The sequence below is a fragment of the Periplaneta americana genome, chromosome 4 (genome assembly GCF_040183065.1).
Source record: "Periplaneta americana isolate PAMFEO1 chromosome 4, P.americana_PAMFEO1_priV1, whole genome shotgun sequence".
Classification (NCBI taxonomy): Eukaryota; Metazoa; Arthropoda; class Insecta; order Blattodea; family Blattidae; genus Periplaneta; species Periplaneta americana.
Window position 1 is genome coordinate 110,053,134 of NC_091120.1, and position 72,089 is coordinate 110,125,222.

Here is a 72,089-nt window from a genome sequence, read left to right on the forward strand (position 1 = left end):
AGGAAGTACATTTCTTTTGAATACATAGACTGATTAGTGTTTACGTTTGTGTAAGAACTACTACATTCATAAAATTTCTTCATTACTAACCTGCAATTTGTATAAACCTGCCTACAATTATTACATATAGAGTGAACCGTAAGTAATGTAATTAATTTCAGGGGGCTTTTCCTGAGATATTTCACACAAACCTTTGAATACTACTTTGCTCGTTTTTGCTTCCTTTTCGAGTTAAAGATTATTTTATGTGAAACATTTCATAGCGTGTTTTGGGAAAGCCATTGATTTAATTCCCAAAATGCTCAGTCAATTTAGGAGAAAAGTGTATTATGATAATAACAGACTGAATGAATTTTAATTTTGTCTTTTCAATATGCACAAATTTGATCGGGACAAATGTTACTTTTCGTTCTGCAAAGGAATTTTACAATGTTACGTTTTTTCGCATCAAATTTCTGCATATTTAAAGGAAACAACTAAAATTATGTCAATAATTTAATATCATAGCCTAATGCACTGTTATTTTAAACTAACTGAGCATATTGGGAATTCAATCAATGGTTTTCCCAAAACAAGCTATGCAATTGTTCTTATAAAACTATTTTTATCACAAAAAGGAAGCAAAAACAAACAACATTGCATCAAAGAATAACTCTCTGAAATTAATGACATTACTTACGAATTACCTTATATATTATATAATTAGATTTTGTTTACATTCCTTTCTGCACGCCATAGTTAAAACAACTGTTTCCGACATAGAGTTCCCGGCAGCAAAGATATAAACATTTAAAAGTACTGGCACTTATTCACATCTGTATTTTATAAAAGCAATACAAAATTTCCGCAATCAAGTGAATATAGAATCCCGTTGCTATGTCGGGGTGTATTTTTAAAACTGTTGTGAAACATTATAAGTGGCCGAAATATTTGCCATTACTCTAAGTGTAATAATTAATTATTTAAAAAGAAATGTACATAAAACCTTTATATCAAATTTTCACAATCGCATTATGATAACTACAAAACATTACTATTTTACTGTACAGTAAGGACTGAAAGTCTTGTCACTCCCCTTTATTTCTATGTTGATGTGCATCCATTTTGAACATATCATAGCAGATGTGTGACAATGGTTGATACTTTACGATCCAGCTTGTTTAGTGGTCCAGAACATCAGTATTGTCGCGGCACAAAATGATGCGGCGCCATGTCCTGTGTGAAATTTTCCGCAGCAAAGGCGGTATGATTTCTCTGAATGCCTCCCTAACAGCTTGCTTCAAATCTTCGATATCGATGTTTCGAGACATAGGCTACAGCTTAATTATTCCTCAAAAGGAAATCACATCGCCTCTGCTGCGGAAAATTTCACCCAGGACATGGCGTGGTATCATTTTGTGCCGCGACAATGACGGTGACCATACTGATATTTTGGATTATTAAACAAGCTGAAATGTAAAGATCAACCATTGTCACACATCTGCTATGACATGTTCAAAATGGATGCATTTTAACATACAAACAAGGGAGGGTGACAATACTTTCGGACCTTACTGTACATTTTTGCCAGCGCGAATGCAACCCTCGGAAGTTTATGTTTGCACAAGCAATACTGCAGTCTGTCATTAGCATTTATTCATAAAATTTTACCTACATTTTTAACATACTTCATAAAAGAAAATAGTACAGGATTTGACGACGGGAAGAATGTAGAATACGAAGATGTGAATTAAGGACCCATTTATTTAATGTGATAAAACGACTCTGTCGAGCTAGATTTTGCTTTTTGAGCCAATTTACATAGGCCTATGCTTGATTGCCATTTGTATAACGCATTTATTTGTAAGATTTTAGCTAAATTTTGACTAGAGTTCATAAACATTTAATAGCGCTTACATTTTATCATTCCACATTAGCCGAAGTAGTGGAAGCGGTAGTAAACAACGCAGCTACCTACATCAGACTTGCTGTGCGCTCGATTGTGAGACGTCTAAAACATTCGAGATAAACCTTAGAAAGGAAATTTATTTTCTTTCTTACAATTTGAAATTTAAACGTGCTAAAAATCCTTACCTTTTCAAATACGTTGTCGAATATGTCCATTTTCTACAAGGTGGGCTTTGTAGCATCTAAACATATTTTGATTCTCATGTTGCAGCTCTCTTTCAGAAATGTTGGCTATTGCTTCTCGTTTTTAGTACTTTGTATAGCATTATTTGCTGATGTACGGTTGGTCTCCGCTTGTTATGCTAATTTCGTGACATATTTTCGCATCAATTCTTCTAATCGAATACCGATATCATGCAACTTTTTCTTCCTTTCTTGTGCAATACTGATCCCTTACGAGTTTAAATTTATTTATTATATTACCTCGGGGGTAAATAATGATATTCTTACATTTTATATTTTCAATGTTTTTTTGTGCAAAAAGTTATAGCTATACAGAATTTCCATTTTCTTCAAGTAGTACATGAATCTACTGGGAAATGGCAGAACAATGCAGGCTATATTTTATAATAATCAACATGCCTCTGCAGTAAATAATCACAATCCTCATTTTCAAGATGGAGGATAGTATAATGAAACATAAACGTTCAGCTAAAGATAATCGTGTTTATCAAGAACAAATCAGCGAAAACTGTGATGATTTTGATAGTGATGACAGCCTAAAAAATCCTGATTACAGGGAAACTTCAGTTGGTTTAAATAATTCATCACAAGAAAGTATACAGATTAATTACCCAGATAGTGTATAGTTATGTGTACCGCATGGTTTTTGATGTGGGTTGTTGTAATTATTTGCATTTCAAAACATTAAATGATTATAAATATACTATTTTGTTATATATTAGCATGACTATTCTTCAAATTATTAATAACATGTATCTCTTTATAATTTCAACACTACACCACAGTCATTGCTCATTTTATAAATGTGATATGTGGCTTATCATCTTTTACGTTTTAGCATAGAGCTCAAGTATAGTTATTTTAATGAAAAATAATTATTTAAAGAACCACATAAGTACTGTATGTAAAATATGTGACCAATTTTTTAATTTGGCATATTTTGACAGAGAAAATGATCTACAACATATCCTTTGTCTTTATTTTCAAGGATTTCACGACTGCAAGTATTTAAACGGTCTCTGAGCAAAGAAAGGGACATAAAAGAAAACGAGGAGAACGCCAGGCGATGATAAAAAACAAGCAAAATAATTCCGGAGAATGTCATGAACTGTATCTTGGGAAAGGAGCCGAAATTAAATCTGCGATTAAAAGCATTGAATTTCATCAGCTTATACTTAAGTCATTTTATAAAATATTAGATCTCAAACCGATGTAAAATTTTTGTTTGTATTAATAGTTTCATGTAAACAGTATAACCCTCATACGTATAGGCACATATCGTGTTGAATTGAATATGTTAAAATGTCAATAAATAAAATTAATGATTATTATATAAGTTTCTTGGACAATATTGTTTGTATGCATCTGAAATCTGATTAGTGTAACGTGTAACTAATCGGCAATGTAGGCAATGCAATGGAGGGGAAAGGAACTGGTCACCCTACCCCATTATCTCCTGGCCTAGTTGCCTCATAAGTGGTGCTCTTTGGTATCACATGTGAGGTTCAGACCTGTCTCCGTACAGTTGTATTGTAACAATATTGTAAAAGAGAGTCATAGCATTAAGATTCCAATATTAAAAATTGTAATAATAGATATTTTTAAAAATACAATTCCTCATATCTCTCAGCTTTATAAATGTGGGGTAACATTATTTACCCCCGAGGTCTTCAATTATAGTCCTTTCCGGTGGGTAAATCGTAGGAAAATGCTCTTGAAATTTTATTCCACACCCAGTTTGTAGTTCTTCCTTTTTTAAGTTACGGCAAATGAACATTCTTTGCTCTGTATTAAATCTCTCAACCATGAATCAAGCACAGAAACAAACAGAGAAACGAAACGCAACAATACATACGCTAAATGATGAACTGCTCCGAAACTCAACACAGTACTGCAATAAGACACAACCATCTTATCAGCGACTTTGCGTGTTCTTGAATGGCAGGGACAGCTGATACTTTGCCGATTCTGGTCCCGTCCGTGAGAGTGGAAAGTTGAAGTGTATATCGTCGGTCTACAGGTGAGACACACTAAGTCGAGAATCATAGTTTTGAGATAAAGGCGATTGGATAATTCGGTGATACGTAAACTGTATTTGCCGCTATAGGCCTATTTACGAACATGTCAACAAATTTTCTTTGCAGGTATCACCATACATCTATATTAGTTATAATTTTCAGAAAAAATTACTACTTGTTAATTATTTTGTGTTATTTATATTAAATTAATGAGAGATGTTGATGACTTAATGTATTTCTCCTGACAGTGGACACTTAGTGTATTCCACCTGACTATTTTAGGCAGTGGACATCTAATTTCAACAGTTGCTGTTCACTCTCCTGCTTATTGAAAAAGACAAATGTTTTAGTGTTGGTTGGTTATTTGGTTATTTAACGACGCTGTATCAACTACGAGGTTATTTAGCGTCGATGAGATTGGTGATAGCGAGATGGTGTTTGGCGAGATGAGACCGAGGATTCGCCGTAGATTACCTGGCATTCACCTTACGGTTGAGGAAAACCTCGGATGTTTTAGTGTTACTTTTCCCACAGTTACTGACATTTTACCCCAATATACAGTTTACGATATGTTCAGAATTAACAAAATACATTGACATAATTGAAATTGTTTTGATTCGAAAACTATTATAGAATGGGTAATTTATTGAGAGAGTGAAAAAGCTTCTCTTTCCAGACCCATTGGAAAAGCAAAGATTTAAGCAAATTACATTTAATTTAATTTCTTTCCTTTGGAAACCAAATAAAATTTTATACTATTATTGATGATACGTAAAAATAAAAAAAAAAAGATCCAAATGAAGAAAACACACCAAATAGAATGGAATAATACAATTATTGATTCATGATTATTTTTTTTTCACACATTGTAATTCAAATTAAAAATATAATAAAATTATGTTTTCAATTACAGCATATTCCAATGTGTTTCTAGTGATATTTTTCTTGATTGTAAGTCAAGGGTAGGAGATTTAAATGATGTATCCTTAGTGGCTCTTTCTTTATCAGCTGAGTTTTCTATCACAGTATTGCCTTTTCTGGCTATATGAGAGTAAAAATCATCTTGCAATATCTAGGCTTTTCATAAACGTACGTGTTATGCACTGGTCTTTTTTTAGGCTTGAAAAAATACAAATTGAAATAATTGCAAAACATTAGTCGATATGCGACTAGGCTAACTGGTGCAACATTTTTACTCAAGCATTCTCGTAAGCTAAATGGTGCAAATTTTTTTACTCGAGCACTCTGCTTTGTACGGAAAAAGTATTTCTTAAATATTCAGATTTAAATCCAAACATTTACGCTGGGACGATTTTCTGGTCTTGTGACTTGAGACAGCTAGGAACTAATTTGTATGAATGTACGACAGCGTCAATGTTTTGATTGCTAGTTCAATTTTTGGGGGGTATTTTTTTTTCTGTCTGTCACTGTTACTAAAATTCCCATTGTTACCTCTCCTCAAAACGTTTTATAGTAATTATTGATATGTATTTTGAAGTGCACAGTCTTGCAAATTAATTGTTGGCACATTCTGATATTCTCTCCATTCATTAGCAAATACTATTGCTTGGAATTGGAATTTGCACGTTGATTTGCTCTATTCATTGTGCAGTTTAACCTCTTTAGGTATATCAATGACTAGGTTATTTAAATTGAAATCATTTCATCTGTAACAATTTAGTTCTCAGAATTGTTTGCAGTTTTTATTTTGTTGTTCTGAAATTTTATCAAAACAGCCGTAAATTCATTTTGTGCAGTAAACAATTTTAGGAACATTTGGTCAATGCGGTTTACCTCCTGTAGATGTATAATCTTGTATTTTGTCTTTCTGAACCATCACCAGAGAGAGACATGTTGCTCACCTTCTGTTTCTACTACCACCTCTTCGTCACCTAAATACTCTTTTGGTGGTGTTTCTAGTGAATCTTTGATGGAGTTCTTACTTATTCATACGAAACGATAAATAATATAATAATAATAATAATAATAATAATAATAATAATAATACCTCCATGCCCCCCAAGTGGCTTCATGGCATGTTACGGGGATACCTTTACCTTTACCTTTAATAATAATAATAATAATAGTGATAATAATAATAATAATAATAATAATAATAATAATAATAATAATAATAATAATAATAATAATAATAATAATTCACCTTGAAGCAACATTATCATTTTCTTGCCTCTTTAAACCACTGCAAATCGAGTTATTATCCAATAAACAGTAAAATAATATGCACACGCATGATTTTAGTACAATCACAAATGAAAATGGACATAAATAATAAGATATTTGGTGAAAATTTCCACTTTTGACATCCAAACCCTTTCAGGGTAACCAATAATTAGTTACTTGAAAAACATAAAGTCAAGTGTTAAATCTAAGGTTTGATATCAAATGCATAAAACAAGACGGAAATTGACAGGTGAAACCCACTAATGGTCTTAGTGTGTTACACCTGTTTATTTTCTTTCGTTTCGCACTTATTGGAAATTGAAATTATTGATTATGTCACAAAGAATTATAGATACGTCATAATGGACTTCACCAGACGAAAGATCACGAAATTTTATATAAGGAACATCCAAAACCTGAAATTACTAAAAAACTGACTTAGTGTGTTTCACCTGTAGGCCGACGATATAATGAATCACGTTCAATCCACTACTTTTTGATTAAATATTTGTCAGGGTATATTCACACAAATTTGAAATTTAGATACAACAGCTAACTTGTTATAGTTTTGTGTTTTGTTCATATTTTATTTGTAATCATATCAATGAGAGGGAAAAATTGGATCTGTGTCTGGTAGAGTTCCCGGGTAGCCAAGTTAGTATAACCCTATACGTTTAACCAAAGGTTCCGGGTTCGATGCCCGACTCCGGAACAATTTTTCCTCGAAATTATTCATATTATTGAATGTTATCTATAAATATTAATGTAAAATTACAACAATACCAGTTGGTTTAAATATCATTATTGACAATTAGTTCTAGTATTTTTACATTGTTCAGTTTTACCATAAAATGTTACACACAAAAGTAGTGTGGAAATGAATCAAATAATATTCTGCAAGTATATAAAAGACGAAACTGACCGTGAACCAGAAGACACAGATTCAGATCTGCCAGCGCAAAATGGAGAGGAAAATCCTAGGACTCTCCCTCAGAGACAAGATTTCCAACACCAGACTAAAGCAGATGACAAACACCAGAGACATGGCACACCAAGGGGAACGCCTGAAATGGAAATGGGGAGGCCACGTGTCGAGACTCCAAGGCTGCAGATGGGCGCATATTTCCACCACGTGGGATCCACGCATCGGGAGGCGAAACCGAGGAAGACCTGGGACCAGATGGGCGGACTTCTTCAAGAGCCTAGCTGGACCCCTGTGGTCCAGAACAGCCAAGAACCGAGAAGAATGGAGATCGCTACAGTTTGCCAGTATCGAGTGAGAGTGCAAGTGTACACACACAAACGACGAACAAAACTTATATAGAACAGAATCTACCGTCATGCGGATTAGCTCACCGCATGATCTCTAAAGAGCTCCCCTTTTAGGAGGCCATAGCCCTTCACGGGAAATCCAAAGGCTATTTCATTCATTCATTCATTCATTCATTCATTCATTCATTCATTCATTCATATAAAAGACGGTAATACATAAAACGTAACAAATTGCTGTACTAAATAACAATCTATGTTATTTATAGATGTAGGCATTTAAAATCAAGTTTAAATTTTGTCTATAACTACTTCTCTCATATACTAATCCAGAATGAAATGCAGACATCTGTTGAATTTTTTATTTTTAGTTTAATATTTGAATATAAAATGAACTGCATTACTAATTTTCATTCTTAACTAAATTTGTCAAATATTTCTATAGCCTATATGTAGTATGTATGTGTATGTGTGTGCGTGTGTATTCCTTGTTATTTTATACTTAGTCCTTGTAGGCAGCCTACAATGGTAAAAAGTATTCAATATATAAAAATAGTCTCAATATTTTCGATCGATATTTCAAGCAATGGAAACGTAGCTTACATGCTTTAACCACAAAAATAGTTAGTACAGTATACAGTAGAGTGCTATGACACATACTTTTCCAGTCTAGATGCTGTTTTTATCATTATTTCTACAAATATTCTCAAATGTTTACCCATAAATTTCATATTGCAGTAATCCAGGTCCATGCCGAGAACTTCCAAAAATACAGACTCGCAGAAAATACGCATGTTTAATTACATAATTGACAGACTACTCAACATATCGTAAGGCAAAGAGAATAAGGGAAGTCGGGGGAAAATGGGCACCTTAGTACTATTTCGGGTGCAATATCTCTCGGTTTTTTCTAATAATTAATTTTACAGCTGGGATATATTTCTTAACAATTTAGCTATGTTGTATAAGAATCCTGACTGCTTACTCCTAAATGTATAAACGTAAAACTGGAAAATGCAAGTTACTGTATTTTGCCCATATTCCCCCGAGTGTTGGGGTAAAATAGGCATTAATGATGTGAATCACGGTCAACTTAAAGAAGTGAAAAACACTTTAAATACTTGAAAATATAACTGTTTTAACTATATTATATATTGTATATGCAATTTGTGATACTTATTGCGTAACGACTTTGGCAGAATGTGACTCTTTGGCGATGAATGACGTTTGGAGATTCTAATACATTTGAATCAGTGGAAGGAATTGTATGAATTGTATGTTTGTCATCTGATGCTGCAGTGCCAATGTAAAGTATAATCAGGAATGACACTCATGTGCAGTGGAAAAGGGCCTGAAGCTCGGAAGGCATTTACAGCCAGACATACATTGGCACATCTGTTCCATGCTTCTTTGACAATGAAAGCAAACTCGACATTCGTAAAATGTCTCCTATGTTGCCTGAAGAAAGCTTTAGCACTACTGTTGTAAGCTTTCTTCAGAGGAGCAAACAGACCACTATCTGCTGTTTGAAGCCAGGCTGTGGTGTGTGGAGGAAGACAAAACATGCATAATCCATTTTCTACTGCAAAGTTAATAGTGTCAGAATTACAACTATGTGAATCACGTCCATCTACTATAAAAAATGCAGATGCATGCTTACTGATGTTGAAATAAGTAATGGAGTTCTCGATTATTGAGAAAAATGTATGAGATGTGATCATTAAATTCCGAGATTGTGTCTGCTGTGGGCGAAAGAACCACGTGATTGGCACGCATGAGCAACAGTGACACTAGACGACCTTGAAGAGACGCGACACAAAGTTTCGAAGCGCTATTTTCATTGATACCTGTGTTACATAGTGCGCCTTTGTCAAATTCTTTGGGAAATCGGCAACCATAACCCATGGAATGCTGAAACAAGCCTACGGGAATGAAGCAGTGAGTAAGGCGAGATGTGTTTACAGTGGCATTCGTGTTTCAGAAATGGCAGAACATCGCTGAAGTACGACGAGAGACCAGGTCTAACATACACGTGCAGCACAGCAGAAAATGTCGAAAAATTCGTCAAATTGTGCATAAAGACCGTCACGTCCATTTTGAATATGAACGACCACAACTTTGGACAAAGAACAAGTGGATGCTCCGTGACGACACTGCGTCAGCTCACAGAGCTCTCGCAACACTCCAGTTTTGCACCCGTAATAAGATGGTCGTTGTTCTTCACCCTCGTATTCACCAGATTTTGGCACCTGCGACTATTTTTGTTTCCGAACATGAAATTCAAGCTAAAGAGTCACCGTTTTGGCACTATGCAAGAGATCCAACGCGAGTCGCAGAAGGTGCTTGTCAGGCTTCAAGAACGCGACTTCCAAGAGACATTCCAAAAATGGCAGACACGTTGGGATCAGTGTATAGCTGTCCAAGTGGACTACCTTGAAGGGGATGGCAGCCAAATTAAAATGAGATAATTTTATTTCCACTTATGGGACAGGTCTCGGAATTTAATGATCACACCTCGTAATTCCGTTAATGTAGGCAGACTGCTTGTTGAAGTACACCTTACTGACAGCAGGCAGCTGTTCTTTCAGTCATGATTGTCCTCACTCCTTTAATAATGATACTTGAAGAAAAGTAGTTCCCTGCTTCATTGAAGCAGGCCACAAGGGTAATGGTTTCTCCCTTTTCTTTAGGGTAAATGCAATGTACCACTTTGTGTTCTTTGGGTGCAATGACATCCTTCGCTCTTGTAATCATTTGTAGACCATTTTCATCAAGATTGAAGAGTGATTTTTATGAAGTATAATGCTTGCCCATATTCCCCTGAACATTAGCGCCCATATTTCCGACATGTAGGGTTTACTTTTAACAGTTGACAATACCGTAAACTATTCACAGAACAACGTCTGACGCAATAGAACGGCAGTTCAAGATGTGTATTCTGTGTGTATACTATTAGATTTAAACTATTTTCTAAAGTTCATGTGTAATCTATTGCTTATAACATATCTAAAATAAGTATTGTGAAATTTTAGTATACTTGGAAGTTAATACTCTCATTTTAGATGGCTGTTTTAACAACAATATGAGACAATAAACCACAGCGCGCTTCCCACATCAACCATTACGATACTCTCACCATATACTAACCGTTATTAGCGAAGAAACATAATTAGTTGCAAGAGTTTCGACATGATAACGTAATGTTGCCCATATTCCCCACGTGCCATATTTCCCCGAATTCCCTTAAATGAGTTTATGAAGTTAGTGAATTAAACATGTCATTTAATAATATTAGTAGTGAGAGTGACCATTGGCACGCTTATGTGAAGGCGACAATGAACCTCCGGGCTCTCTAAAAGCCATTTGTAAGTGTAGTTGTATACTTATGTTTGTTATTTATTTTATCATAAGTATTACAAAGACAAGACGTTGGAAATGAATCAAAGTGGTACGTAGACTCTACGTAACAAGCCCCGATATGTAGAAAAAACAATAAACGGGGTCAAGTCTGGGGAACATGGAGACCAACAAAGAAGTTCACTATTATTATGGTCAGCATGCCCGATCCACCTGTTCATTTTGGTGATGAGTTATTGAGGTCACTTTTGACTTCGTTGTGAAAATGTGGGATGTTCGTCTTGTTGGGGGATGAAACCGGGAATGTCTTCCTTATGCGGTACGATCCATTACATAGACTAGAAATTATTTCCATGGCGGAATGCGGATTATTAAAGAAATAGTTCCAGTAATTACTTTTGGCTTCATAATTAGTCCAGTTTATGACGAGAAAAAGTATAGAACAAGAAAAGAAAACCAAGTTATCATGTTAAACTAAGTAAAAGTTGCATGATATCGGTGCTCAATTAGAACAATCGCCGCGAATATACGTCACGAATTTAGCACAACCAGCGGTGACCAGCCGTACACCAGCACCTAATGTTATACAAAAGTACTAAAAACGATAAGAAATAGCCAACATTTCGGAAGCGGAGCTGCAACGTAAGTATCAAAATATTTTTAGGCGCTACAACCTCTGCCTTGCACCAAAGGCGGAACACATTCAACATCGTCTTAGAAAAGGTAAGCATTTTAGAATTTTCACAATAAAAATTTGTAAAATGAACTGGAATGATAATTTGCCACAACTTAAAAAAGGGATCATCTGCTCAGTGTCGGAAAGAATTCCAAGAAGATTTTCCTGCGATTAATCCACTCGAAATGGCTACAGTTCATAAAATATGGATTAAGTTTAAAACTCGCATAGGATCAGTATTGCACAATTAAAATAAATGCATTGCTTTGAAACTCATCTCAGTACTGCACACAATAAGATACACCTATCTTAACAGCGACAATACATGTCCTTTAATGGCAGCGCCCGCAGATACTTACTGCCAAATCTGGTGCCGTTCTCGAGAGGGGAAAGATTAAATGTATGTACTAAATCATGTTGAACGTACCTAATAATTTTTTATTATATATTTCACATAAATTTGAAAATTTATTCATGTGGGAAAAAATTATCGATTTAGTAAAAGTTACTCAAATTTATTCGTGTTAAAAAAAATTAAATTTCTTGCATACCGGTAATTCGAATGGATAAATTATTTTGTAAAATAAGTGTAATGTATGACTTACTACCATAAAAGTAAGCATAAATAAAATGTCTATTTTATGTGTAAAAGTAATTGCTTACCTTTGGATCAGACCTACATATACAGTGCATACATACACTTCCTAAGCTCGTATATGTGCAACTGCTCTGTGCACTGCTGCGTCCGCTCTACTTCCGTGAGCGGGGAATTATAAAATGTATTCGCTATATAAAAGAAAATCCAATAAATCTTTACACACAACATAAAAATTGATATATTATTTACTTTGTTATGTTTATAAACTACTTGGAGTAATTTGCAAATGTCTAAGTTAGTTATCGACAAAAAGATAATAATTGTGCTACCAAGTATTTGTATGTAAAAGTAATGATTTCCAATCCTAATCGTGACATTTCTGTTTGTAAAGGTAAAAGTCTCTTCATGTAAGTTCCCCTAACGTGAACTCCTAGATTTATGTGTACGTACAATCATGAGTCTACTTTTTTTTTTTTTTCCAAAAGTGAGTAAACAAAATCATACATAAAGTAATAATTTTATTACATTTGGAATTGCTTAATTAAAGTACACCAAACGAAAATAAGGCAAAATACATGATAAATTCGGGGGTTTAGAGTCATAACAAAGTATCTACAAAATTGGCCATATTGACATATCTACATCATTACTGACTTCGGAAACCAATTTATTTAATAACAAAACAACGGAACGTCTATCTTTAACCGTTACAAAAATAGTGTGTAGCGTATCTACAAATGCATATTATTGTTTAATGTCACAACAACGTATCACCTTGTACGTTATTTTGGCTCCATATATTATGCCAGAGGTCTCCAAAAAGCGTATCGTCACTCGTGCTCTCGATGCTGCCCGCCGAACACAGTGTGCTGTAGGACTAGAGAAGGGAAGAGACACGTACCTCAAAAGATGGGAGCGGTCAGTGGGGGATCGCGGCAACAATCTGCTTAGATTTACAAATATCAAAAGAATAAGAACTATCATACGTTTGTATATTATTTTGACATACTATGAAGATGAGCCCCTTCTGCTGCTACTGACACAAGCCATTGCAAATTCAACCTCTTCTGTTCTATGGTGCCTTTCAGTGCCTGGAAAAGATCTTCTCCAGTTATATTTTGTAATTACATCTAGAAAACATTCAGACACAGCAAAATGTTTATTAACTCCTCGAATGAAAATGGCTAGGTGAGCTTCGTCATTTCTATCTGTGCTTTCGTACAATGCAAGTCACTAAGCTGCAAAATGGTTGATTGTGGTTTCGAATTCAGATACAATTACATTTACAATCTTTAAATTCCTTCTCTGAACTGTAATTGGAAACAATTTATTTTCTTAAACTTTGACTTTGTTCTGGACACAGTATTTTATTAGCTTTCATTGATTTTCCAATATTCCAATCTAGAACATAGCTAGCAAGAAGCTTTTTTGTTTCAGACTGAGAACACGTGTATAATTTGTGTTTGTATTTTCTTGTTTTACTGTATATTCATAAATATATTTGTAGGCCTAAGCATTTCACCTAAAATTAAACAAAAAACTATAAGTATGTCATGCGGAACTGAGTGCAAACGTATTCCAATATACTGATTATTATGTATAACCAACAGTTATACAGATAGCCCCAAAATATATTATTTTCACATGTCCAACATGCCTGCAATTGTATGATAGTCTTTGTGAAGAGTCGAGTATTGTCGTCGCATGTTGAATTTTAACACACCCTTAAGAATTTTCGAACAAATTAAGCATTTCACATTCTCCCCACTAACAAAATATTTCTCTTCCTATTCATCCTTGAATGTACTACGTCCATAATTAGAAGACATTGTGAAACGGTGGAACACGCCTACCAACACAATGATAATGGCAGCCCGCCACTGCTCTTCGTTTGCGCATAAACACTGAGTACAGTACAGGTGGAAATGAGTGAGGCGTTGCGCGCTCATTACGTACTGGCTTCGATTCCGTTCAGGGGCTTACTCGCGAGTACGGTTTTGGAGACGTCTGTATTATGCTGTTGTGTTGAATGTCAGAACAGCGTATGTGCAGATCAGTTATTTTGTCTCTAAATGCTTACCATTTATTTTTAGATACGACACCAAAATACACAATATCTGCATTCTTGCAATCACTCGTTATTGGCGTAATCCTTGAAGTAAAGAGTTTAAACAGTGATTGCTATGTCTAGTGCACTCCGTTATTGTTCTAGAAAAAAAAACATATTACTGTCAATGAATTTGTGCTGAGCAGTCAACGTGTTTTTTTAGAGGAAGAAAAATTCTTGATATGCTGAAAAAGGAAATTATATTACTGTTGAGAATTCATAGTCGGTTAATTTACGCATTGTCTTTTCAATGTCAAGGATCAGTTTTAAAGTATGCAGTGATAAGATTATACAATGTTGTTTCTTTACTCGTCGTTAATATTTAATATTAGAATTTTGATAGAATCAACAGATGTCAAGTGTCTTATAAACCATTTCACTTAAAAATTAATTGCTATGTAGATATTTCAAGTTAAAACTATCCCTTTATGCAAATTATTATCCCAGAACATTACGGCCTTATTCCAAATAATACTAGTCTGGAAGTTCAGAATATCGACCAAAGGGAAATCATTTGCTGGACGGTCAGTTAAACCGAAAGAGTGCTCAAAATAAATAAGAAAATGCAGTTTCAAATTTACTCAGGCTAAGTGACTAGCAATTCATGATGAATTTTGGAATTTAGATGATACAGACAAGTAGCTTTTTAATGAAGGATAGATGGTGGGAAATGACAAGTTTTTCAGGCCTTATTTCTTGCAACGCTCGATTTATCTGTATCGTTCATACGTTAAATATTTATATATGAAAGGAATGAACATAACATAATTTTGAGAGGTCAAAGAGGACAGCACAAACCAGCTGTGGTTAAGTCAGATGTTGTAATGAAAAGAAATACATCTCGTATTAATATTTTTCCGAAAAAATACTATCGCATTATCCCTGAAAATATTCAGAGAAAGAGTACTTGTCTAATGCGTTGCATCGTAGGAAAATGTGCAAACTATACGTTGAATATCATGAAAATAATGGCATCACTACTGAAAAAGAATTGTTTGATCGAAATATATTCAACACAAACTTTAACTTGCTCCTCCATTTGCCTAAAAATTACTTGTGCTATAATGCTACAGATTTTCTCATATGAATTCGACAGATAAAGAAATTCACCGTCAAGATCACGATGATCACAATGAACAAAAATGTTTGGCCATGACTAGAAAAGACAACATTAAGGCGGAAGCTGCATCAGAAAATCCAATTTAGCTGAATTTGATTTGGAGACTGTCTGCTATTACTACTACTACTATTTTCATTATTATTATTATTATTATTATTATTATTATTATTATTATTATTATTATTGTTGTTATTATTTTTTTATCGGCGAAGATTGGCAATGTACAACCTAACTGTAGCCTATATAATACAACTTCTATAGAGAAGTCGCATGCCATTTGGAGTGAAAGAACTGCCAAACGTGGTTCTGCAGAAGTTGCTCCATGTCTTTTTAATTAAAAAAAACTGAAATGATAAGGATTGGAATTTCTTTTTGAACACATGCGGTGGACAAACCAGGATTGTAAATATGTCTGCTATGTTTCTGCATGCTTTTGAGCATCTTTATATCCTGTAATCGCTTATATGTCCTTTGTGTCAACCACTCACATAAAGAGTGCGACAAAATTACTTCACGTCAGGATAAATTCACTTCTGCCAGAATGACAAAACAAAAAATACCATATAGGCTAACTGAAATTGAGCATCTACTGAACTTTTTTAGAGCTAAGGCGCCACATGATAAAGGACAGAAAATTTTTCAGTGATAAAAATAGTGTCAAGTGGCTCAAGATGACCTGGTTTCAGTACAGGAAAAAAACTTACAACGCATTTATTTTAAGTACAGCAACAAGACTTCTGAAGAATTTAAGCCTAGAGGAATTTTATTGTCCGCAGAACTAAAACAAAACTGGGAGAATATTTGACACTTCAGCCGTTGTTTTCTTCTCCAGTTCCTATTCTGAAAGAAAAGTTGGATCTTCTGGATGTACGCAATATGGGGATTATTCCAGAGCAGTATAATCACAATGCTGTTAGTCACTAATAAATGACGTTACAGCCGGGGAAGAAGCAAAAGTTAAATGATGATTATGATGGTAATGACTATTATGATGATGATGATGATGATGATAATAATAATAATAATAATAATAATAATAATAATAATAATAATAATCAGCATTGTGGTGCACTTGGAAAGCTATGATAAGTAGCGAAATCTGGTTACGAAAGGCAGCTATAACAGTTGGGAGACCATCGTGCTAACCACACGATACCTCTATTCTAGTTAGACGATTTTCCATCTCTGATTAGGCATCTGGGCTTGAGGCCAGTAGCCGGGGGTCGTCTGCCACGGATTATATTATTATTATTATTATTATTATTATTATTATTATTATTATTATTTATTATTATTATTATTATTATTATTATTATTATTATTATTATTATTATTATTACTATTATTGAGGAATATTCTTTTTTCCGTACTATTGTATTACTGTTTCAGTGATACCGGTTTGTGTACAAGTCATTACGGTTAATTATTATAAATTATGATATATTGCCATTAGTTTAATGTTTAAAAAATTTTGGCATGTTATCCATCCAGGCATCTTGCTAATCAATATTAGAATAAAGACTTATAAAACTCTTTGTTTCACAATAGACGTAACTAAGCAATAATATGTAAATATTTGAGTTCATTATTTCTGTTGTTATTAATATTAAAAATTGCATATAACTTGCAAAAAGGACAATTTATTTAAAGTCAGAACAATGTATCTACAGCACAATCTTTTTTTTTTCTTACGTAACACTTAGCTTAAACACAAAAAAAATCTTGAGATGATGTAAACATATTCTAATAACAACGAGTTATCGCATATGTCGCACAGAATAACTTAGGCGGTAACAGTGATAGTGTTTCAGTTGTTGTAAAACTTCTTTTGCATTTATCTCAAAACATGAATTTTGTAGAAACGTCGTTATGACTCTAAGCCCCTGAATTTATTTTAATATTTTCAACTGAAAAGAAGTTTATCTTTACACTTTATCAGTAAGCTTGGGAAGTTAACAAGAATATGTACTATAATAATTATTCAGAGAAGATTTGGCATTCATAGACAGTGTGCATGTAATACTGGAGTTTTGAATGGTAATAGGCGTTTTAATCGTTGGACAATCCAAGAGGGAAAATTTGTTGTGTATCTGGTTTAGTCTCTTCAACAACAAATAAAATTTGTAACATAAAATAGACAAATTATTAGTTGTCATTATAAATCTTCGATCTCTATATGTATTCTTCATTAACATTAAAACTTGACAGTAATGTATTAATTACTTACTATGAGTGCTGTAATAACTGCCAGAAAGGAAATATATGGAAAGTATCTAGTAATACTGACCAGCAACAAAATTAATTAACCCATTTTCTGTACTTAGAAATGTACAGCACAATAGTGGGAGTTTTAGAAATAGTGGTCTTTCTACAAGCAATGGATATTATTGAGTAGTAAAAGAGAAATACATACATGACTTCGAATTTATAACTGATATAAAAGCAGGTTTAATGCCAAGTTCTAACTATTGACGTTAGTCTGATAAGCTAATGCAATATAGAATCTTCGACATGTAAGTAAAGGGTGTCCCAACAAGAATAATGTCAATAAATGTTACAAAAACAGATGACAGTCCACACCTATGGAGTAACGGTTAACGCGTTTTGCCCGGGTTCGATTCCCAGTTAGGGCAAGTTATCTGGTTGAGGTTTTTTCTAGGGTTTTCCCTCAACCCAAATATGAGCAAATGCTGGATAACTTTAGTTGGTGGACTCATTTCACCGGCATTATCATCTTCATCTCATTCAGACTCTAAATAACTTCAAATGTTGATAAAGCGTCATAAAATAACCTACTAAAATAGAAACAAAACAGATAACAGAACAGCGAGCAGTACCGCCAACCTATCAATAACAAGATATTGTTGGGATATTGCGTCATTATCCTGTTGTTGGTTTGGCGGCGCTACTGTCTATTCTGTTAACTGTTTTTGTTGCATTTATTCCCAATATTAAATCCGGCGTTATTGTTGGGGGTACTCTTTATTTCTTAATGTATTAATTACCTATACCAGTATTACGACGAAAAGAGTTTATTGTTTGGCTTAGTTTCGGCAATATACCTATTATAGAAATAAATATTTTATAATCATATTCTAAGAGTTACAGATATTCTAAGTTATAAGTAAAGGATATTTTGATAACTGGGTAATTACATGCAAAACAGTATGACGCAAACCATTCATGTCTCCAAATTTGTTAAAAATTGTACATTCAAGTCTTTATGTCGTGTATCTGAATCATGTACAAAATTATGTTTGCGACATCTACCATTTAAATGTAAATGGGCAGTTAAAATATTTTTATTTGGGCACATAGCTCTATTTTCAATTAGTTTTCTGACCATAAGAATAATTACAAAAATATTTTAAAGATATCGTTACATAGCTGACAAAATAAGTTATTAAGATACTATAATTCAGTGCAGCTCTGAAAATTGTGTTTAAAGAAATTCAAAAATATATTTAAAAAAAAAACGCCAGTACATAAAATCGAATATGTACTTCAATTCGCATTAAAAAATAAATGACAATTTACAGAAGCATTTTCATTACGCTGTCAAATTTTCATGACGGGACCTTCAAAAATAAGGAAGTTACAAATTAAAACAACTCGACGTGTAAAGGGTGATCTATGACGCTGCTCCATGCACAATCACTGCTGCTGGTCACTGCGAGAAGCGTCTCCGCGTTAACGACCAGCGCGCTTCACAGTCTGATTTCAACTAGTTTCGGTACTTCTGATGAAGCAGAATAGGGTTTTATTGCTAACTTTCCATTAAATGGAACCACGCAGTGAACATTTCTTGTTCCGGGAACAGTCCTGAGGCGGCAAATCTTTGAGATTTAGATTTGTAACTACTTCTTCATGTTTTTCAATGGATGTGAATGACACAATAATTCCCTCTATATTGCATTTTGACCAATCATACAATTCTTTAGGAGTTGAAATTAGAGTTCCTTGCAGGTTCGCTTTTGCAACGAGTCGCTTGATTGTAACCCTTACACCATCACTGGGACCTTTACCGTGACCAGTTCCAAAAAAATGCCAATCCACAGGTATTTGAAAATCGTGTTCATGATTGAGTAGATTAACGGAGTCTTTTTTGTTCATGTATTGGCTAGCTGCTCCGTCACTAAAATCATATATTTTAGATATTTCGGTATGTGTTTATTTCAGATGTATCATTTTCTTTAAAAAAAAACATGAACTGTTGCACTATCGAGAACTAAGCATTCCGAAATTACTGAAAAACAAAGGTTCTCTAAATTACCACCAACTGAATTTCTATAATCATACTGTGAATGAGTATATTGTTGCTTGGGAGGTAGGCCTACTCCATTGATGACCTTGTGTAGCATCCTGAATAACAAAACTGTAATTCTCTGAATAATCACCAATGATAACGAACTGACCGGGCTTTATTTCATTTTTCAGCTACTTTATATACCTTGCTTGGGACTTCGCAATGAAGTTGTGTATCTTGAATTTTTTTAAGCCAACCACTGAAGTTATTAATGAAATTTAGACAGTCACTTTTCACAAAAATCATATTGGCCCTGTCAGTTGTCGTCCATTCCTTGTACTAATTTTCTACTAAATTTCTCTGTAATAATGACGTCAATATTTGTGATAGATTTCTGATAAATACATTTATAGATTCCTTACGTTCAGGAGAATATTCTTCTTCACTTGTTGAATTTCCCGCCTCTGTTTATAAACATTTTTCTTCGCTTGTTGATTTGCCGACCTCACTTTCAGTCCCAGCAACTTCACTAATTATTTCAATTTTTTAAATCTTATAGCAAAAGCGTTCTCAAATAGCATCACCTACCACTAAATGCGGGACATGCTACTTATCACTTTTCTTTTACAGACTTGTCACGAATGTTTTTCAAGTCCGAAAGCGTTGGAACACCACAGATGACTCAAACTTTTCGTCTTTAATTTAGGCATATTGAACACTTACAACTTACAATGACAGAACAAATCAAAATCGCCGTCTAAACTGAAGGGAAAAAGTTACAATGACAGAACAAAAAAAAATCACCCTGTAAACCAGGCCTGCACAAGGTTTCCGATCTCCGAGCCGGCTCACAGCTCATGAGCGGAATGCAGATATTAGCTGCGCTCAGTATAGGGTGGACTGGAAGAAGGGGTGATCTCGTACAAAATATACACAAAAGGGAAGTACTAGTACGAGTGTTTATGAAATGAATTCCCGTTCAGTGTTTGCAAATCTATCTTGGACTTATTAATTAACACAGAAATATTTATTTTACAGAAATAATAGAAATTTTATACCTACTTAAATGTACAATATCATTTTGTTATATTTTTATTTATCAGTACATGAAAACGAGGTTTTACTGTATGCTGTTGGCAGCTGAAAGGAACCGTAGCCTACTGATCGTAATGAAACATCAGTTACAGATGTTCGATGCCTGCCTTTATTAAAGTTGATTATAGAAAACAGTTGCTCACAAATATAAATGTTGAGCCAAATATAGCAATAATTTTCACAGCCAGCCTGTGTAGTCGTGGATATTATTGCTAATATTTAGTCTTGTAAAACTCAACCAGGCTAGTAGTATTATTCATACTATCTTTAGCCCTTAGGCCACATTGAAGATCAATGAGTCCGAGCTGTAAATCGTTAAATGTTATGTTTTATTTAACGACGCTCGCAACTGCCGAGGATATGAGCACACTTAAATGCAATCGACCTGGCCCGGAATCGAACCCGCAACCTCGGGCATAGAAGGCCAGTGCTATACCAACTGCGCCAACCAGGCCCACCTGTAACTTATATGGCATTGTTTCAACTGGTGTTGAAGAATTTATTATGATAACTTTAAACTTCTTTCCAATTAAGACAAGATTTTTAGTAGGTTATTTTACGACGCTTTATCAACAGCTTATGTTAGTTACCGTCTAAATGAAAAGAAGGCGATAATGCCGGTGAAATGAGTCCGGGTTCCAACACCGAAAGTTACTCAGCGTTTGCTCATACTGAGTTGAGGGAAGACCGAGGAAAAACCTCAACCGGGTAAATTGACCCGGGAATCGAACCCGGTACACCTGGTTTCGGGCTAGACGCGCTAACCGTTACTCCACAGGTGTGGACCTTAAGACAAGATCTTGGATTAAATTCATTTTGAATTTCAATTAATATTTGCACATAATCGTTTAACATGGCTTCATCACGAGCAGTTTCTATCGTTCGAAAGTAAGACATATTACCTTCCCGAAACTGACATACGAAAAGTGTAAGTTTACGATTGAAATCCCGTAATTTATTCAACATATCAACGCTGAGCTGGCCTTTTTCCTGAAGAGAGATATTAAAATTGTTGAAGATTAATATCTTTAGTATCTTTATGTCTGGACTCGTAATGACGCATTATGTTATGTTTCTTTCTACCTTTCAAAATGTTGTGGCAGATAAAGCACTGAGTATTTACTCCAGCAGCTATGATAAAATAAGCATTTTCCCATGCGACATTGAAAGAATTTGCCTTATCACTATATTTCCGTCTTTTAGATTCCTCCATACCGTACTGTAGCAGTAGGTAAGCAACGTGAAACAGTTACTGAGAATACGCACTGCACTCCACTAGATAGCTGAGTGGTCGTTTCCCTCTCCTCTATCTATAGCAGGTCTATGTCATTCTGACGTATCTTCCTTTCCTATTCGCCGAGCTGTACACACAGCTCTCCCGCTCGGAAAGAGCGCGCGCGCACGTTGAGCGCTGTTTGTGCAGGTATGCTCTAAACTGAAGGGAAAAAGTTGCACTGAGATTACAAAAGGAAAAAAAAACAAACTCCCACGTGAAATCTATTAGTGTACCGTTGAACGGATGTCGTAACATCTGGCATTTGTCATATCGATCGCTAAGCACGCGTGTGGGTATCTGGTATGAGCGCGTGACGTAATACACTGCATGCAACTTTGATCCTTAATGACAACATTTTCAATTCTGGTTTATTTAATATTTCCCAAAGTATTACAGATGCCATCATAAAATTTTTGTAATCGATTAAGAAATTGTTTATCTCGCCGTAAAAAGTAGAGCATGGTAAAAAAATATTCGATTTAAAAATATTAACATATCTTTATTTTACTGTTTCGATTTGAAAATATTAACATTTCTTTATTTTACTGTAAGTTTTAATTCATGCTCGAATAAAAATCCATAATATCTCATAAGTAAGTTTAAATATATAGAGTCATCATTACATAGGCACAATTTTACGTTGATACAATAAAGCATATTATTTTAATAATATTTTTAACAACAGTCTACATAACAAATCCCTGAATATTTCACCCTTCATTACTTTTCAACCATTGGTGATATGAAGTTAATAGTAGGCCATTTAACTATTTATTATTATGACATTCATTTACTAGAATATTGAAAAAATTAGGAACTCGACATTAAAAATTTTAAAATTTTGTATGGGATGACCGAACTATATCCAGTAGTGTTGCGTTCGTAACTGGTGGTCATAATTTTCTTTGGTTTTCTTCAGTTATTTGTAATTATTTTCGGCTTCGGATAAGACTTTTATTGCCATTTGCTTCTCACTCACTATGCAAAGAAACAAGACAAAGTTTTGTGGCACCACAAAGAATTTATTTCTTAAGTTCCACAGGAACTGACATTTCCAGGTATCTGTTTCTCTTATCCATTAGAAGGATTTTGCACTTGTCAGTATTTACAAGTTAATTTATTCGGAAATGATGCACATAATATGGCATAGCTTGGTTTTACTTGGCTTTCGAGGCCTGGATCTAGCACAGATCTTTCATTATAAATTTGCTTTGGTGCAATTGGGCGCTTTATATAATTATTATGCTATGATTTTCCGTTTCCGAGATGTCGCTCATTTGCTGCAACATTGACACATCTCAGAAAAAGTATCTTTTATTAGGAAGAGCATTTCAAACTTTCAATTTGTAAGTTTTTGGTACTATTGATTAAAAATACCTTGTTTGTTTAATTATGGGGAGGAAAACATCACATAGCAATATGGAATACGCCTTTACTCATTATTATTATTATGCATGATGGAATAAACCATAACCCAAAAACAGTTATCATTCTGAATTATGACTGTCTTGTTATAATGACTGTTATCGGGGTATGTCGTATGTAGAAAAGTGACAATCTTGTTAGAAAAAATGTTAAACAGTCAGTGATTTTGTTTTCAATGGCATAATTTTCATTTTCCATCACCTTTTAAAAAGTAGATTTTATTAATGCGATTCGAGATATCAATACAAAACTTTGTTTAAAAATGAAATACAGTTTTCTAAGTAACAAAAGAAAAACGAAAACACATTACAAATGCTTAGAATCAAAATAAATATTTCTACAAATTGTTAGCACATTTCAGTTCAATCTTATGAACCTGCCATCAATATGGATTTTCATAAAATGACTTATAGTATTTCGGTATAAGGTTCTTGTGAATCAAGTCTTCTATTTTCTTTTCTGAAATCCATGGCCTGGAATAGAAGGCTGGCTTGAATTGGATTTTGGTTTCCTCAATTTTCCTTTTTTTTTTCTAACGACTGTTGCCTCATTGAAATCCTCAGCATATGAATATTTAAACAAAACTGATGTTGGTGAGCCTCTTATAACATTCACAAATTTACGTTCGGAAAATATCAGGGTAAATTTGAATTTAGAATTCATTTTTATGTATTTTTTTTCCAATAAGACATGTAATAATGAATAATACAATATAGTTTCAATATTTCTGTCTCTGACTTACTAATTAAGATTCAACTAAAAATTACCTTTTTAACACATTTTAATGATACGTACGTTTTCGTCCCTATATGGGCATCTTCAGACAAATTGTGTAGACATCTGTGCATTGTAAATTAAAATCAATATTACATAGTACGAAAATGTGGCCAATTTTTACAAACTTTAAAACTTTAACACTTGTGAAAACCTTTTAAGAAAACACTCTAATTAAAAGTAAAATTAACAAAATTGACAAAAATTATATATAAAATGTTTTTAAAATGTTTTTAAAAATATGCATATTTAAATATGTATAGTATACCGGTACTGCAATTGTCTCTGACAGGTGATGAATTTGCTAACAGACCATTATTATTATATGGAATTGTTAAAATGCATTTAATGCAGTGTTAAATGTACAAAAATCTATAGGTGGTTAATTTGTTTGAAAATATAAAGCACAATTAAATATGTATATTGTACAGGAACTGTTTGTATGAATTCAATAAGTATATATTTAGGGATATGAGAGATAGATAATATAATTCTAGACATGAATAGCACATTGTAAAGTAACAAGAGAAATAATAAGTGTAGTTTGAGCAAATATAGAAACTACGTAATCATTTGTTGACAATTATGTCGTTAGGATAAGATGAGGGTTGAGAAATCGTCAGACATTGTTATGACGTGTTCATGTTTCAATTATGCAGTAATGTAGATAGTATAAACATCAATAAATTATGAGGGTATGCTATGACAATAGTTAGCGGGCAAGTATAAAATAACATAAGCTGTGTAGGCTTGTCACTTATTGATATTTAGTTTCAAAGAGTTAGCAACAAGAATGACATTAGTGTAAATGTTGGAAGGTGAATCTTACAAGTGATGTACATATTTCATGCAAGAACGTCACATTACCACATAGCGTTGAACTGGTGGCCATAAATGAGCTAAATGTTATTTGTAATAACGACATAACACGAAATGATGCAATAACCATGGAGTAGGTTTGCTACAAGAATGTCATATTCAAAAATGTAACTAAGACGATCCATATGAATATTTTCCTGAATAATGTCATAAGTCAAAGTAAAACAATATTGACGAAAAAAGAAAAGGTGAGTGGAAGTCTTTCCTTTACGTTAATATTGTCACAAGTAGAAATAGGTCAGCGTTCTATGAAACAAACGAGAGTTAACGTTCCAAGTCTATGGACAACTGAAATGTGACATTGTGTCAGCAATGTCAAGTCAGCGGTTTTGTATCTAAATCTGGTGTTTTTAGGACTATGGTCAGCAACAGAATTTTACCGCCAGCGGCTAGCTATTTATTTGGCGGTTTTTTATGTTTCAGACAAGGGAGACGATATTTTTAAGTTTTTTTTTTGTAAAGATGTTATAATTGTTTCTATATGTACTTCCAGACAACAATATTAGTTAACCATAAACCAGAGTTTAATATGATATCATAATTTTCCACTGTGCGAGTATAAAAAGAAATATCAACGTTTTATGTTAACTCGATTTGGTACAACCACGTCCATTTCCTGCCTCACTCACTGTTGTACAAATAAGGTATGCCACATTCGTTAAACTGTTAATCTAATCATGTATGCATTGTTTTTGTAAATGAATATATATATATATATATATATATATATATATATATATATATATATATATATATATATAAAGTAGATAAAAACTGAATTATTATTTTCACATATGATATAATATGTTATATTATTTAATTAGTCATTCTGCATTATAGTTTATGTAACACAGACATACTTAAAACTTAAAGCCAGACTCATTGTTGGTAGGCACGTCTCCAGCTCAGTGTGAAATCAGATTTCGAAATAATTGGTGCGATAGTGAATGTGATTGTTTCCGAAGTATCCAGTAGCTATATTCTTGATCTACTTCATTCAATTTTGAAGGGATATGCCGCGTAAAACGCCATACGTACAAAAGTATAGTGATGTGGGGGAGCAAAACACAACATGTTGAAAGATTGGGTGGAAGAAGTTGCCGGTGATAGTTGGAAAGCTCGATGTAAATGGTGTAAGGTGATATTGAATGCAAAATATTAAGATTTAATTGTCCATACGATTTTGCAAAGAAAATAGATTCTACAAAGTGATGCGCACTTTCCATAATTTAGTCTACATTTTTATAAAATTCTCCACTTCCTAAAACTGTATAGTTTGTATTTCAAATTTGTAAGTACCGGTAATGTGTTAAGAATAATCTGGAGTTTTTTAACTACAGTTTAGCGGTTTCTTTAAACTTGTGCAGCGGTAAATGCAATTCTGAGTTGGCAACACTGGTTGTCAGTCTTGTTCTCCAACTGCGTAAACGAAAGAATGACACAGCATGCCCTCTCGCGGCAAGTTATGGAAGCACAGTTATGTCATTCTTGGTGCAAAAGGAACATGTCAAAACGGTTCTTCCTACGTCATTAACTCAAAAATGGCATTTTTTTTTAGATGTGTCACTGTTGCAGAAAATGAGCGATGTGACCTGGAAAGCATTAGTGAATCCGATCTGCCTCAACCCAGACAGAGACAGGTCTCATCACCAGTTGTGTATCTGATAAGCTTCAGGTCTCGGACTACCAAGCTCTTATTTGACTACTGATAGGTGATACATGAAATGAGAGGAAGGTAGACACTGTATATGGAACGATACAGAAAACTGGAACTTTGAGAAAAGCCACCTATAACGACTCTTTCGTCCACCACAAATTGCATCACCTCCTAACGGTCCTTCTCGATTGAAGACCTTGGACCTATTCCATAAAAGATACAAAGCTACAACAAGAATTTATTAGTGTAAGGGATAAAAATAACAAGTTCTTGTAATTTCTGCTTCATGAAAATTCACCTACATTTGTATGATTAGAACCACCTTGCAATTCCCGTGGCGTCATTCGACTAATAAGCAGCAGTTATCAATATTTTCCAGAGATGGAATTAACAAGGCTTTAATAGAGTAGCCGAATGTCAGATTACTATACAAAAAAATTAAAATAATGTCAATGAGGCCTTTACCATGACCATAACGAAATAACTTACAACCGAGAAATGGAAAGAGGTCCGTGAACAGAGATAATTCCAAATAATCAAAACTGTCAGTACTCTAGAGATGCTTTTTTGTCGAACCTAAGAAGGATTACAAACAGTGGTAAGTAAAACAATATAACCTTACAACAAAAATATATAAACATGAACGGAATAGGAAACTGAGGCAGTGTTGAATAAAGTTTAAAATTTGTGAGGAAAGGTTCATCATCAACTCAAGGGCTGAAGGTTCCTAATTCTCTGGAAATTATGTTTACGTTCAAGAAATAGAAGCTACTTCAATTTCTCACTCTAGCAGAAAAAGTATACCTGCGCATACAACGCCATATGAGAACCATCGGAGACAAGAGGTAGACTGTGTTTTACTCTATACGTATCTAAATTGATTTTATGCTGACATTGTGATTAGCATATATTAATTTATTCAATTTAAACTTTCATTATCATCACATTCTGAGATTTGTTTCGAATTTATTATTATTATTATTATTATTATTATTATTATTATTATTATTATTATTATTATTATTATTATTATTTTATAAACAACACACACCAAATCACAACATTTTACAAAAGAAGACATATTGTTCGTTCATTAAATTCTTATAAGTAGTCTATCGAATCCAAGGTTTATTCTTAACCTCTTCATCGCGCTCTGAATCACTAGACTAAATTCACGAAACTTAAAGCAAACTTGTATCTATGACACCCAACTTCGGACTAGTACGCTTTCACTATTAATATCAGCACTTCTTACAAGACTCATTTATGAAACAAGACTCATTATACACTGGCCTGAGAACACTGTCTTGTAACATTAGCTGATGCAACTTTTTACTTGTAACGTAAAGCAGTAGTTTTATGAGACAATATTTCAAACTAAACAAGACAAGTCAAAAACTGGTATTACAAGACTGTTAGATTTTATGAAACATGAGCCAGCATGCTAGCGTTTGAACCTCAGATGCGGCTGTGCACATGATATCTCAATCTATACATGGATTGTAAACGGAGTTTCCCCGTACCGTTTGGTTCCTATCAGGTGAAGAGTAAATTAACTTAGTACATTAGAAATGTCCGTCGTGTGCCCAGTCTATATCATTCAACCACTGTAACAAGAAGCATGTGTATTTTGAGTAGATCATTACTCTAAAAGAGATATAATGTGTGTGTGTGTGTGTGTCTACTGTGTGTGTGTGTTTTTCATATCTCCCTTTTAATTTATTTGTATTATTTTTGTGAAATTTGGTATAAAGTTAGATTAGTTATAGTAGTGGTAATCAATGATAACGGTAGTAATAATAATAACTGTTGTTTCATTATTTTATTATTAGTAGGTATTATTTTCGTTTTGAAGATTCAAATTGTGCATAGTTATAGCACGAATGGCCGTACGAGCTCGTGCGAAGGATCTTGTGTACATGAGTTTGTATAATTTATTATACACTTATCTATCTATCTATCTATCTATCTATCTATCTATCTATCTATCTATCTATCTATCTATCTATCTATCTATCTATCTATCTATCTATCTATCTATCTATCTATCTATCTATCTATCTATCTGTCTGTCTGTCTGTCTGTCTGTCTGTCCGTCCGTCCGTCCGTCCTTTCGCCCGCTATCTATCTATCTATCTATCTATCTATCTATCTATCTATCTATCTATCTATCTATCTATCTATCTATCTATCTATCTATCTATCTATCTATCTATCTATCTATCTATCTATCTATCTATCTATCTATCTATCTATCTATCTATCTATCTATCTATCTATCTATCTATCTATCTATCTATCTATCTATCTATCTATCTATCTATCTATCTATCTATCTATCTATCTATCTATCTATCTATCTATCTATCTATCTATCTATCTATCTATCTATCTATCTATCTATCTATCTATCTATCTATCTATCTATCTATCTATCTATCTATCTATCTATCTATCTATCTATCTATCTATCTATCTATCTATCTATCTATCTATCTATCTATCTATCTATCTATCTATCTATCTATCTATCTATCTATCTATCTATCTATCTATCTATCTATCTATCTATCTATCTATCTATCTATCTATCTATCTATCTATCTATCTATCTATCTATCTATCTATCTATCTATCTATCTATCTATCTATCTATCTATCTATCTATCTATCTATCTATCTATCTATCTATCTATCTATCTATCTATCTATCTATCTATCTATCTATCTATCTATCTATCTATCTATCTATCTATCTATCTATCTATCTATCTATCTATCTATCTATCTATCTATCTATCTATCTATCTATCTATCTATCTATCTATCTATCTATCTATCTATCTATCTATCTATCTATCTATCTATCTATCTATCTATCTATCTATCTATCTATCTATCTATCTATCTATCTATCTATCTATCTATCTATCTATCTATCTATCTATCTATCTATCTATCTATCTATCTATCTATCTATCTATCTATCTATCTATCTATCTATCTATCTATCTATCTATCTATCTATCTATCTATCTATCTATCTATCTATCTATCTATCTATCTATCTATCTATCTATCTATCTATCTATCTATCTATCTATCTATCTATCTATCTATCTATCTATCTATCTATCTATCTATCTATCTATCTATCTATCTATCTATCTATCTATCTATCTATCTATCTATCTATCTATCTATCTATCTATCTATCTATCTGTCTGTCTGTCTGTCTGTCTGTCTGTCCGTCCGTCCGTCCGTCCTTTCGCCCGCTATCTATCTATCTATCTATCTATCTATCTATCTATCTATCTATCTATCTATCTATCTATCTATCTATCTATCTATCTATCTATCTATCTATCTATCTATCTATCTATCTATCTATCTATCTATCTATCTATCTATCTATCTATCTATCTATCTATCTATCTATCTATCTATCTATCTATCTATCTATCTATCTATCTATCTATCTATCTATCTATCTATCTATCTATCTATCTATCTATCTATCTATCTATCTATCTATCTATCTATCTATCTATCTATCTATCTATCTATCTATCTATCTATCTATCTATCTATCTATCTATCTATCTATCTATCTATCTATCTATCTATCTATCTATCTATCTATCTATCTATCTATCTATCTATCTATCTATCTATCTATCTATCTATCTATCTATCTATCTATCTATCTATCTATCTATCTATCTATCTATCTATCTATCTATCTATCTATCTATCTATCTATCTATCTATCTATCTATCTATCTATCTATCTATCTATCTATCTATCTATCTATCTATCTATCTATCTATCTATCTATCTATCTATCTATCTATCTATCTATCTATCTATCTATCTATCTATCTATCTATCTATCTATCTATCTATCTATCTATCTATCTATCTATCTATCTATCTATCTGTCTGTCTGTCTGTCTGTCTGTCTGTCCGTCCGTCCGTCCGTCCTTTCGCCCGCTATCTATCTATCTATCTATCTATCTATCTATCTATCTATCTATCTATCTATCTATCTATCTATCTATCTATCTATCTATCTATCTATCTATCTATCTATCTATCTATCTATCTATCTATCTATCTATCTATCTATCTATCTATCTATCTATCTATCTATCTATCTATCTATCTATCTATCTATCTATCTATCTATCTATCTATCTATCTATCTATCTATCTATCTATCTATCTATCTATCTATCTATCTATCTATCTATCTATCTATCTATCTATCTATCTATCTATCTATCTATCTATCTATCTATCTATCTATCTATCTATCTATCTATCTATCTATCTATCTATCTATCTATCTATCTATCTATCTATCTATCTATCTATCTATCTATCTATCTATCTATCTATCTATCTATCTATCTATCTATCTATCTATCTATCTATCTATCTATCTATCTATCTATCTATCTATCTATCTATCTATCTATCTATCTATCTATCTATCTATCTATCTATCTATCTATCTATCTATCTATCTATCTATCTATCTATCTATCTATCTATCTATCTATCTATCTATCTATCTATCTATCTATCTATCTATCTATCTATCTATCTATCTATCTATCTATCTATCTATCTATCTATCTATCTATCTATCTATCTATCTATCTATCTATCTATCTATCTATCTATCTATCTATCTATCTATCTATCTATCTATCTATCTATCTATCTATCTATCTATCTATCTATCTATCTATCTATCTATCTATCTATCTATCTATCTATCTATCTATCTATCTATCTATCTATCTATCTATCTATCTATCTAATTTTAGGTTTTCTGTAGAATATTGTGAGTTCATACATGATTTTTGCGCACGCACAGAGTTCACTCATCAAGCTCGAAACATATGCTGGTACGAACAATCCAACTACAGAAACAATTAGAAACAGAGTACGTAAATGCCAAGTTGTACTGTATTAAAGATGAAATGCGGAGAAACGATGAATGTGTTTTCTCGAAAGAAACGTTGGATGTCACTGGATACCGCTTGGAAAATCCTTCAAAATTTTATTAGGCTGTTTTCCCAATAAATGGGAATATATTTCTTCTGTACATCAAAGTATCCTTGATGAAAATGAAATCATAGAGAATTATTATAGAACATGAGCTAAAATCAGCGATCCTAGAAAAAGGCAAACGTTTTTCGAATGAGTTGTGAGTTAGCTACGTGCATGGTGGATAAAAATAGACCCATATCTCAATTTTTTCTCCGATGACACTTAGTTCAATCGTCACGGCTACGCAAATTCACAAAATTACCGCTATTGTACCTCTGAAAATATATGAAAAGTGCATGTGGTTCCACCACATTACGAGAACGTTTATGTATTGTGTTCTATGCGTGGAAAAATTATTATTGTCGGGTTAATTCTTAAGGAAATAATTACGTTCATACATAATTATGTGAATCTGATTCTTCACCCTTTTTTAAAGATTTCCCGGAGATGAAAAAATCACACACACTTTGAACAGAATTTCGCCACAGATGACATAGTGAACACTTCATATAAGTCATGATTCAAGTGTTCCAGGAGGGAGTCATTTGTTATAATCAATGGTCCCGTCGATCTCCCGATCTAACCCTTTAGGGTTTTAACTTTGGGACTCATGTGAATGAAGTTAATATATTATTGAATTTAATAGGCATTCAAAATTGGAAGGTGATAATCTAAAAAAAGAAATGAATTGTCCTGCTTCAGTTTCTGATCTTAAGTCTGATAAATCGTTCACATGTATCGTCGTCTACTTTTCATAAATTGAGTCATCCACCTAAGCTATGTCTATGTTTCTAGATGTAATATTTTACAATTATGTTTTCTTTTTAATCACACAAACTGCTCTTGAAATAACTACTTCTTCATCTAACATGATTTGCTCCAAACATGATACATTATAAAGTGATATATACAGTGTAATTTTAAGAAATCGTTGCTAATATTACACTTTGAGTATGGATTAATCATACCACCTACCAATACCATAAACTTAGAATAGTGTTAGCGTTCTTACGCGCAACATGTCCATAATATTTATGTTGTTCTTGAAAAACTAGAGGCTTTGTTATTATCCGTTTAAATTACAATTTTTTTTACGAACGTTGCCAAGGAAAGTGGCAATATGGAAGAATGGGGAATTAATACTGATTTCTGTGAAAGAAGTTGACACTCAAAATAAGAAAAAGAAAAGCTGAGATTGATTCTCTTTTAATAATTCTGTAATTCATCTAAATAATTATGTTTGTTTGCTAATTATAATAATTAATACCGGTAACACATGGATTGAGGGGTTCGGGAGTAAAATATGGTAAGTGACGTTTTAGTGTTTTGAAGCTATTAGGTAGGTAAACAATTTATACATGCAACAGTTTGTATGATTGAAATGAAATGAAATGATTAGCCTAAAAAATGTCCCGTTAAGGGCAAAGGCCTCCTCCTATAGAGAGAGAGCTCTATTTGTCTCACGCGGTGAGCTACTCCGCGTAAGAGTGGAATTGTTCACTTGGTTCACATTCTGCACACTTTGGTATTGTTCGCTTGTTTCTATCGCACTGGTTTTAGTTGCTGTTCACTTGTCTTCTTATGTTTCTCCAGTCTTCCCTATGTCTTGCTCTGCTTGACCAATGGCTTCCTACTCGTTCACTGAAGAGGTCGGCCCATCTTCGTCTTGGTCTTCCGGCTGTATGATACAGGAACGTAAAATATGTATACTTCTACCATCTGTTGAGATGTTAGGAGACTAACTACTGCATTAGACACAGAATGTAAGATACCATATTATACGCTATATATCTCATTTATGCGGAGACTAAGAGGAAGGCAGAAAATAGGAAAGATTGGAGAATGCTGGGTTTACTGTGAAAGATCTGCCCCTATCAGTATTACTGATTGGAGGATGCTCGCTATTGCGCAAGCGAACGAAGGAGAACAAAAGAGAACGTATTCGTTCACGTTCGTTCTCTGTATATGAACGGAGCTAAATGTGAAGGTACTACATCAGGAATTGATTGAGGATTAAATAAATAAACACAAAATAAATAAACACATTCAAAGTACTATAATTGAGATCGAGAACACTTCATAAATTTTAGTTAAAGTCATCATGAATAAAAAATTGCCAAAACTATACAAGAAACAGAAAATTGATCAGATGATTAAATGGAATAAAGATAATTTACAAAATTCCAAGAAAATTACACAATATAGAACAAAGGTGTTTGAAAATCTTAAAGGCCTACTAGAAGAATAGGTCGTTAGTAACAAATAGGAAGGAATTAAAAAGCACTAGATGAAGTTGCAAATGAAACAATTGGTAAGGAAGAGAAGAAACAAAGAAACGAGTGGCGGAATGAAGATTGTAGGAATATAATAACAGAAAAAAAATTAAGCAAAAATGAGAGCATTGCATAATAAGACAAGAGCTAGTAATGATATTTATAATCAAAAAAGGAAGGAAGCTAATAAAATATGTAGAAACAGAAAAAAAAATGGTTAAATGAGGAGATCATCAAACTTGAAGAAAACTCCAGAAAAAACGAAACAAGAAAATTTTTTGAAGCGGTTAAGAATTATTTCAAATGCCAGGAAAGTGTGAGTCCCATGATATGTAAAAGTGCCGATGGCAACATACTTACGCAACAAACTGAGGTACCGGTTAGATGGAAGGAACACTTCCAGACACTCCTTAATATAAGTACTAATGAAACAGAAACAACACAAATTTTAGGAATCGAAACAGATACTGATCAACAAGTATCATCACCAAGTTTTAATGAGGTCTGTCATATAATTAACAATCTGAAAACAAATAAAGCTTCTGGATCAGGCAACATTCCACCGAATTTGATAAAATACGGTGGAAGAATGCTTAAACAAGAACTGCATAAATTGATGACAAATATATGGGAAGAAGAGAAGTTACCAACACAATGGAATGAATGAATCATCTGCCCAATCTTTAAAAAAGGAGATAGATTGATGTGTTGCAACTACAGACCAATAACGTTATTAAATATAACATATAAAATATATACCATTTTATTAAACCAAAGACTTGTCAAAATAATAGGAAACAAACTGGACGACTATCAAATGGGTTTCCGAGTAAACAGATAAACTATAGACAATATATTTCTAATTAGACAAATATTTTAGAAATGCCATGAATTTAATATTGACCTATATAACATCTTTATTGACTTCATAATACTTTTGATGCTATATGTAGAAATAGAATTATTGAGTGTTTAAAATTTTATGAAGTGCCTAACAAAATTATACGATTAATAGCCCTAACATTAAGAAACACTGAGGCTAAAATAAAGGTGACCAATAAGATAAGCGAAAAGTTCAGTATACGAAACTGTGTCAAACAAGGTGATCCGCTTTCAGCTACATTATTTAGTTTGGATATAGACTTTATATTGAAGAAACTGGAGATGAGGGGAAACATTACAACAAAATTAAGGCAATATATAGCTTATGCTGATGACATAATAATAACTGCAAGAACAAAATCGGCTTTGATAGAAACATTTTACAATTTAAAAGAACATGCAATGAATTTCGGATTGATAATTAATGAGAAGAAAACAAAATTTTTAAAATGCAGCACAAAGAGAGAAATTTTAGGAGATTTAAAAATAAATGATATAATGATTTAACAAGTTCCAAGTTTCAAATATCTTGGATAAACTGTTAATAACAACAGCACCATTCAGGAATAAATAAGAGAAAGAATTATAATGGGAAACAAAGCATACCATGCTAACCTGCACTTATTTAGAAGTAAAGTGATATCTAGGGTAAAAAGTCCAAATTTACGTTATACTATAGTACAATAAGACCTGTAGTAACTTATGCCAGTGAAACATGGGTCCTTAAAATCTCCATAAAACACAGACTACTAATTTTTGAAAGAGCAATACTAAGAAAATTTTTTGGTCCAACTAAAATGAATGATGGTGCATGGAGAATGAAATAATTATATCAGTGAGCTTAATGAGCTTATAAAGAATAGGAACATAATAAATCATATAATATCGCTAAGATTAGGATGGTTTGGTCATATAAATAGAATGGAGAATAACAGACTGGTCAAACAAATATACAAATGGAAACTAATAGTTAACAGAAAGCGGGGTAGATAAAAAAATAGATGGGAGGATGATGTTCTGAATGATTCGAAATTGATGAAGGTGGAAAATTGGACAAAGATAGTTGGAAGCCGTAAGGAATGGAAGAAAGTTGTTGAGAAGGCCAAAAATATCATCTGAGAGTTGTAGAGCCTGAAGAAGAAGAAGAAGAAGAAGAAGAAGAAGAAGAAGAAGAAGAAGAAGAAAAAGAAGAAGAAGATCAAAGAACATACATTTAAGAGAATTGACAGTGATTATGAAATTAGTATAATAAAAATAGTATTTGCTCAGTATAGTGCAAAAATGTTTCGTTTGGACGAGTATCCAATCCAACGCCGAGGCTATGTGCTTATCTTGTTCACTTCCCATACAACCAGTTCGAGGTTCAATTTACAATGAAGATTGAAGAGGGGAATTATTCATTACCGTCCAACACTATTTCAGAAAAATATTCAAGGAAGAAAGGGAAGAGTTATAATTACACAGGGACCACATTTATAGCATTTATCTGCCCTCTTGAGAAAAAGGTCTAATGTTACTACATGAAAATACTGGGAATCAGTCCTGATTTTTCCTCCTCTTCAAATCTCCGTCAATGCAGAAGATTGAAAACCTCGAAGCTTTGCATTCTTCATAATCTATTCTACACAAATATTTTCCACTGTACAAATTGTTCCAACTCTTTCAATTTCATTATTTTCTCAAGCACTAATTATATTACTTGTATTATCTTTAATATTTCAGTCTCCAACATGTGATATGACCCAATTTCTCAGGACAGAAACGCTAGTGTACACTCCGGGATATCCTTTTTGTGCACATCCGTACCCCCAAGACACAATTCCTATGAGCTTGTCTTCAGAAACGAGAGGACCACCCGAATCCATCTGACATGCATCTTTGCCTCCTTTAGGCCATCCTGCGCAGATCATTCGGGAAGTGATTCTTTTGTAAGAAGATACACATCTATAGAAGTCTACGATGAGGACCTCAACATGCTGCAAACGTGAAGGGGAGTTACCTCCTTCTCTGAGGTCCCCCCAACCGCTTACAATGGCGCAGGTATCGACTTCTGGAGGCGTTGATATCATGACAATTGGTTTAATGGATTCACCGAATCTGAAAGGTCTTGTTACCTGAAAATCCATAGGAAGCAGTATTTTAATAAATAACGATATGAACATTTATATTATAGATATAATTAATACAGTTTCGCTAAAATACTGACTACTGAATGATAAGACAGCCTGTGGACAGGAGACATTCAAATTCACATTTAAATAATGTACTTTATTTATATTGTTTCATACGCTTAGCTTGTACTTAATTGCATCAAAACGTATTGAATTTAGAATAAAAATATAATAGTTTCATCAGGCTTCGGAGAATGAGGAACATCATCTTGAAACTAGTCAATCATATATTTTTATAATACAAGAGCATTCGAAAAGTAATGACAACATATTGTAGTTACTATTTCACACTAAATTTATTTAGACTAGTGATGAGCAGAAAATCACTGACCTGTTATTTTATCACGGTGATCGAAAAATCACGATCACACCTGTGATCTTTAAACAGTGATCACAGTTCGAGAGCTAAACTGCTCACCAGCTGAGACAGTTCACGTTCTTCACTCACTGAGTGCGCTGCGCTGCTGTGCTGCCTTGAGACAACATTGGGAACAAGTACGCCCGCGAACTGTGAGCCCTCAGTAGATATCAGGCTGATCCTGGCAGATTTCAATTTCTTATAGCCGGAAAATATACTATTGTCAGCCGACAGCCGAAAATCTGGCAGGTTTTTACATTGCTTAATTTATTCCATTATTTTAAGCAGTGACATTATTAATTGGCTACACTAATCAATCAGTAAAATTACTATAATAACAAAATTTTACCAAATATGACAATTTTTGCAAGGAATGTTGGTCCGACAAGTTAACAAGCCTGTTTTTCAAGTAATTATTTTACTTTGCCTTTTGTTTGCACAGTTATCTTAATATTGTAATTTTTTCCTCACGTCATGTACTTTATTGCATTTCATTTTGTTGCATTCCATCTACTGGGTGTTCAGTTCAAAGTGTGTCATGGCTCGCTGTATGCCGTCATGTGGCTAGTCGTTGAGCCTAGAGAATTCAATCTTCCTACACTTCCGCAGAGGTGTATTGCCTATGTGTCAGAGAAGTTGCATAGCAAGTACGGCGTTCATTCTGAAGAGTACTTACTGATATGTACGGTAACGCCGGTAGTGGCAGAAATGTGAACTGTTTGGAAACATGTACTGAGGTGGGCTGTCAGGATATGGGGAAAAGGTTAAGACGATTTTTTACGTATTTGTTGACATTAACTTCGATGGTCAACATGGACACGGAGCATTTGATTTATGTTGTGGAATGTTGCCGTACGCAACCGATGATAACAAATACCCTGCGTACGACATGGCCACGCAAAAAACAGTTCGAAAGAGGTTATGGTAGCACACAGACATTACAAACCGCCATCTGTTGCTACGACGTTCAAGTTATACCGTACACGTTCTCAAGTTTCTGATTGAACGCCTTGATTAATAGGTAACTTCTCTGACATAAAAACTTAAACTCGCTTCAAATCGCTGACTGACAACAGTGACGTCATGACACACTTTGAAATGAACACCCAGTATGTCTTTATGTAAAAAGTTTCATAATATGCTAACCAGACCTGAAGATGCTATCTTAATAGCGAAAGCGCTAGTCGTATATATGTTTTATGTGTATAACCTAACGTAAACTTTTGTTCTATGCATTAGGTTTAAAAATAGACAGTTATTGAAGGACCTATGATATTTATCTTCAAATATGACAATGAATTAAAAGTAACAATGTTTCATTCATCTTCTGAGTGATGTGTGAATTCACACACACACACACACACACACTCACACACAATGTCAAAATTACTAATTTTCCATTTTTCCCCTCATAATATTTCACTTCAGGAATAGTGTACAACATCAAATGGAAACCATTATATTGGGTAGCCTGACGACAAATGTTCAGTTTGTCTATAGCATTAGATTAAATGAATGAATAAATAATTAGATAAATGAATAAGTAAATAAATAAATACTGACTTTTATATATTTAATCTGTTTTCAAAATGCTGAAACGCCTGTATTTACATCTCAGTATTGTGCTTACACTTGACTTCTGTGAAGTACAAACATTCAACTTCAATATTTTCTCGTCCTCACCTACCATGTGCGAAATAACGAGAGCACTGAAACATTGCAGTGAGACGCTGTGATGAGAGGGGAAGAATGAACTGTTCAGTGTTCATATCGAATACGTTCACAGTTCAATCACTGTTTCACTGTCTAAGAACACCGTGATCATAAATGAGCAATCACAGGTCGAACAGTGACCACAAAAGAGCAGTTTATCTCATCACTAATTTAGATTACTTTTGGAATTATATACTTCAAAAATAGACCCCTACCATGTCAACAATATGTTGCCAAATCCTTGGGAGACGGCGGGTTCTTTGATTGTCAGTTCTTGATTGAAAGTGAAAGCCTCGCTTTCACTCATTGCAATAGTCCATTGTGGTAGGACTTCTCTCCCATAAGCTTCTTTTAATGCTCTCAAGCACCGAGTTGAATTTTTTTCTTCTTGTAACTTGTTTTTTTATGAAGCATCTTTGTTCCAAAATATGGTTACTTAAAAACCGTTAATATTTTGTTTATACTACGCTCACCTCTCTATTACGCACTCCAAAATTCCTATGCTCACCGCTGGGAGCGCTGATTTACAGTATTGCTCACGGACTCTGGTATTGCTCAAAGTCCGTGGGTACTGCTTATCGAATGCTCTAGTATTAACACAGTAAAGAAGTTATTGTTAAACAGTAATTGGTAATATTTTCAGCTATGGCCAAAGCGGAAACGTATGTCATAGCCAAAAATCCAATAAATCGAACTCGATTACTCGGAAGGAAGCGTTATTTAGGTGTTTCTTATATTTTCTCCTTTATAAATTAGTATAGCTCTAAGTGATTGTTTTACTAAATAAAACCAATGACCAAAGGTTTTCCATATTTATATCTGAGCACCATTGTTTGATGGAAACCGGAGTCTCAGGTTACAAGAAATAAAAAGCTAATTGGGAAAGGTGAATAGAGATGAAGTCGTGATTATAATAATCACTGATTGGAATAAGGAAGAAAGTCCACATTTTTCAAATATAAGCTGAAATATACATTTTTTTCTTGAGCCATCCACCCATCGATTAGTGGAGAAAGGAAGAATCTACCAGCAATAACAATGAAGTAAATGTTCGGAATTTCTTCCTTTTTCCAATCACTATTGTAAGCGTCACCACCAGATGTCAGGTAGGAAGTCTGTCTCTCGTTTAATTTGCTAATATTGCTGTCAGTGTGATTGTTGTCTGTAAAACATCCATAGCAGCATGAGTGAAAGTAATTCTGATAATGAACAAATACAACGGAGAAGAAAAGGAGTAAGAAATATTGATGAATTTGTAAAAGAAAAACGCAAGATAGATCTTTAGGAAATCAATACGTAACTTCAAAACGAGGAGTTGTGCCAGCAAATCGGTCTGGTCCATCATGAAGGTAAGATCTTTTATGTTTTATGTGTTATTTGGATATATCTCTACTGCTAAATACTTCTGTGAACATATAATATATACTGCAGTTTTGTGTCTCTTTTATTTAAGTTATTCCAGAAGGTGTTTTGAAAATTTCAAAGATGAAGACCAAATGGAAATAATCACTACATTATACGATGATAAAAATAAAACGAGAAAAATCTGTATCTAATGGAACTGACAGAACATTCACTTGTACAAAGACGCCAAAATTAAATCTCCTTTCCTTAATGAACATACAAAACGAGTGGCTTTCCCAGAATTGTTAGTTCACAAACGACGAGCATCAAAATTTGATAAAAAAAAACAAGAGGTAGTGAAACTATGTTCTAAAAGAAATGACGTAGTGGACCTAGTGTTCGACTTTAAGCAAATTGTTCCCCTTCCTTGTCTTCTTGTACAGGAAATGTTCTATTTACGAAAACTGTGGCTTTTTGTATTTGGAATCCATAACCTGGAAAACAACACAGCACAGTATTATTGCTACCACGAAGGACAAGCTACTCGAGGCCCCAATGAAGTCTGTACATTGCTCAATGACTACATAAGTGAAATACCTGACTCAGTGAAAAATACATGTGTTTATGATTCTTGTGGCGGACAGAATCGAAATAACACTATTGTACGTTATCCGATGTATGTAACAATGTCTGCCAAGTTTCAGGTAATTGAGCACTATTTTCCTGTATGTGGTCACTCGTTCCTCCAGTGCGATAGGGATTTTGTCGTAATAATGAGAGTGATACAAAAAGAAGACAGAATCTACTCTGTGAAACAACATGTTGAGATGATAGTTAATTCAAGAAAAACACAATGTTTTTAAGTAAAGATTATTGAACATCACGATATAATTTATGTTAAAAAATGGCGGTCACACTCCTCTAAAAAGTCTTGAATTGCCCTAAATAGTTACTTGAAGGAAAATTTTTCACATGCTAATAATTGCCGGCATTTGACCTATAAACAGGAAATCCCAGGCTATGTCGTTTCTTCGAAATGCATAGATGGATTGGATCGCAAGACATACAGACTTATTAAGGGAAGAGAGACACCATAATGTGCTCCTAGAAATATGATATACGACTCCAAAGTTCCTATACATCCCAACAAGCTGCAAAACGTTAATAAAATAATTAAATATTCCATCAGAGTAACAGGAGTTTTATAACAACATTCTTCAACGGCCCACAACAAATCTTACCCAATCTGATGAAGAAGATTAGTAGATAAATTTTTAATTAAAATTATTTTTAATACAACAGCACAATTTATTAAATTCTTAAGGTGTCTGACTGATATTAAACATTTTTCACACTGTGTTAACAATAGAAATTTAACTAACAATAAATAGCAGATTAAACATGTGTTTATTTGAGTTTCATTGCTAATTACCCATGAGAATTAATAATTTATTGGAAAAAGGAAGAAGTCCATAAACTTCAAAAATATTTATCGAATGTGCTGAATCGACCCACCATACAGTTCAGGAAACTTAGTTCTACAAGTTTGTAATGCATCACAAAGCTGTAGGAATAATATTGTAAGTGTTAATAAGTTTTTATTAGTTTTCTCAAAACATAGGTGGACATTATTCCCTTTTCCAATCAGTGATTCTTTATAATTATAATGACATGCAGTTTTATCTATTTTACTCCGACCTTTATCACACCGATGTCATAATCATAATCCTTATATCTGGGATGAATAATTGCTGTGGAGATTTTTCGAACAGAACCTCCTTCTTCCTTGTAGCTGCTACCGGCCCGGACACGCATCGTCTTTACATCAAAACTGTATGTAAAAGTAAACAATTTATTAAAAAGATTGCACTGCAGAACGGCTATTCATCAGTTTGACAAATTTGCGTGGTCCTACATGACGAGTATTCTTGACTCATCTGTCGATCAAATTGAGTTGAATTTTGCGCTATATTCCTACTCAGACAGGTGTCCAAGTTTGGCGACTTTGTGGAATGGACACAATATTACTTTCATTTTCAGGCATTACTCTTAAAAAATAACACTCAGAAATGAACACGAGCTGAAATATTTTATCAATGTTTTAAAAACAGAGATTTTTAAAGTTGTATGTATACAAAGTGTTCTGGGGAAAAAAAAGGTTCCAATATTTATAGAGGCGAAAACAAGAAAAATAAGTTCTATATATATATATATATATATATATATATATATATATATATATATGAGTCCAAAAATTAATATCTTCTGAGAAATGAGCAAATGTTTACCATCACTGTCAGCTCTTTGACAAGAAACAATTGAGGAAACAGAACGCACCCGTTTGTCAGTGTGTATTACACGGTATTACACAGCATGTCTTTGTTTATCTTTGTATCAAGAGGGCGCTTAAACAGACGACAGTACGTTAGAGTTCTTAATCGTACTATTGTAAATTGTACGTAAACTGATTCTACACTGCAGTAATTATTATTACTATAACAGTCGGGTAAGTTCGTTTCATATACTCTGTTTGTCCACACCTGTGGAGTAACGGTTAGCACGTCTGGCCGCGAAATCAGGTTGCCCGGGTTCGATTCCCGGTTGGGGCAAGTTAACTAGTTGAGGTTTTTTCCGGGGTTTTCCCTCAACCCAATATGAGCAAATGCTGGATAACTCTCGGTGCTGAACCCCTGACTCATTTCCCGGTATTATCACCTTCATCTCATTCATACGCTAAATAAACAAAGATGTTGATAAAGCGTCGTGAATTAAATAAAATATTCTGTTGTACTGGACGATTTATTTTAACAGTAATGGGTTCTAAAATTAATATCTTCTGAGTAATGAGAATTGTTGTAAGAATAGCATAATATATCTTCTACTGTGAACTCTTTGGCAAGAAACAAAAATTGAGGAAACAGAATGTTGCCATTACGTATTAGTATCTTATCTGTTGAATAGTGGCATGTTTTGTTTCTTGCACAAGATCTCACAGTGTTCACATTGCTCGTACAATGATGGTAAACACTTGCTCATTTCTCAGAAGATATTAATTTTAGGATCCATGTTTATAGGAATTTTATTTCTTGTTTTGATGCATACTAACCTCCTCTATAAATATTGGACCTTTTTTCTCAGAACATCATGTATGTATGTATGTATGTATGTATGTATGTATGTATGTATGTATGTATGTATGTATGTATGTATGTATGTATGTATGTATGTATGTATGTGTGTATGTGTGTATATGTGTATGTGTGTATGTATGTATGTATGTATGTATGTATGTATGTATGTATGTATGTATGTATGTATGTATGTATGTATGTATGTATATTAAATAATTCCAACATTGATTTTATTTCGCCACGATATAAAATTTTTACCACAATAGTATCCTGCGATTAGAGTGAAAATGTAACAACAATAGACCTACTACATATAAACGAACACGCGAGGTCGTTAAGAAGAAAAATAATCAACAATATGACCATTTTCACGTTGTCTCAAAATGTGAGCATTTTAAAAATTGAAATATTATTATCGCCGCGGTCTCATGCTTAACATTCGGCAGGTCTTTGAGCGGCTTCGTGAATAACATTCGGCAGGTCTTTGAAATTTAGTTGCATTATTGTTTTCAATTTCTTATGTCGCCGCTCCAATCACTCGCCTTAATTTCAATGTTGCAACCAATAAGTTGCTTTCATTATAAAATGACATATACTTGTCTAATCCACGTGGACTAAAACCGAGGTTGCAATGTCTTGTGCTGAGGACGAACATTAATGTATGTGATTAAACATTATTAGATAGTCATTAAAAATGTCAACGTACTCGTATATGTAATAATAATAATAATAATAATAATAATAATAATAATAATAATAATAATAATAATAATAATAATAATAATAGTCATTTAACAATATAACAAACTAGTGCTTATTCTTATCGAGGAAGTAGACGTGACAACGTGACGCTTAGAGTGAAACCTATGTACAGTGCAACAATCGGTCGACAAAATTATGTTTTAAAAGCACACCGCACGTTATTGTATGATGTTAAGCACGAGGCCGCTGCGATTTAATACATGCAAAATGATTATCAACAATGCTACATGGAGAAGATTTAATTTGCTATTAATATTTTAATATCTAGAGCAGATTACCTCATTTCAACCAAGTAATATGTTGCAATTTATTACATGTATTAAGTGTAGACTTGTGCACGTGTGGTAGTCAGGCTATACAGAGTACAGATCCAGAAACAAAATTTCAGCAACCTAAATTTGCTGATATGGGCAGTATGTTATAACTGGAACTTTGAAAATCCAGGTGGCCCAAATTTTGTTTCTAGGTCTGTACATGAGGTTTTATCACGTGTCAGAGAATGATGGAATTGGCAGGTAAATCTTGGTCACAGAAAGCTTATTTCATGTTAGTACTTTCATTTACATTAAAAGGTTACTTTGGAATGAAATGGAATAGAATTTCGGGAGGAGACACTATGATCTAGCACTGCTACATTTCAAATCTATTGCGCTACCGTCAAGCTAGATGCATTCCCAAACCCACACCAGTTAATGCTCTTAAGGTTCGCTGCGTACCTAGGTTTCGAGCAGGTAATCCCAGTCGTCCCTAGTCCAGCCCCTTCTTTGTGTCGCCAGGAGGTGTTCGGGGAATGTTATAGAATGATGACAAAAGGGAGAAATTATTGACGAAATAATGTGGATGCATAATACGGGGAAACGGGAGAACCCAGAGAAAACCCCCAACTACGATCTTGTATGAAATAATGGTCGCTATAAATTTTTCGATGAAAAATGGCAGGGTTGACTGGAAATCAAACCCGGACCGGCTTAAGATCTGATCAATCAGCAATGAAAAAAATTCTACTTAGGTGCATACATTAAAAATTCATGTTACGAATTATCCCACTACAAGGCCGAAGATGTTTCATTAAGGCGGAATAATATTGTTTCAGTGCTATAATATATTTTGTTACATACATATTCAGTAAGTTTTGTTCAAGTCGATAATTTAGCTCTATAAAAAGGGGATAGACAAATAACTCAAAAATAAACATCTCGCTGCTGCTATATATTTTCCGCATTTGATAGTAGATACAATATATACACAGGGTGGAAGTGAAATAATCCTGGAGATTGAAGGGAACAATAGGGAACATTTAAATGAATAGAAAATCTATACTACTTTTTGTGATTAAATGCACGGTTAATTAGAAAATTAAGTTCGAAGTTTCAGATATCTGGAAATATCGCCGTTAACATACTCCTTTTTCTTCTCTTAATACAGATGTAAGAGGCCAACGAACTCATGTCTGTCTCCCGAGGTGAACTACTTCACACCTCCCTCTCTGGCTGCAATGTTGCAAACATGTTGAATCATTCAGTTGCTTGAAATTAGTGGTTTCTAAATTAAATTTACACGAAAACCGTCCACGCCATACCACGAAATATGAAGGATGGAGCAAACAAAATTCGTGCTGAAGTTATTCCAAACTTAAAATAATAAATGGAAAAATTGCCATTTTGTTTAAAATTAATAATTTTCGGACAGAATTCTCCTCTGCCCAATGTCTCGACTAATATCACTACAGATTGTTGTCTAGGAATTATGAGATTTATATCAGACACAAAGGAAATACTAAGGTTCTAAAAATAAGGCAATAGACTGCAGCGTGTTTCGGCATAAAAAGTTGGAGAACTTGGACATAAGAGCTACTTGTTTTTAATAGTTGCATCTTCACCTTAGTCTAGTCCTCGCTTTCATTCACTCTACAGGCTGCACCAAAATGTTCTTGAAGTAACGAGGTAGAGATGCTTTCCGGGCGGTACATGGAACATTCTTAACAACTTCGGCATAAATAGGATATTTGTGCACCTGTGATGAAATGACTTGCGTGTCGATCGTGCTGCCCAGTTAACCTAGCTCCACTGTCACACTCATCGCAGATTTTTATCAAGTCAACAAATCCGTATACCAATACGTCTGGCGGTGGTCTGCCGCATCTCACAGAATCGTCACGCGTTACTCATCAAAGGAAGACCCTGGAGGGCTCCGGTGCCTATTACGGAGATCTATGAGTCTCTATAATTCACCACTATTACTATTTCAAATATCTGGGAAAATTGAGAGAAAATCCACCATGGCAAACGATCTATTATGACAGTCACTTTCAACAGATGTGCCGCGTCACACTTCGTGTCGCGAATGATTTGCTGATGTGAGCAAAAATTGGGAAAATAAGGGTGAAAATAGTAGTAGAATGAAATGAGCACGCAATAGCCGTCTTTCAGCGAACGCGGTTCAAATCAACATTCAGTAAACACAGCGTAGTTGTGCGAGCGGCAGAGAAGAGAATAACTGTGTCGCAACCAGTGTTTCCAGATCAGTAAAGTTAGAATATTGAATTGAATTCGAATTTAAATTTAAGGAAGGGGGCACTACGACTCATCACTGTGACCTTATTAGATCTATTGCTCTAACCCTCAAGCTAGGCGCATTTCCAATCCACAACCGTTGACCACAATAAGGTTCGCTGCTCACCCAGGTTTCGAGGAGGTAACCCCACTCGTCCCTAGGCCAGACCCCTCCATGTGTCCCCGGCGTTCGGGGAATGTCATGGAATGTTGACGGAATGGAGCAATGTTGACGGAATAATGTAGATGCCTAATACGGGGAAATGAGAGAACCCCGAGAAAAACGCCAACTGCGACTTTTTCCGCAGCAAGTTCCACTACCGACAAACCTTAAAAATTATCGTATTTTACATGTTTGATGAAAAAATTCTTCCTGGTTTAGACTATATGAGTGTGCCGCAGGATTTTAAATTGCAACTTTAGTGTGCCACATGTTGGAAAAGGTTGAAAAAACAATGTATTATAAGTCACGAAAACGCAAATACTGCCTTATCTTACTAGTCGGAGGTAGTAATAACAGAAAAAATGTGGAGAGTGTTGGTGGAACGACGAAGAAAAAAAGGGAAAACCACAATAAAACTATCACAACCTTAGCTTTTCCACTAAAAAAAACTCTCCCATCGCCGAGATTTCAACACAGAGCCCGGCCGTCTGCAGCACTGTGCCAACTAAGCAAAAAATTATAGCAGCCATATGTTCTGGAGGGTATTTTATGTTAGGATTTGTTTTATCAAAATCGAGTTTAGCTTATTGAAAACAAACAGCGATGACCACTATATTGATGACAGTCTATGAGTAAAAATCTGAAAATAAACTCTACTTACGCTTCTAGACAGTGAGCTGCCGTTACTACCCACATCTTGTTGAGAATTGAGCCACTACAAAATTGCCCTCGGTAGACGTGTTCTAGTGATATCTGGAAATGGTGTATCGAGTAGTTAATAAACAGAAGAATTACACAGCCTCACACTGTCATTGTTGTTAAATATTAAGGCCTTAATCATTTCTTAGTTAAGATTAATTTATGCGATGTCATTTCATCAATAATCAGTCACAGTTGAAGAAAATCAGGCAAGGAAACTTCAAAGTAGGCCTATTAGTTTTTTTTCCATTCAATCGCTTTCCACGAGAGCTTGCACTCTCTTAAATTTATAAACTAACACACATTGTCTTATATTGTTCTTAGTTGATGTAGTCAGTTAATTCTTCTATCTAAATTTTTATCTGACACTAAATATCTAAATTGTTTACCTAGTGGCCACATTTCTCTTCAAATTACGCAGTATTAGCACAGATAGAGATCTAAGAAAATTAATTTCACTGTATTGAATAATTTCCCGTTCGGAATAATTACTGGTCACCTATCGGTTACTCTGCAGGTAGCGAATAGGGATATGCTCACCAGATATGATAAGTAGAGCAAGAATAGACATTCTGGACGGACCAAATCCAGTACTTTTACCTTGTAGTTAGTAGTTCGTCTAGAAATCTTAGGGTTCTGCTAGTTGGAGATTAGCGCACGAGGCCATTTCCTCGTTCATCGAAAATATATATACATTTTAGCCCAAAACAATTCACATGGATGGAAATGTGCAGACGACAAAGGCTAAGAAAATGGACTACATTTACAGGAAGTGAGATGTACTGGTACAAGAAATCAGAAATAAAATAGCAGAAATACAATTAATTTACATGCTGAATTAATATTAAAATTAGGCTATTCTAACAGAAACAAAGGAAAAAGGAGATGTAGGCAGAAAAGAAGTCAATGAATGAGGTAGACATGGAGCTAAAGTGAAGTATAATCACAGGCAGAGTAGTTGTCTCATGTCTCCATGATAATTATATTGTCAGTGTACTCATTAGAACCAAATACGCTGCTTTTAAGCCGTTAGTCCTGTGAAGTATCAATTTGTTTATTTCAACTACTAAATATGTATGATAAATTGAAGACCTGCGCGGAATAAGGGTGTAAACAGCATATTAATTTATAAAGCATTTCTCAGGAGAAACAAAAATAATTTTAGAGACATATTTGGTTAGACCTATATTTACTATCAGAAGCATTTGACTAATCAAGGATACAAGTTTATTGAGCAATTGGATAATAATTCATTGTTATAAACGACTACTTAAAAATTACTTTTCCCACTTAAGTCATATATTTAATTAATTTGATTTTACATCCTTTTTCCGGGAAGGTTATTAATTGTGAATAAATGTCAATATTGTAAGTAAGGCTGTCATGGAGTTAGCATGGACAGTCCAGTCAACATTTAAAATGTATAGCAGTGGCGTTCACAATCACCAATACTGCAAAAAGGAACACAAAGGCCTAAAGAAGTGAGCCCTCTCGGCAGATATCAGTGTCGAAGGCGAAGTCAGATACGACACTTCTCTTAGTGCCCAAGCAGAAAACCAGGGATCAATAACTGTCCTTCATAGTGTTCATAACGTATAGAATAGAAAGTGAGTGCTCTCTTGAAGTTTACGTGGTCCTTCGCGTGGCACTACTTGAATTTGTGAGTTTAATGAGGTAGGCGGTTACTTGAATAAATCAGCTGAAGCAAATAGCTTATATCAACTCAAGTAATATGGATACGGTTTCTTAAATCAGTCACCATTTTTTTATTACACCATATCGGTTGTAAAATAAACTGTTGTTTTAAATATTAAAGGTGCTGAAAATAAATACATTAGTATAATAATAAAAGTTTACGTGTAATACATTTTGTGATACCTATGAAAGGTTTCGGGACGATTTTGTTGTTTTCTACTTTTCAACTCTATTTGAATTTCATTGCCAGGAAGTAAGAATAGGTACTTTAATGGAACACTAATTTTGCAACAATGTCCACAGTGTGACTATGGAAAAAAACCGACATTAGGTAATTTAAGTTGTATCACAATCGCATTAGGCTAATAGTATCGAAACACTCAAAAAAATATTTAACTGCACAGGATCAAAACAATATTTTTCAACAACATTAGATCTATCCTACTTTAAACTTGAAGTATATTATGAACTCCTTTTGAAAGCTGTGTTGAACAGTTTCTACAGGAGCCGTAATCTTTCATCACTAAAATTTTTCAGCCGCCCTTCTCTCAATAGTGACAGAACACAGGCTTCATAGCCTGTTAATTTCTTCGACTGCCTAACAATGTAGTCTGCCATATGTTACACTAGGTATTATTTTTACTTAACCTTCTCCTTTTCAGGAACTAGATTCTCCCACTCCGAAAACGGAATTTAATTCAGAGCCATTTTATTTTAATATTTGCTCCCACTGAGGTTTGACGCCCTAGATCATTTTCTCAGTTTTCTTTGCTATGTTTCGAATTTTACTAACAAAAATTGTAAATGGGGACTCACTCTTAAGTTACGTGTTACCACTATTACCCAAGATAAACATAAACAGGCTGAAGCATGTGTAATTGGAGGAAATCTATGGTACACGGATGGTCGTCATAACTGGGGGAACGTGCAGTGATACGCTCAATTACGTTCTGGAGAGTCCTGACTAAATTTTTGGGCTTTAGATATATCTAACATTTCTAGATTACTTATTTCAACAGTTCAATTGTGCTTTTATGGCTACTCGCAGGAATTGTAATCTTCTTTCTGAAGCAAAGATAATATTTTCTAACTCAAGGTAACCCTAAAACCTGGACAATATTTTGTGAAGATCTGATCCTTTACGAGTATATAGACTTCTTCTGGAAATATATGCATTTAAAACATTAGCAACATAATTAACATGTTTTATGAAGGCTTCCGTGGGTTCACTTTTCATGAAACCTTCACAGTCTATGTCTTCGCAGAAGCGCAATACGCTAGACATGTTGTTGTTAAATATTGAAATGCTAACTTATATTCATGTACTGAAACGAAGTAGAGTCTAAGTATAGGGTCTGATGTTACTTCAGACAATCTCAATGTCTATCATTTTCAGGCGAAAGATTTTGTTCAATTCTATGTAAACACGGCAAAAAAATTGTATTCTACAATTTCACCTGTATGTGGCCTAATACTCGTACTTCAACTTTGTTACGGAAAACGTTTCTTATGGACATTGAGCTTCTTACAACATCCAGACTTTATTGTATTAATCCAGAGGACTTGTAATTATTGAACATTAATTTTATTGTTCCCACAAATTCCTAGGTTAGCTTACGCTTTTTGTTGGACTGGCTCCTGCCACAAGTGAATATTATTGTCTTGCTCCTTCCTGATCTAGCTGAATAATAACCTGGATTAGAATTTTTTCCAGTAGACTTTTATCTCCAGAAGTTGAATTTCTACAAGCATATACAGTACCCGATTTTGTATTTGTGCAATGGGGAGGAACAAACATAAATACTATGGCATGTTTCTCTAGAGAATCTTTCTGATTTTCTGGCTTTAGGTCACCGAAACCTACAAAACCTTCTCCATTCAGTAACCAAGCATTGAATTGAATTTATTCCCTCAGTTTATTCCTTCGCCAAATGTCAAATCCTCGATGCGTTCGTTTTCATTTTTCCTTTTCGTTTTTAAACCTTTACAGAACTTCCACAAATTTGCCTCTGGATGAAATGGAAGCAATTCGTACTTTAAGTAGGCCCTAGTGCCTGTACCCTTGGGAGTCTTAATTTTTAGTAATATACTTTGTAGTATAATTTCTTCTGAATAACTAATAAACATCTGGTTAGAAATACTACACTACTAAGACAAGGTGCCCAAGACAATTTTCTGTTTTTACTGGATATGTGTTAATTCTATTGCTAACATTTTCTCGATTATTTTACTGGAAATTTTTCTTTCGATTATAAAATATTTGCCTGTTGAATCGAAAGTTGTTTTTGTTCTAATTAACATTCTGTAACGATTTTCAACTTTTCCTTTTAACTATTCTCAATTTTTTTGTTTTCTTCGTTATGAGGTCATACTTGAGGGACCCGGAACTATATTGATAGATACATGCTTACTTCAGAGAGACATGGCAAATTATCTTAATCGCAATTTAAATAAAATGGCGCTACAGTTACCGGTACAAATTCTTCTCATCACTCTTACAGACCTTGGCAATTTTCCTCTTAGTAGGAGACTTTCGAATTCTAGAAGACAATGATAAATGAAGAGTCCACTGCAAGAATAATGGATGTCACTTTCGTGTCGAAATGAACCAAGACTGACAATGCATAGCTTAAGACATATAGAATGTACATAGAGAGTTACATAACATTAACACTGATAGTTATTGCCCAATAATGACTGGAAAATCACAATTAAGCTTTGAGCGCTAAGCATTTCAAACTTTCAATTGCTTCTCCTGCAAAACGCATTCCAAATGACATCCATCATTCTTGCAGTGGACTCTTCAAATATTTTGGTAAGTTTGAAAAATTGTAGGAACAGCCATGTAAACACTGGAATTTCATTTTCTGGTCATCTTTGTCTTAATGAGGTCCAAAGCAATGGTTGCCTGCGGACTATTTCTTATCATATCCACTTCTACAGCCTGGCACAAAACAGGTTGGGATTTTGGCTTTAAATAAATTTACTAAATAATAATAATAATAATAATAATAATAATAATAACAATAATGGCTTTATTTAACCTGGCAGAGTTAAGACCGTAAGGCCTTCTCTTACACTCAACCAGGATTAAAACTTGCTTACACAGTTGAACATAAAACTGGATCGGAATTAAGTAATTACATACTGATACAATTTAGGTACATAATGAGATCAAAAGAGGTAGTTACATAAAGTTTACCTCATAAAATAAAAATAAACATAGTGAAATACATATTAATGTTAGAATCAAATACGAATCACATAAAAAAGAAGCTGATAATTCAATAAAAAAAATATACACAGTAAAAATAAAAATAAACACATGGGTATACATATTAGTATTAGATTACAATTAAGCAGGATTTATATAATTAAACCAGAAACCAACAATTGAATAAAATGTACAGAAAAAAAAAGATTAACAAAAAAACAACAACACAGTGGGATACATATTGGCGTTAAATGATAAATAAACACGATTTAGATAATAAAAATTAAGAAACAAAAAAATAAATAAATACAGTGGAACACATTCCATTAAATATTTGCAACGCGTTAGATCTGGCAACTCATCATAAGATATTTTTCTAATTTACATTTACATTTAAAGTTCGGCAGCCCTTGACTTCAGGCGGCAGAGAATTCCAGTGACGAGAAGATGAAGAATAAAGAGATGATGTATGCAGTGGTATTTCTAGCGTGTTATCATATTGTGACCGAGTATTTAAGTTATGATACCGAGAAAGACTGTGGAATCGTACAGATATGTAAGAGGGAGTAGAGGTGTGCAAAATTCGGTATAAGAGAGAAAGGGAATGTAACTTTCTCCTCTCATTTAACCTGAGCCACAATAATTTATCGAAAGAAGGCGAAATGTGATCGTAGTAGCGGACATTACAAATGAAACGAACACACACATTATGAACACGTTGCAGTTTCTGGGATAAATGCACCCTGAGATCACTGAATAAAGCTTCACAATAATCGAAATGTGGGATAATAAGAGTCTGTACAAGCGTCTGCTTTAATTTAGCTGGATAGTGGTACAATCATTTAATGAATGAAGAGTGGAAAATACTTTCTTGCATGTCTGTTTGATATGCGTGTCTTTTTTTTTAGTAGGTTATTTTACGACGCTTTATCAACAGCTTAGGTTATTTAGCGTCTGAATGAGATGAAGGTGATAATGCCGGTGAAATGAATCCGGAGTCCAGCACCGAAAGTTACCCAGCATTTGCTCATATTGGATTGAGGGAAAACCCCGGAAAAAACTTCAACCAGGTAACTTGTCCCGACCGGGAATCGAACCCGGGCCAACTGGTTTCGCGGCCAGACGCGCTAGCCGTTACTCCACAGATGTGGACGATATGCGTGTCCCAGGTAAGGTTAGATTCAAAATCAACTCCCAGGTTTTTTACAGTTGAACTGAATGGAATGATCGCTTTATTCAGAGTCACAGGAGGAAGGTTCAGCTTATTAATATCGGGGATTAATCTTTTATTCGAAAATAAGATAGCCTGTGATTTATCTGTATTTAAGTTAAGTACGAATTGTTGAGACCAAGATGAAACGGATTCGAGATCTTTATTGAGTCTATTAATACAGTCACTTAGTCTATCAGGACTGGCGGAAATGTATAATTGAACGTCATCTGCATAAATATGATATCTGCAATATTTAAATGACTTGGCGATATCGTTAATATAGAGACAGAAAAGCAATGGACCCAATATCGAACCCTGGGGAAATCCTGACTCTACTCTCTGCCAGGAGGAGAACCGATTATTAAAGACAACACGCTGCTGACGGCCAATGAGGTAGGAGTGCATCCAGGTGATAACGCTGTTAGAAAAATTTAACACTCGAAGTTTGGTTAATAGTAGATCCATGTCAACAGAGTCAAATGCTATACTATAATCCAATAAAATTAATATTGTTGCTAGTCGTTTATCCATAGCCTCTCGTATGTCTTCAGTTAAATTCAATTAAGCAGTGGAAGTACTATGCCCGCTTCTGAATCCAGATTGGAAAGGGTCGATAATATTAAATTCAATCAGATATTTGCTTAATTACTTATGGAGAATACGTTCAAGAGCCTTTGATAGAACGGGAAGAATGCAGATTGGCCGATAGTCTTTAGGAGATATAGGTGTGTTTACTTTAGGTATTGGACACACTAAAGCCGTTTTCCAAAGATTTGGGTAGGTAGAAGTAATGATGGAAGAATTAAAAATATGTATTATCACAGGAAGCACGATATCAATTAATTTATTAATAAAAACAATGTTTATGTTGTCAGAGCCTTGCGCTGTAGATATAGTGTTTTTAAGAGCCTGCCTAACTTCAATGTCCGTAATATTAGAGAAGAAACACTTTTTGCGAACAGGAAGAGGAATGGCTAAGAGGGTATTCATGGTGTTAAGTTTTTGTTCTTTATCAGGTTGTGAGGTGGGTGGTGAAGTAAAGTACTGATAAAGTTTATCAAGTGATATGTTTGATATTCCAGTTTCTGCAGTTTTACTTCCTATTCCCATGACACGTAAATGCTTCCAAAGATACCGTGGGGAAATGGAGGAGTCGACAAGACTGAGAGCATGACGGGGTTTGGCATTTCTAATGTTTTGCGTTGTTCTGTTCCTAATTTTTTTATAGTTGTAAAAATTTTCCTCAGATTTATTGTGTCTATACTTCCTGTAGGCAGCGTCACGTGACGCCATGAGGTTACGTATGTTATCAGTCATCCATGGAGCAGGACGATGAGTGGCACGTCTTTTCCTTAATTGTTTATCAAACAATTATATCACCATGTTATTAATGTCTAATTACATTGATGCAAACATTAACACATAGCTTCTTATCATACGCAAACATCCTAAAAGAAAATTCACATACTAGCCGACGCAACAGCCGTACATAATGTACGTATATTTCTTCGGCCGCCTCATTCCTAACAGTTCTCAGTAAATATTATCGGAACGCCACGAATAGCTAATCGGACAGCTGTCTAGAACTCTACCATTTATTGCAGTCACTGCGTCTGTGCCTCAAGCTCTAGCACTCTGGTCTCCATGTAGGCGGTCAGGGTTCGATACCAGTCAATGAAATTTGTGGTGGATAAAGCAAACGTTGCAGAGGGGTTTTCTGGGGTACTTCCGTTCCCTCTATCATCCCACCCACACTTTGCACCTCCCCCTCATTTAATCTATCATTTGCAGTTCTTTAGCTTTCTAGCATTTTAGTGAAATATACATATAATTTCTGTTCATAGGTTTGTGGAGGACAGAAATATCATCACGAAATGTAATATTATAGTACCTGATATGGATGTTCCTTGATGTTCGCGGAACACCCTCCGACTATCCTTGGAGTTCTACAAATGTTTGCACATATTCTCTCAGTCCTGATTTCTGTAACTATAAAATACTTAATATTACATGATATAACAGACCGTTTTTCAATCATTACACAGAACAAATTTAAGAAATCAATACTTATATACACAATAATTGGGCTATTCTTTTTTCTTTTACTAGAACATTTGGTAAGATTTCTAATTACTTATGAGTTATATATGAAAATGATTTTGGGCCTTGAAACCATGTATTGAGAATATTTCTTTTTCAACTTTTCGGAATTGTTTACAAATAACATAGCGCACTTTTCTCTAGGCTGCACAGTGGTTCATTTTCCCGAATTCCTGGCCAAAACTCCAAAATTGAAGCATATAGGGAAGGATTGTTTGTAGTCTCAAGTTGAAGAGAAAGGACAGGGCATGTAGACAACGTATATCTTATCTCCCATCTCCAATCCTGTGCTTGTAAACACATGGCTGAAAATGGGCCTCTCTTGAACAATGCAGTTGCTGAGTTTGCGTGGTGAAAGAAAGGTCGTTTTGAAGTGTTATAAATAAGTGGTATAACTGTGAAACTAAACGCTGAAGCATGGGTTCGATTCCTGAAGGTATCTAGAATATTTGAAAATAGTTTTAATTAATTACCTGGTTAACTAACGGTATTTACATATTAAATAATATAATCACGTTGATTGTGGTTGAAAATGTGAAAGCGGTAGATTCACGGAGGTTAAAAGTTATTGGTCCTGTGAGGTCCTGTCAAGTTTCTCATTACAAATCATACCTATGAGATACTTTTCATGTACTAATAAAGAAAGTATGCCTCCAACTACCACTGGGCCCATTAGCTCGAATTTAGTTTTGAAGTGCGCAAAGCGTCTTTGCGTTGTGAGGATCGGACAGTAACGGACAATTATTTAACGGAATACTATTTTGGTTAGGATGTTCAAATTTGGCAGATAGTTATAATCTTCAGCTACAAATAGCAATGATTCGATCGGAGTCACCCTGGCGGAACAAGCTATATTTAGTGAGTAAAAATGGCGCGTTTTCTACCATCTATCACTTGTGAAGGACAGTGAGATGTAGTCGTTTTTTGCGAAAAACGAAAAATTCGAGTGAAATACAAAGGGAAATATTGAAGATGTGTGGCGCTTGATTGTCTGGACCGTAGCAACATCTCTAGGTGGTGCAGGTTCTTCGAAAGAGTCCGCCGACGAAGCACGTTTCGGCCGACCAGTGACCGCTGCAACACCACCCAATGTCAGAGGCAACATTAAGGGTGCAATCACTTCGTACCAATTAATAAATTCCTAGGAGGACAACGCTTCGGTTCGGATAAAGAAGTGAAATCAGTTTGCGCAGGTGGCTATACCCCCAAAAAACGAAGTTTTATGAACGAGGTGTACTGAATTTGGTATCATGATGGGAGAAATGAGTCAAGAGACTTGGTTCCAATGTCGAAGAATAGGTAAAACCTGTAGTTTTCTTGTTAATTATTTCATACTCCAGAAACGTTCATCATCTAATTTTGAAGAAAAGTGCGATTATTTAAGAGAACGCATTAGAATCATAACCGATTCCCCTGCAACATCATCCGATGAACTAAAGAATATGTTAAAACATTTAATATATAATTTTAAAACCAAGTGATAGTGGTCAAATTGGACAGTTGAAAGATTCCTAATACAGAAAAAGAAATGGCTTGAAAATCTACGAGTTTTCCAATATGCGTTACTGAAACGCAAAAGAGAGTCAAGCGTCCATCAGTAAATTTAGTAAAGTGGTGAACGTTTTTTTATTGGCTTATTTTACGGCGCTGTATCAAGATCTAGGTTATTTAGCGTCTGAATGAAATGAAGGTGATAATGCCCGTGAAATGAGTCCGGGGTCCAGCACCGAAAGTTACCCAGCATTTGCTCGTATTGGGTTGAGGGAAAACCCCGGAAAAAACCTCAACCAGGTAACTTGCCCCGACCGGGATTCGAACCCGGGCCACCTGGTTTTGTGGCCAGACACGCTGACCGTTACTCCACAGGTGTGGACCGGTGAACGTTACAAAAGACGAAAAGCACAGGAATTAAGACAAAACTTAGGTACTTCAGAACTCGCATATGCCACACAAATGCATCTTCATGAAGCAAAAGGGACTGATACTGCTGCTGCAGTAAAATATATATAATTTTCAAGACCAACCAGTATGTCAAAATATAGAAAAGCTTATAAATTAAGTTCAGAGCGTTGTATGCCTTTATCTGGAGGAAAATCATTGTCAATTCTAGTTCAAGTTCAATTAACAAAATTGCATTATTATGAGATTAGGTCCGAGGCTAAAAAATCCAATGCCCACATTTTCCAGCAATACAGAATGGTCCTAGAAGCACAAAAGACATGCTATCCCGATACCAAAGCCATTAAAATAAGAGAAAAGTCTTTTGAAACTGATCTGCAAGCATTTTTAGACCATACTTCATAAAGAATATTGAAAGTCCCAAGAAAGAGAGTGAATCATTTGTCGGCAGATGTAATAGGCTATCACTTCTGTCAGCTCCAGATGCATCTACACATCTAGGTGGTCCCTGATGAAGATGACTCCCTTATGGCCGCAGACTCTGATAATAGCGAGTGAAAGAAGTACTGTACTGTACTGTACTGTATATATAACTTTGAAAATGCTCTAAGAAGGAATGAAATGATCATCCACGCCAAAAACCATTTACTGTAGCTGTATTTATGTGAATTTACGCGATATTTAATTCTTAATGGCATTACTTTTACGATTTGTTTGGACTTTGTTACATTCAAACTGAAGAAGTGAAATCAAAAACCATTCAAGTCCACTTCTGGTCATTAATTTTTTGCAAATTTGAAATTAAATTTTTTATATTTCCACAAGTGTTGCGACTTTAAAAGTTGGTATACTACCTTGTCTTGATCTCTAAAACAACCAAAAATATTACATTAAAAAAATAATAAGTAAGAAATAAAATAATGTTTTTTGCATTTTTCTCAAAACTTGTGTAAATATACTTGAATGGTTATTGATCTCACCGCTTCAATTAATTCAAACATCTCTAGAGGATTTGGCCAAGAAATTAGGAAAATGAACCACTGTGGGCTGGTATAAATTGTCTCTTTCTATGTCATCCCTTACTTAAGGAACGAATGTGGACGGCGGCAGAATCTAAAAATGAACTTTGTTCATATTACAATTTGGTAATTATAACTATGAAAAGAATAAGATTGGAACAAGAAAAATATATCTCATAAAATATTTGATATTAAAATTTTAGGTAAATGTTATTCTTCATTTCTTAACTTGGTTATTTAGCAACGTTGAATCAACTACTACGCTAAATGTCGTAGAATAAATTATTGTTTACAGCGAAATTATGTTTGGCGAGATGCAGAACATTCCTTGTGAATTTACCTAATATAGTCTTATACTTGGGAAATCCTTGGAATAAATCAAATAGGTAATTAAGCAAAATGAGTTTCGAACTCAGGCCAGAACGCAGCCTTGAATTAATAGTCAATGTGATAAGGACTGAGCTGACGTAGCTTATAATTCAAAATGACAGAGTGACAATTTATAATTATGCAAATTAGCTTTTACACACATATACAGTATAATAATAATAATAATAATAATAATAATAATAATAATAATAATAATAATAATAATAATAATACAAAATGTTTCACGAGGAGTTATCACCACTTACGAAACTTATAATCCGAGCAAAAAATTCCATACAGACATAGGTCCTATTCTCAATATTTTCTAAGATATATTAATTTCAAATTATATGCAAAATATGAGGCTGAGTCAAAAAGTAACCTTAATTTATAAATAAAAATCAGACTCACATAGTAGATCGTAGTAATACACATACAGGGAGTTAAAAAAAAGTATCCAATATTTTAGGAGGTGATAGTATGCATCAAAACAAGAAAAAATGTCTAAAAACATGGGTCCTACAACACATACTTTCTGACATCTGAATACTTGTTAATAGGAGGTGCTCAATGTGACGTCCATTTATGGCAGCACATTCCTCTCACTGTTTGAAACTGACCTGGTTGTTTTTTATAATCAAAAGTCTAGGGGATTTAGGTTTGGGGAACGAGCAGTCCAAGGTGTGGGGTCTCTCCAATCAATCCAGCGGTCCTGAAATATCAGCGTCAGGTGTTCACACTCATTGCGGAAAAATGTGCTGGTGTGCCAACATACACACGAGCACACAGACTACATCTGTAGTCTTTGCTGACATGACACATACTCCAGCAAGGTAAGCAATTCCTTAATAAGAAAGTCCTGATAACGAGCCCCAGTTAATCTGTGTGGTAGCACGTATGACCCTTAATCTATCGCTAAGAACGCCTGCCCACACATTGATTGAGAATCGGTGTTGATGCCTCATTTCTTCAACCGCATGGAAATTTTCATCAGCCCACACATGATGATTACGAAAATTCACAACACCTCTCTGCTGAACCCTGCTCATATCCGCAACCAAACTTTTGTTTTCAGTATTCCTCGCGACGTATCAGTATTCCATGCCAGGGATGTCAACTACAGTATGATTATCTGATAGTCTGCTGTATTATAGGGCAGAAAAAAGGATTGCCATAAATGGACGTCACATTGAGCACTTCCTATGAACAAGTGTTCAGATCTCAGAAAGTATGTGTTGTAGGACCCATCTTTATTAGACATTTTTTCTTGTTTTGATGCATACTATCACTTCCTAAAATATTGGATAGGCTACATTTCTAACACCCTGTATAGGCTATATAACATCTGTATAACAGGAACACTTGCATTGAACATGGTGGGGACTATGTTGAGAAGTGATGAAGTTTTGTAGTCTTATTGTACATATTCTATTAATAAAATAATTATTAAGGTTACTTTTCGACTCTCCCTCGTACTTTTTTTCTATAGTTTTGATGATAAAGGAATATTACAAATAGAAAGTGAACTAATCAGAAATATCGTTTCTTTGATTAGCTAGTATTATGAAGCTAAAAATATGTTTTATTCCCATAACTGCTAGAGATGGGTAAAAAATAACACAACAGTTATTTTGGAACTGTTCCGGTCTCGGAACTGTTGCAAAAATGAACAGTAGGTCGGAACCTCCTGTTCCGAAATAACAGTGTTCCGACTCCGAGCTGCTCACTTGCCAACTGTTGCGGGCTCGCAGTACCGCGTGGCACAAGGTATGTTCCGACTCCCTCGGAACTGTTGCAAAAATGAACAGTAGGTCGGAACCTCCTGTTCCGAAATAACAGTGTTCCGACTCCGAGCTGCTCACTTGCCCAGCTGTTGCGGGCTCGCAGTACCGCGTTGCACAAGGTATGTTCCGACTCCGAGATAACAGTCGGAACGTCGGAGCTTGTTCCGATGAACCAACGACAGCTGCAGTTACACTGTACTTGAAACTCTCACGTGGTTGGAGGGGGGCGCATGGACATTGAAATCCTTGCGGTGGCGCGAACTTTAATATCAACATTTGTAAGACTGGCCAATCATCTGTAATGTTATAGTAAGTATTCAATAATCTGTAATATTGATTCCCGCTTTATGGTTTATTTCACCATTAATTGACTAATTCTGTTTTATAAACATTCTACAAAGTCATAAAGTACGCAAACTATTATTAATTCATTGATCAGCTGATTCTATACAAAGGTTAAAGTCGTAAATGGTAATGAGTGGTTTAGTTACAATGTCTGTATATCGTTTGTTGAGGTTAAGTCTGACAAGCACAAGTTTTTGTGCTATCTTCTCTGTTATCAAAGAACGACAAAAATGTTGTAGCATTATTTGTTGGAAACTACCCATATAAGTACTGATTTGGAGGGCGAGGTTTAATGCGAAGTTTAAATTACACTTTGGTAAAGATGCGATTCCAACATTTTACTAACCCACTGCGGGGTTTCCAGGTTTCAGTACTGCCAATATATATCTTTTTTATTTATGAAATTGTAATATTTATTATTATTATTATTATTATTATTATTATTATTATTATTATTATTATAACTGTGCATTAAGAAAAGTAAAAATAAAAATTAATGATTTGTTTTTTTTTTTTTTATTATGTAATAGAGAGAACAGAAATTACATACCATATGTTTTAAATGTTATGTTATTTTTTTTTAGTTGGCTACCATGTCTTTATAACTTTATGTACGAAAACAAAGTGTTGTATTCTGTCCTTGTAGTCAACAGCTGTGTAATTACTAACATTAAGCTTTTGAGTTCTGTCCGCATGCACAGCAATTTTCCAAAATCGATTCGAATGTGCATTGCAGTGCCATCTATAGATAAGAATGTGTACTATGTCATGCCTATGAGTGCTCCAGTGTGAGCTGCATGGTGTTATTTGTCTATGGTGAAGAGGGAGGGTACTGTACCGTTCGTTTGAACGACTCAACGACTCCGACTCATCACCACTGGTGACTGTTATTTCGGAACTGTTATTTGGAACATTGTATTTTTTCGGAACCGGAACCGTCGGAACTGTTCCGGGAAAAGAACAACTTCGCCCATCACTAATAACTGCTTCGTACAGATTTTTTTTTTCAATTTTAACTGCAAATTTAAATTTTTCTTACATACTTATCACAACAATTGTTACAAATCACGCCAGTCTTATAAACTCTTTAAGACTGTGCATTAGGTTGCAAAATTGAATTTAAATTGTAAAGTTTTTACAAATCATGTAATTTGTAACAATTGTTGTGATAAGTGCATAAGAATATTGTAATTTTGTATTTAAAACTGAAAAAAAAATACACACAATATTTTAATTATGGAAACAGAACTTGTTTGATACTATCGTTTTACATTGATAGTTTTTACTCAATTTACAATTTTGTTTAACGATGTATATATATTGCTAATTCCTATAAAAATACTACAGTGGTAACATTATTCAATTGGAACTGAATCAAGAACTGAGGCAAAGTTATCCTGATTGGTAAAAATGTGATCAAGTTAACTATATGAAAAATAACTTGCACAACTTAACTGTTACTTCATGACGATACAATGCGACTAAAAATAGCTGATGCTACAGAAATTAACATTATAATGATATGGCAAATATGCTTTGTCCAAATATTCAGGTAAAATAGTAATATATTTTGCACATATTTATTACCCATCAATAATGAAAATGGATCCGAATTAGACACAGCCTGTATTTATCATGGGCATCTTCAACATATTTTAAATATAATCTGATAAAGACTCAAAATCACTATAGAACCTTCGTATTTGAATTCATATGTGTATGAATTCCATACTAATAAAACGGTATGACTTTGAAGATAAGTATATAAGGGATTGAGAAAAGTGAGGTAAAAAAACAATCCGAACAAATTTATTAAAATTGCAATTTTAAGAAATCATTGCTAATATTACATTTGAGTATGGATAAATCATACCACCTACCAATACCATAGACGTACAATAGTGTTAGAGTTCTCCTGCACAGCATGTCCATAACATCTATGTTGTTCCTGAAAAATTAGAGACTTTGTTATTCTCCGTTTAAATTACTATTTTTTTACGAGCGTTGCCAAGAAATTTGGCAAAATGGCAAAATAGGGAATTAATGCTGGTTTTCGTGAGCGAAGTTGACACTCAAATTAAGAAAAACAGAAGCTGAGATTGATCCTGTTTTAATAATTCTGTAATTCACCTACATATGCTTGTTTGTCATTTATAATGACACATTAATTGAAGAGTTCGGGAGTAAAACATAGTAAATGACAATTTAGTGTTTTGAAGTTATTAGGTAGGTAAATAATTTATACATGCAACAGTTTTTATGGTTACAGGGAAGTAAAATCTCTATACTTCGCCATTTGTTGAGATTCTGGAAAACTAACTACTGCATTAGACACAGAGAGTAAGACACCATATTATACGTTATATATATATATATATATATATATATATATATATATATATATATAATCTGATAAAGACTCAAAATCAGTATAGAACCTTCGTATTTGAATTCATATGTTTATGAATTCCATACTAATAAAACGGTATGACCAGTCACCATGTTTTACACCCGAGCCATTCTATTTATACAATTTGAGCTTCATTTTCTGAAACTTCATGAACACTCACCTATGTTTGAGGATGTGCTGATAATAATCTATTATAAGACATTATTTCTCACTATATATGTTTCAGAGAAACAGCAATTATTGTTGCATTCAACTTAAGTCTGATTAATGAACTATATTACTAGTCAGCGATGTATGCATTGGAGGGAGAAAGCAACTGACCACCCTACCCATTATCTCCAGGCTTAGCTGCTTCATGAGTGAAGTGTTAATGGTTTCACTTATGTGGTTCCCAACACTTTGGACAATTGAATAAACAAGAAATGATTTATATCATGTTAAATGCAGTCCTTCTCTTATTAAATAATATTTGTTATTTTAATATAATTTTAAAAGTAAGGCCAACTACTGTGACAACTTAATGTGTTTATGTTTTGTTATTGTATTTGTAATAATATTGATGAACTCCAATTAAAAATTTTATAACGTAAAAATGTAACAGTATTAGATATTTTAATATATCATTATTGACTATTAATATTCCCTTCGTAATAGTAATATTGTATTGTTTAGTTTTACAGTAGGAATTCGTATACGACAGTAGTTTGGAAATAAATCAAGTAATATTGTGTTGTTATTCAAATATTTAAAATCGATTTTAAATTTTATATTTCATTATTTCGCTTATATAATAATCCAAAAATTGATTATAACAATATGTTCTACTCGTATTTCAACTTATAAGAGCCATCGATAATTTTAATATTGTATATTTTACATTAGCATTATCGTTTTAAAGAAATCATATGATAGACGACATTAAGATATATGGATCATATACGAAGACTAAGAGGAAAGCAGAGAATAGAGAAGTTTGGAGAATGCTGAGTTTGCAGTATAGGCAGAAAACTATGAATGAATGAAAAAATGAATGAATGAATGAATGAATGAATGAATGAATGAATGAATGAATTAATTAATTTATTATTATTTTAATATTCTCGCAGATAATTCATAAGAAAATTGTTTTTTCTCAGGTGGATAATTTAGAAGCCCATAGTGACTACGCTGTTATTAAAAAAATTAACTGCAATATCACAAATTAAATTACACTGGTTTGGAAACAGTGTTCAAAATTCTGTGTTGAAGTAAATTACATGTTTCAAGATTTTTCAAGCAATGAAAACGCGGATTTTATGCTATCACTAGGCTTATAATGTTGGAGACCAATTACACTAGTTGACTGCAGAATAGTGCATAGGCAGAGGACGTGAGCTAGTACGAGAACATTGACTTGGTTCTGCGATCGATTACGCGAATAATAAGGTGCACATAACAAATCTGGACAGCTCTAAAAGTAAATATAAGCTACATAGCATTACAAAGATATATTTTACGTTCATTTCGTTATGTGCAGAAAAATAGAATTATTCGTGCGTTTGAGTTTCCTCCTTCCTTTTCTTGTGGTATAATGTTTCTGTATATAACATCGCTTGTAACCTCGTATGTTTGTATTACATAATTTACTTGTAATGTTCCCGTCATTCACTTCAAAACACTCACCAAATTCCGCTGCAAAATTATGCGCCTGAGAACATTCCAATTTCTGCATTATTATTCAACAGGTAAACTGTTTACGCATGCTACGGTAGTGATTAGCGAAGGGAGTATTCAACAAGTACACTGTTTACATATGCTAGAGTACTGACTGGTGAACGGATAGTCAACTTGAAATCACAGTAATGCACTATCGGTCTCCAACATTACAACCCTAGATATCACCAAGTAAAAGTACTAAACTTAGTTCACAATAAGTTGTTATGATCTCAAATACTTTCCCAGTTTTTATGTGTCGTTAATCGTGATTTTTACAGATATTTGTTTATGTTTGCCCATAAATTCCAAATTGCAGGAGGCCAAGGCCACACCGACATAAAAAATAAAAAAAGTCTCACAAAATATTGTCTTTCGGGTTTCGAATGCATGTAGTTCTGTAAAATGAACACAGATAAAGAAATTGTTACCGACAGAAAAACTCAAAATTTTTTTGGTTTATATTGTTTTTTTTTTTTTGTAGTTCATCAGAGATGGTATTAAGGTTTGTAATAATACTGTTCTTTCTAAGAGGAAATGGGTACCCTAGAGGCTAAAGGACTCTTTTATATTCTGCATTTTCATATTAACCAGTCTATTATTGTTGGTATCCATGTCGTTTCTGAATAAGGTTTGGCGCAGATTCACCCTATAATTCGCAAGTAGTATACCGATTTTAAGGTAACGGGGAACATTGTAAAAAGAAACAACCAGACGCCAGCCAATAGGCGAGGAATAAATGTAAGTAGTACGTAAAAATTTCTCACATAGCCTCCAAAACTCTACCATTAGAACCAACAGGGAGTTGTTTGGAAGGTTCTGCTCAATCGGTTGTGACTTAATCAGTACAGAAGTTACTATAGGCCTTAAAACGGAAGGGCAAAGTGCTGCGACGTGCTTTCTGCGAGATATGCAAACTCTCGTGCAAACCGATTATTTTGTTCAGTTTACTGATGAAACCATCTTCCATCCTTCGGATAAACCGAACAGATATAGGCTATACATCAGAACCAGGAAGTCGAAAAACCCACACCCCTAACTGGAGCATAAGGGTGGACTCTTATAAAAAGAATGTGTTCGCGCTATAATACTAGAGAAAGTAGTGTAAGGATACGGAAATAAAATTTGGATCTCCCTTATTGTATAGGTTTCGCTTACAACACACTTGAATCCCAGTATATTTAGTATGCTACTTGTGGACAGTATTGTGAAATTATTGTCTACATACAGGTGGACTCCCATCGCTTCAAATTTTAATTCCGTGTCAGTACAGTCTCTCGTTCTTCTTTGAGAAAATAATAACGGAATTCAATACCTGGACATATTACAGCAATAGTTTTTGCTGCAGCTGGAACAGGATATTCTCGGTTACATCACCGAACAGGAAGGCGTACTCCCACAATTTCGCAACAAAGTTAAAAGTGAACTCAATGATCAACTACCAAACAGCTAGAACGGCCGTACTGGTCGTAATGATAATAAACTTATTCGTTGGTCTACACGTACCCTAAACCTGACCTCCACTTGAATTTTTCATGTGATATTGATGTACAGAGGCGCTATTCGAATAGGGGACTATTTGAATAATGTTAAGTTTTTGTACATGTGCAGCGAAGTAATTAGGAAAGAGAAGCCATTTTGTGAGCGGTTGTTGTTAGTAGAAGTCTTTTCTGTGCAGTGAAGAAATCTATTTTAATTGCTGACTTCAGAAGGTTCCCCAAGACTGATTTGAAGTATCGAAGGTAGGTTGTTCTGGTGTATTGATTGCTTGTAAAATGCTCTTGATGTTCGATAAGCTTTATGAGCGAACATTGAAATACATAGAAATTGAATGGCTTTTAGATATAATAATTAATCTTTCCCCCACTAGCCTTACGACTCGTACTGCAAACTCGCATTTTGGGAAACTACGTGGTCATGGAGTTAAATATATCACACGGGGCTATTTGAATAACAGAGAGCGAAGCTTTTAGAATAGTCAAAATTATGTTCTGATATTCTCTACTTCCTTATTTTTCTTCTAAACACATATAGCACTTCTAATCTAGATAAAATGGGATAAATGGAATGATTGTATGAGATCTAAGACTGCAATAAATAAATAAATAAATAAATAAATAAATAAATAAATAAATAAATAAATAAATAAATAAATAAATAAATAAATAAATAAATAAATAAATAAATAAATAAATAAATAAATAATTTATTCATTCATCAATCCTATATTTCACAGCAGGATTAAATTACATATTACATATTTATCATTTTAGGGTATCCTATAAGATTAAGTTTTATAATGCAATTAATATACTTTCCTATTAAATTGCATATAGTATATACTAACACCTTAGAGTGAATTGAATATGAATTGTTTATAATAGGCCAATGGTATTTAATGATGCCGGTCTAGATGACACTGTGTCTGTGAATGACTCTGAACATGAAGTTCCTGAATGGTAATGTGAATTTTGTCAGGGAAAATGGTCCCACGTAGAATCTGGAAGTGAAAAGAAGGAATGTATCCAGTGTCAGAAGTGCAAGACCTACTATCACGAATATTCCGTGGGTGCATAGGTCGCTAACTATTTCTTAGTATACGCTGCAAGTAACTTGTCTCAGATATGTTTTAGAAAGTCATGTCCATGTTTCATTGTTTCCCAATAATTATGTATTGCTATTCCTTCTTAAAATTTATCTTGCTTTCTAGTAATTGTTTCGTGAGAATGACACAATTATTGTTTCTTTTTCACTTACCTAAATAGCCCCATCCATTATTCAAATAGTCCAGGTTAATGTTAGGTATTTATTATGTGGAAGGCAAATTGAATAACTAGATGACTTAAATAAAGTTTTAGATTTTATTACATCACCATTGCATATCGAGAAATGGAATATATAGGTCCATAGTACTATATTATTACAATTGAAATTATTGTACAGTCTGTATTTTCCGGAAAAATTCTCAACGAAGTTGATATTAACAATTAATCCCGCTGTACCCTATGTTTAAGATATGGTCTACGTGCCTTCCTCAACGCTAGGGCTGGGCACAAGGAGCAAATCCAAACTCTAAACGGGGACGCTTAATATTCATCCGTCACTGCATCAACGTTGCGCTGTGTTCGGTGAGGAGGAAAGGGGTTGAATAGAAGTTATGGCTTCCCGTGAGAGAATAGAATCCGCTCCTGGTGCCCAGCCGTGCTCAAACAGACCATGCTTGCTTGTTCTAGGAGAACACAACACAGGAACCATCTCACCTATCCATTGTGTTATGGTAAAACGTCCCTGGGAGGAATTTTACTACAGGCTTAATATTTGCCCAAATATCAGGGGAGCTCGCATTGAACATCTGTGCGTATTTCTTTCTATCGATGCCGATTTTGTATAATATCTGAGTTTCATTAAACATTAATTACTTGCGTTCCAAACTCCAAACATCATTTGTGGCAAACTGTATATCAAGTTATAAATTAAATACCTTTGGTTCGAATGGAGGAAGAAGAAAAAAGTACGTGAGATTTGATGATGATATGGCGATGTTTGCAAAAGAGGGAACTAACAATGAGTTCATTAAGAAACAAACCTCAAAATTTTGCTAAAATCATCTAAATCCTATAGGAAGCTCACTTACCAAAAATTAGTCGCGAGTTTTGACTGGAAGGTTCCGAAGTCGAACCTGAAATATGTCATGTCAGATTAGTGAGTTACCAACAGTTGGACATCTCTTAATAAGGTTAGAGTTTCTCGAGCTAATATTCCGTGGTCTACTGGCGATGTTACTATCAGACGTTTCATCTATAACTGCGGCAGACATCATCACTGATGCACTCTGGGACGTAGTTTTTTCTCCAGCCTGCCAGGGACAACATACTGGTGCTACGATTGAATGAATAAATGAATGAATGAATGAATGAATGAATGAATGAATGAATGAATGGAGAGAGAAATGGGATGAGAAACATTAAAGGCACGTGAAAACACGTCCTTGCAAGGAAGTGGGGGTTGTGTAAAACTGAATGGGTGAGTTCCAAGCGTGTTGGCCATTTGTCTCACTTCGGGTATTGGTTGCGTGTCATGGTTTATAGGGGGAACTGAGTGTGGCTCGCTTTCGACAATGCGGTCCGCGCCGGGGGTTTTGTTGTTGGCAGTGCGGTCCGCGCCGGCGGTTTCAATGTTTTGTTTGCGGACAGTGGTGTAGACCTGTTTTCTGTTAGTGTATCTAAGTGCAGGATACCACACCTTATTTACTCTCAAACCCTCTTCCTTTCTGTTGAAATTGTTGCTGTGTTTATATATTTCCATGAACTCACGTTGTAGCCAAGCGCTGAAGTGTGAGGTACTGCTCAGTATATCAGTATTCTCAAACCGGATGTTGTAAGTGCCTTTTTGGAACACGTGTTCTGCTACTGCCGATTTGTCTATATGACCTAACGACAGTTTCTCTTGTGTTCTGTGATTCGGGTGTTGACGCTCCGTTGTGTCGTGCCGATGTACACCGAATCGCACGACCAAGGAATCCTACACACTCCGGAGGATGACAGAGAATCACGTGTGTCCTTAACCGACCGTATAGAGGGTCTGTTTGGTCGGAAAAAAAAAAAACACAGTTTCCTCGCTATGGTGCTTGAGCATCCTGCTAATGCGGTCCGTGATGTTCTTGACGTAAAGAAGAAAAACCGTACCTCTCTTGTTGGTTTGACCTTGACTAGGATTGGTCGATGTCTTCCTTCTTGGATTTAAGGGCCTCTTGATTTCCTGTGAAGAATAGCCTCCAGTGTGGAAGTGAGATGGTTATGGCTTCCCGTGAGTCACCTATAGGTGACATAGGACAATAAAACTTATTGTCACATTTATTGACTGCAATATCTCACATTTTATTCAATAAATAATTTAAGACAACATATATGTAATAATACTATGATATAACCATAATTTTAATACTCATATAACACATTACAACATTAATTGAAATTGTTTACAGAAAATTACATTACATCAAAAGAAACATGTAGTAATGAGAAATTTAATTTTGCATATGAAGAAAATTATATAAAACAGTTACAATGTACTTGAACTTGAATTCTTGCTGGATGTGAAATTCAGACCAACAATGTACACGAACACCAGCTTTGCATTTGTTGCACATAAATCTCGTACGTTGATGACATTTTACACATCTCCTTCGAGAACGGCTTTCTCTCTCATACTCCTCACTTGGCCTCCCAATCTCACGTCATTGGTTACTCTGGATGAGACTGAACCGCTGGCTGGATGTCTGTCTCTATGGAGCTTTCCCATAGAGACCACAAAATACTTGCACGACATTTCGCAGGAATTCATAATATGTCAAGTCCTTTTGTACTCCAACTCTTCTTGGTAGTAAGCACGCATTATGACAGTCTGCATCGAGACTAAATGCAAAAGAGTGGGTATCACCATTTCTTTCCACGAAAACTCACTCTCAAAGAATGAACATTTTCGTCATATCTATTTATCCCTCTCATGTAGGACTATTTGTTGTACTTTCCAAAAACTGATGGACAATCCACTTTAATTTTGCTTCGGTTCCTTGCAATAACACCGACTCGATCTGCTTTCAAAATTGGAGTTACACTGTGGCAGTTTGAAGCAAGAGTGACAATATTATTATCATGCCATCGAACAAGAGCAACATCCTGTGTCACAGTAAGAGTTATTGCATTACGATTGCGCTTTTTCATCTGCTTAGCAACTTAAACCACGCACTTCCCCTTTCTGTAAAGGTTCCTATTCCTCTATTTCTGTGTTCAGTAAGAAATGACAACTTGAGATTTTTAAAGAGATTGTAAAATTAAAAATAAAAAGCTGCTGGTAATCTGCTTTCAAGTTCCAACATAACAGCAGCTCATAACCCATATTCTGCTTGGCCTGTCAGTTGAGATCCTTTACCTCCTTGGCACGGTTCAAATGCAGCGAGTTAGCCAAGACATGTCGCTGCTGACCATAGTTTATATCCAAAACGCAATGGTTTTCCATAAATATGCTGCTTGGCACTATGACTCCCATGATGGGAAACCATTATGTCATCAATAGATATGTGACTCGACCATACCTTTTCAAGCTGTTGGCCAAAATTATCATTTAGGATGTCGACGTATCTTCGGAATTTACCAAAGTTATCATTAGGAGAAAGACTGAAATTGTCCGGAAAACGTAGATATTGGTGTATATCTGTAAACCCACTTCTCCTTACGATATTCGAAACAAATTCATTGTGTACTTCTGATTTTGTTTCCCAAAACGTTCTGATGCTTTGGGGAGACATGTAGCTCATCAGTAAGAGAAAGTCAATGTAAACTTTTATATCATTTTTGTCCAATTCAATAGAATGATTTGTTTTGAGGGCATACAATTTTGACATTTCACACATGAGAGCGAGTATTTCT

General features: G+C 34.3%; 1 protein-coding gene across 1 annotated transcript; it reads right to left on the reverse strand.

Moving 5' to 3' along the window:
* Nucleotides 1–36,746: 36,746 nt before the first annotated feature.
* On the reverse strand, nucleotides 36,747–42,429 carry LOC138698948 (vitellin-degrading protease-like). The gene is made up of 2 exons (XM_069825146.1): nucleotides 42,313–42,429; nucleotides 36,747–37,142 (listed from the first exon to the last, which is right to left on the reverse strand). The coding sequence occupies exons 1-2, from the start codon at nucleotides 42,427–42,429 to the stop codon at nucleotides 36,747–36,749; spliced, it is 513 nt and encodes a 170-aa protein (XP_069681247.1).
* Nucleotides 42,430–72,089: the final 29,660 nt, after the last annotated feature.

Bases quoted from the DNA above. Each gene is read 5' to 3' on its own strand.
- LOC138698948 (XM_069825146.1), bottom strand. From the start codon at position 42,429: ATGCGTGTCCGGGCCGGTAGCAGCTACAAGGAAGAAGGAGGTTCTGTT. The intron at 37,143-42,312 runs GTCGGAGTAAAA...ATGGATTTTCAG, and splicing joins ATGACATCGGTGTGATAAAG to GTAACAAGACCTTTCAGATT.